This window comes from Chrysemys picta, chromosome 18 (assembly GCF_011386835.1).
Source record: "Chrysemys picta bellii isolate R12L10 chromosome 18, ASM1138683v2, whole genome shotgun sequence".
In the NCBI taxonomy this organism is placed as follows: Eukaryota; Metazoa; Chordata; order Testudines; family Emydidae; genus Chrysemys; species Chrysemys picta.
Genome location: NC_088808.1, coordinates 2405244 through 2475901, shown reverse-complemented (window position 1 = coordinate 2475901; position 70658 = coordinate 2405244). Strand labels below are relative to the sequence as shown.

Sequence of the window (70658 nt, the reverse complement as noted above, 5' to 3'; positions counted from 1 at the left end):
TATTTTTGTTTGTGCCCTGAGACAGAATATATGTTCACAAGTGCTGAGCTAAAAGGCTGGTCAGAATAACACTGCGTTTTTCTAGCACAGGGGTAGGCAACCTATGGCACGAGTGCTGAAGGCGGCACGCGAGCGGATTTTCAGTGGCACTCACACTGCCTGGATCCTGACCACCGGTCCGGGGGGCTCTGCATTTTAATTTAATTTTAAATGAAGCTTCTTAAACATTTTAAAAACCTTATTTACTTTACATACAACAATAGTTTAGTTATATATTATAGACTTATAGAAAGAGACTTTCTAAAAACGTTAAAATGTATGACTGGCACGCGAAACCTTAAATTAGAGTGAATAAATGAAGACTCGGCACAGCACTTCTGAAAGGTTGCCGACCCCTGTTCTAGCACCTTCCAGCTGAGCCCTACACACCCCCTCTGATGGGGATGACGGAAGCCTCCTCCTGCGCTGTGATGTAGGTGCAGTGAGACATGCTTGCAGCAATGCCATTCAGCCACTCGACGCCTCGGTGCTGTCCTAAGGGTCCAGGAAAGTGAGGGGTCTCCAGGAACAAAGTCAGGAGCTCACTTGTTTTGTTTGTGGCTCATGGCTCCCAAATAAAAGCCCATTGTTTAAGAAGGCCTGTGGCTCTGTATGTTATAACAGCAGGGAAGCAGCATTGTGCCCACTTTTCAGATGGGGAAACTGAGGACAGAGTAGTGAAGTGATCTGCCTAAAGTCACAGAGTGAGTCTGTGACAGAGCCAGGAACAGATCCCAGGTCTTTTAATCCTCCATCCTGATGTTTAACTGTAAGACTTTCCTTCTCTAGGACTAACCCACCAGCCAGTGAACAAAGGAATCATCACAGAAGACGCCTTCTCTCCCTTGATTACTTAGAAGCCATAGAGAATGGAAAGAAAGACAATGTTTTCCATGTGTAGCTCCCTGATTGTATCTATACTTAGATTGGATTTGATGGGTTACTGCAATCAACAAATGGCCGAACTTCCTGTTTCCTCCTCCACAGATAGAATCAGAGGTTGCGACAAAGTGTTTGCATCAGTTCCCACTTCAATCTCTTCTGGAAGCCATCATGTAACCATCAGCCATAATTAACTCGCTGTCGGCATGGCCACACCGCGATAAATCTTAGCAACTGACAATGAACCATTAACCTCCAGCCCCACAGAGGCTCTTTCACTGTCCTATAGTAGTAATGAAAAGGGTTTAATCCAGATCAGCCATGCAAGGCCAGGTTGGCTTCATGTTCCCCTTGCTGTTCCCCATGACTGTTTGTCTTCAAAGACTGATTAACTAAACCAAACAGTGAGAGGGAAACTGCAAACAGAGCAAAGGACAAAACAAAACAAAAAAAACAAAAAAAAAGTTTAAAATCAAGGGGTTTAACCTAATATTTGCAAATAAAGGAGCAGAACCAAAGAAGCTGGCTGCAAACTCCATCCTGCCCTTTTCCCCCACCCCCGCAGAATTTTCCAATATCTTCTTCTGGAACCCAAGCCAATGGGTGTTTTGCCTGAGAGAGGCATGAGTTACCAGCTGACTTTACTCCCTCACCTTTGTAACTGAGAACACCTTCAATTTTTAAAGCTGAAGGAATGTTTAACTAAACACTGACTTCAGCCTTCACCTAGGATGCCATTTGCTAGTGCAAGATCTTCCACTCTCTTTCTCAAGTGTGGAGCTGTGTGGGAGAGGCACTAGCTTCCCACATCTGGGTGCATGTCACTGGCCAATAAAGCTGGGCATATAAATTTCTGTGTTGCCAAGAGTGGTCCAGAACAACAGCATGCCTGCGAGTGAGTGTCAGCAGAGAGAGGTTGCAGTGACATGATGCTGAGGTCTATGAAGACAGCCACAAACATTTGGGAGCTTCTCTCCTAAGCACTGTTTTAACAACTGGCTGCTTGTAATAGTGGGCAACTGCCTGGCCACTCCCAGATGAGCTCTGTCCTGATGCATGGACCAATTCAGCCTCGATGGAGGCCTAGGAGATAGGCTGGAGCCTGTACTTCCATGTGTCATTTTGAACTGACCTTGTTTGGAGTCTGTTATACTTGAGGAATCCAGAGATGTTCTACAAAAACTAGAGCTCAATGCCTGTAGTGAAATGGAGCTACCAGGGTCTGCACAATAATAGCTGGCACAAAGCTGTGGAACGGGTGTATTAGAGGGGAAATATTGGTGGGTCACCTCAGTAAGCACTTGGGGTTTTAACTTCCACATGGACACCCACTGGCAAACAACAGCTTGGTTCAGCATCTGACCCAAAGGGTAGCATCCCCAAAAGCGGCCTAAATGGTCATGAACCTGGAGTGGGAATAGAACCTAAGAACGGCCAGACTGGGTCAGACCAATGGTCCATCTAGCCCAGTATCCTGTCTTCTGACAGTGGCCGGTGTCAGGTGCCCAAGAGGGAGTAACCAGGAGCATGGCAATCAGTGAGTGATCCATCCCCTGTCATTCATTCCCAACTTCTGGCAGTCAGAGGCTAGGGCTGCACCCAGAGGATGCGGTTGCGTTCCTGACCATCTTGGCTAATTGCCATTGCTGGACCTATCCTCCATGAATTTATCTAGTTCTTTTTTGAACCCAGTTATACTTTTGGCCTTCACAATGTCCCATGGCAATGAGTTCTACAGGTTGACTGTGCGTTGTGTGAAGAAATACTTTGCTTATGTTAGTTTTAAACCTATTGCCTATTAATTTCATTGGCTGACCCCTGGTTCTTGTGTTATGTGAAGGGGGAAATAACCCTACATTATTCATTTTCTCCAGTCACAATTTTATAGATCTTCATCATATATTCTCTTAGTCGTCTTTTTTCCAAGCTGAATAGTTCCAGTCTCATTAATCTCTCCTCATATGGAAGCAGTTCTATACTCCTGGTCATTTTTGTTGCCCTTGTCTGTATCTTTTCCAATTCCAATATATCTTTTTTGAGATGGGGCAACAACATCTGCATGAAGTATTCAAGATGTGGTTATACCATGGATTTATATTGTGGAATTATGACATTTTCTGTTTTATTATCTACCCCTTTCCTAAGGTTCCTAACATTCTGTTCGCTTTTTCGACTGCTGCTGCACATTGGGTGATTGCTTTCAGAAAATTATCCACAATGTCTCCAAAATCTCTTTCGTGAATGATAACAGCTAATTTAGACCCCATCATTTTATATGTATAGTTGCTCATTCACCCAGTTTTGTGACTCTTCATAGTCTGCTTTGGACTTAACTATCTTGAGTAACTTTATATCATCTGCCAACTTTGCCATCTCATTGTTTACCCCTTTTTCCAGATCATTTATGAATCGGTTGACTGTCCCAGTCCAGATCTTTGTGGGACCTACTATTTACCTTTTTCCACTTTGAAAACTGGCCATTTATTCCTACCCTTTGTTTCCTCTCTTTTAACCAGTTACTGATCCAGCAGAGGACCTTCCCTCTCATCCCATGATTGCTTACTTTGCTTAGAGCAGGGGTGGGGAACCTACGACCCACAGGCTGGATCTGGCCCCTTGCTCATTTTCATCCGGCCTGCGGGTCACACATGTTGAACTCACCCACCGGGGGCGAGGGCACAGAAGCTTGGGGCTTCCCCCCACAGTGGGGCAAGCTAGCACTTGCGACTCCAGCCCCACAGGGGGAGGGAGGGGGATGATGACACCGAGGCTCGGGGCCTCTGCACCCCTGGGCAGTTGAGTTGAACGTATGTGGCCCACCATTGATTTTTTCGGTAGGTCAATGGCCCCTGATACCAAAAAAAGTTCTCCGCCCCTGGCTTTGATGGGGGACCTTGTCAAAGGCTTTCTGAAAGTCCAAGTACACTATATGCACTGGATTAACCTTCTCCACATGCCTATTGATCCCCTCAAAGAATTCTAATAGATTGGGGAGGCGTGGTTTCCCATTACAAAAGCAGTGTTGACTCTTCACCAACACAGCATGTTCATCTCTGTGTCTGATAATTCCATTCTTTACTAGAGTTTCAACCAATTTGACTGGTTCTGAAGTTATGCTTACCACTCTGTAATTGCCGGGATTGCCTTGGGAGTCCTTTACAAAACCAGCATTACATTAGCTACCGTCCAGTCATCCGGTACAGAAGCTGATTTAAGCAATAGGTTCCATACCTCAGTTGGTAGTTCTGTAGTTTCATATTTGAATTCCTTCAGAACTCTTGGATGAATACCATCTGGTCCTGGTGACTTATTACTGTTTAATTTATCAATTTGTTCCCAAACAACCTCTATCAACACGTCAATCTGGGACAGTTCCTCAGATTTGTCACCTAAAAAGAATGGCTCAGGTGTAGGAATCTCCCTCACATTCTCTGCAACGAAGAGCAATGCCAAGAATTTATTCAGCTTCTCTGCAATGGCCTTGTCTTCCCTGAGTGCCCCTTTAGCACCTCGATTGTCCAGTGGTCCCACTGGTTGTTCAGCAGGTTTCCTGCTTCTGATGTACTTAAAAAAATTTGCTGTTAGTTTTTTGTGTCCTTGGCTGGTTGCTCTTCAAATTCTGTTTTGACCACCTCATTATTCTCTTCTACTTGAGTTGCCAGAGTTCATGCTCCTTTCTATTTTCCTCCACCAGAGAACTGTGGCCTTGCAGGCTACAAGGAAGGATGCAGGTGCAGCCACATGAGCCATCCTGACATTAGTGTAAATGATGCTGGGCCCAGATTCCATCCATTAGCACCCTCCATTTTTCAGAGATCAGGAGGTGGGTCACGGCTCTGTCACACTTGTGCTCAGGCACTGCAGGGGCTAGTCCCAGATAGAATGCTGGGTGCTGTAGCTTTCTGTGGGCAGAGATATAGCCTGTACTGTAGGTGCCCCCAGGCAGAGGGAGACACCCCCGGCAATGAGGCACCCTGGCTGCTGAACATCTCACTGCACATAGGGCTGGGGTTACAGACAGGAAAATGGCCTTGCTGAAAATATGTGTGTGATTCTCTGTACCTTGGGGGAACACCCTGCACCCCCATGTTCATCCTTATAATATAATTGTGTGGATTCCAATGCAAATTTGGACATTTCGGGTGTCTTCGGAAGGCTCATGATGCACTGAGCATTGTTATAGTAATTTCATGTATATAGTTGTTGTTGTAATTTCATGTATATAGTTATGAGTCTGAAAATATGTCCTCATGGCTTAAAACAAGCCCAGGCAAAAATTCTCCCGGAGCAGAGGGGCAGTTCACACCTCATCAGGGCATGTATGGAACAAACCTAGCCCAGCCTCACAGGAACAAAGGACACTGGCCTAGGCAGCAAAGGATCTGTTGGACTCTCGAGTGACTCATCCTCCTTCCCTTGATCAGTTTGGGACTACGATGAGGTAATGCTCACCTGACTCTGAAGGGGGGGAGGGCAAACCAAGAGGGAAGAAAGAAGATGATAAAAGGGAGAGACGTTTGCCATTCTCTTCCTCTTTCTTCCACTTCCATCTACAGACATCACCACCAAGTGACTGAAGCGCTGATCAAAGGGGAGAGCCTGGCTGAAGGGCAACCAGCCAGCCTGTGGTGAGAAGCATCTAAGTTTGTAAGGGCACTGAAAGTATTAGATCAACTTAGAATGCGTTTTGCTTTTATTTCATTGACCAAATCTGACTTGTTGTGCTTTGACTTATAATCACTTAAAATCTATCTTTTGTAGTTAATAAATTCGTTTTTTTATTCTACCTGAAGCAGTGCATTTAGTTTGAAGCATGTCAGAGACTCCCCTTGGGATAACAAGCCTGGTACATATCAATTTCTTTGTTAAATTGATGAACTCCTATAAGCTTGCAGCGTCCAGCAGGCATAACTGGACACTACAAGACGGAGGTTCCTTGGGTTGTGTCTGGGGCCGGAGATATTGGCTAGTGCATTCGGTTGCACAAATCCAAGCAGCGGCTGGCCAAAAGTGCTCACTCATGTAGCTGGGAGCAGCTCACATGCCAGAGGCTGTGCGTGAACAGCCCAGGAGTGGGAGCAGGGTAGGGCTGATTCCCAGAGTCAAGGACTGGAGTGACCTACCACAGGGGTCGGCAACCTTTCAGATGTGATGTGCCGAGTCTTCATTTATTCACTTTAATTTAAAGTTTCACGTGCTGGTAATACATTTTAACGTTTTTTAGAAGGTCTCTCTCTATAAGTCTATATATTGTATAACTAAACTACTGTTGTATGTAAAGTAAACAAGGTTTTCAAAATGTTAAAGAAGCTTCATTTAAAATTAAATTAAAATGCTGATCTTATGCCACTGGCCTACTCAGCCCACTTCTGGCCTGGGGTTCCATTCACCTAGGCCGGCAGCGGGCTGAGCGGGGCCTGTGGCCGGGACCCTGGCTGGCAAGGGGCCGGCAGCCAGAACCTCAGACCGGTAGCAGGCTGAGCGGGGCCAGGTCCCGGGACCCCAGACCGGTCTGGGGTTCCGTCCGCTGGCTCCTGCCAGCCAGGGTCCTGGCTGCCGGCCCCACTCAGCCTGCTGCCGGTCTGGGGTTCTGTCCATTGGCTCCTGCCAGCCAGGGTCCCGGCTGCTGGCCCCACTCAGCCCGCTGCCGGTCTGGGGTCCCGGCCCTTCCCACATAGAGTGGGTACCTACCTTCTCCCTGTTTCTGGCCCATTCTCTTCCTCTCTCTCTGCACTGAGCTGAGGGTGGAGGTGCACTGAGCACAGGGCTGGGGGTGAAGGAACAGGCTGGGGGTTCGGGTGCAGGGTCTTGCCAGGAGCTAGAATGAGGGAGGAGGCTCAGGGTTGGGGCAGGAGGTTTGGGTGTGGAGTGCTTACTTGGGCAGCTCCCATTTGGTGCAAGGGGTGCAGGTGGGAATTGGGGGGGGGGGTGCAGGAGCTCCCGTTTGGTGCTCAGGGTGGGGATGTGGGGGGTGCAAGAGTCAGGGCATGTGGTGTGGGGGGGCTGGGGATGTGTGGGGAGTGCAGGAGTCAGGGCAGGGTGTGTGTGAGGAGGGTGCAGGAGTCAGGGCAGAGGGCTGGGGGTGTTTGAGGGGGTGCAGGAGTCAGGGCATGGGGTGTGGGGGGGCTGGGTATGTGTGGGGGGTGCCAGAGTCAGGGCTGGGGATGTGGGGGGGTGCAGGGGTCTGGGGTGTGAGGGGGTGCAGGGGTCAGGGCAGAGGGCTGGGGGTGGGCTGGGATCAGGGGGGTGCTCCCAGCCCCCTGCCCTGAGCAGCTCACGGCAGGGGGCTGGAGGGATACACCCTGATTCCACCCCTCTTCCCCAAGGCCCCACTCCTGCCTCTTCTCCGCCTCCTTCCCAGTCTGAGCAGCGAGGGCTCCTCTTCTCCCCTCCCTCGCAAGGGCCATCAGCGGCAGGGGGGAGAGGAGGCGGAGCACGACACAGCACGCTGGGGGAAGAGGCAGGGGAGAGGGAAGCTTGGCTGCCAGTGGAGGCTGCCCTACAGCAGCAGCCAGCAGGACCAAGCTTGCTTCTGCCCCCTGCCCTCGCCAGAGAGAGCGGTAGGCGGGGGGCGGAGAAGAGCGGGCCCCACTCAGCCCATTGCTGGGGTTCGGCAGCGGGCTGAGCGGGGCCAGTGGCAGTCGCAGCGTGCCATTAAAAATCGGCTCACGTGCCATCTTTGGCACGTGTGCCATAGGTTGCCGACCTCTGACCTAGCAGATCATCGGTCCAGATAACACCAGGGGAACATCACAATGTGGAAGACTGAGCCACCAGGCCTCGCTGGCCAAGGCAGGTGTGGAGACACAAAAATGATTAGGGGGCTGAAGCATATGACTTATGAAGAGAGGTTGAGGGATTATTTAGTCTGCAGAAGAGAAGAATGAGGGGGGATTTGATAGCTGCTTTCAACTACCTGAAGGGGGTTCCAAAGAGGATGGATCTAGACTGTTCTCAGTGGTAGCAGATGACAGAACAAGGAGTAATGGTCTCAAGTTGCAGAGGGGGAGGTTTAGGTTGGATATTAGGAAAAACGTTTTCACTAGGAGGGTGGTGAAGCACTGGAATGGGTTACCTAGATCAGTGGTTCTCAAACTAGGGCCGCCTCTTGTTCAGGGAAAGCCCCTGGCAGGCTGGGCCAGTTTGTTTACCTGCCACGTCCGCAGGTTCAGCCGATCGCAGCTCCCAGTGGCCGTGGTTCGCCACTCCAGGCCAATGGGAGCTGCAGGAAGCGGTGCGGGCCAAGGGATGCACTAGCTACCGCCAGGGGCTTTCCCTGAACAAGCGGCAGCCCTAGTTTGAGAACCACTGACCTAGATAGTTGGTGGAATCTCCTTCCTTAGAGGTTTTTAAGGTCAGGCTTGACAAAGCCCTGGCTGGGATGATTTAGTTGGGGATTGGTCCTGCTTTGAGCAGGGGGTTGGTCTAGATGACCTCTTGAGGTCCCTTCCAACCCTGCTATTCTATGATTCTATGACACCTCTGTTCTCCTGCCTCATTCCCTCTCCGGTCTCTGCTGAGACTGCTGCAACAGAGCCTGCAGGGGGCAGCAGGATGTTGAATTAGCGTGATTGCCAACCCCACATATCCAGGGTATTTTAAGCGTATAGACTGGCCGTACTAGAGGGGGAAAAAAGGAGAAAAGAGCCAGAAGCATTCCCAAATAAATACTTTTGCCCAATACTTTTACTTGCATTCAAGGTACATATGTTTTCAGGCAATGCTTGACTGTAACCACATACAGTGAAACCCATTGCAAGCCAACCAAACACCCACTGGCATTGATTTGTAAGCTACACACAAACCAATAACTGAGCATTCAAACTACATGAGTCTGCAGAAAACGCATTGTAATCTGGATGCAGGTTTTCAAGCCCAAAACACATTACTTGCATGCTGTGGTTAGAGTGAGGAAAGACGTAGAAATTGTGTGTTGCTAGATCAGGTAGGAGGTTGATTTGGACAGATTACCTCACTATATGGTAGGTACAGGGGCTCTCCACTTTCCAGCCCTCAGGGACCATTTCACCAAACTTATGAAGCAGGTAGTGTCTGATCTTTGCCTGGACATTTCTAAGCACAGCAGCTTGTTTTTTCTGCCTTGCTAGGTGTGGCGAAGTGGGAATGTTCTTAATGTTTTCTCTGAATATTGTGTGTGCCTCAGTTTCCCCTATGTATCATTCAAGTATCTAGGTGGTGGGATAAGGGTGTGTGATCATTACAGAGACACCCTAGAGGGCAGATGTGACTGCTGAATGTCTGCCTGGGCACAAATGACTGACACAGTTGCCTGGCAACTGATGGCCGGAGCCCATCCTCTGCAAATGCAAAGAGCCAGCCGAAGGTGTTAGAGAACAAAGAGACCAAGTGACCTGGAGATGGGGCTGCTGGGCATGACTGAGGCTGGGCCACTAGAAGGAGTCAGTCTCCTGGTTTGGGACTCTATGGGGGAGGTGAGGGGGGAAGGGAGAGCCCCGGGCTCTGGATCCACCCCTCCCCCCCATGGACTTTGCTGTAACTTCCTGCTTTCTGTGCTAATAAGATTTGTTCTATGCTGTGTTTCCGTCAACTAATAAACCTTCTGTTTGATTCCATTGGCTGAGACACTGCTGACTGGGGAGCTGGGGTGCAGGGCCCCTTGGTCCCATCCAGGTGGACTCGCTGCAGGGAGCTCACAGTGTGAACAGGGGGCTGAATGCTCCAAGGTCAGACCCAGGAAGCGCTGAAGCTGAGGAGGCTCTTGCCCTGGTGAGAGTGGCCCTGAGGGGAGACACACTGCTCTTGGGAGCATCTTCACTGTGAAGAAGCCAGCAGTGGATGTCCTTGGGTGATCATGAGCCCTCCCAGTAGCAGCCTTCTCTGGGCCTTTGATACTCTCATGAGGGATATATCTGCCAGCATCTGTCTCTAACGCCTAAAATTTAACAATGGCTCAGTCTGGCTGTGTAACAGTGCCTTGTCTGGGGTATTCTGGAGACCTGTCCCTTGTACACCTGCTGAGAGTCTTATCACTATAAGGAGGAAATTAGAAATGGACAAGAGGAGACGTACTCAGAACTGGTTCAGGCTGCTGACTCTGGAGCCCGTGAGACCTGGGAATGGTGGGACAATGGACTGAGATGAAAGACAGAAGTTCTGACGAGTGCAACAAGATATCCTCAGGCAACACAAACTGATGCTTTAGGGAATGCAGCACCCAAAGAGAAACACTGCAGAGCCAATACAATGTGTGGACAGCAAAGCTTTCTTCATGGGGCCATCTACGTCCTTTCACTCATCCCTATAAGGAGAATTGCTGCGAATACAGGACACTGACCTGGCATGCCGCTCCGAGCCACCAGCCTTTGTTAGTACTGCACAATAAAGTTTTATTTTGTGAAAACCAGGATTGATTTTGTTTGCCTTACAATACAGAGATGCAGCCCCCCGAATCAATAGCCCTCCTCCGTAAACCAGTCAATCTGTGTGTGTAAAATAACACAATGTAACACTCTGGCCTCAGCAAAGTGCACTCTTACATAAGAACATAAGAAAGGCTGTACCGGGTCAGACCAAAGGTCCGTCTAGCCCAGTATTCTGTCTACCGACAGTGGCCAATGCCAGGTGCCCCAGAGGGAGTGAACCTAACAGGCAATGATCAAGTGATCTCTCTCCTGCCATCCATCTCCACCCTCTGACAAACAGAGGCGAGGGACACCATTCCTTACCCATCCTGGCTAATAGCCATTAATGGACTTAACCACCATGAATTTATCCAGTTCTCTTTTAAACGCTGTTATAGTCCTAGCCTTCACAACCTCCTCAGGTAAGGAGTTCCACAAGTTGACTGTGCGCTGCGTGAAGAAGAACTTCCTTTTATTTGTTTTAAACCTGCTGCCTATTAATTTCATTTGATGACCCCTAGTTTTTTTTTATGGGAATAAGTAAATAACTTTTCCTTATCCACTTTCTCCACATTACTCATAATTTTATATACCTCTATCATATCCCCCTTTTAGTCTTCTCTTTTCCAAGCTGAAGAGTCCTAGCCTCTTTAATCTCTCCTCATATGGGACCCGTTCCAAACCCTTAATCATTTTAGTTGCCCTTTTCTGAACCTTTTCTAGTGACAGTATATCTTTTTTTTAGATGAGGAGACCACATCTGTACGCAGTATTCGAGATGAGGACGTACCATCGATTTATATAAGGGCAATAATATATTCTCAGTCTTATTCTCTATCCCCTTTTTAATGATTCCTAACATCCTGTTTGCTTTTTTGACTGCCTCTGCACACTGCATGGACGTCTTCAGAGAACTATCCACGATGACTCCAAGATCTCTTTCCTGATTAGTTGTAGCTAAATTAGCCCCCATCATATTGTACATATAGTTGGGGTTATTTTTTCCAGTGTGCATTACTTTACATTTATCCACATTAAATTTCATTTGCCATTTTGTTGCCCAATCACTTAGTTTTGTGAGATCTTTTTGAAGTTCTTCACAGTCTGCTTTGGTCTTAACTATCTTTAGCAGTTTAGTATCATCTGCAAACTTTGCCACCTCACTGTTTACCCCTTTCTCCAGATCATTTATGAATAAGTTGAATAGGATCGGTCCAAAGACTGACCCTTGGGGAACACCACTAGTTACCCTCTCCATTCTGAGAATGTACCATTATTTCCTACCCTTTGTTCCCTGTCTTTTAACCAGTGCTCAGTCCATGAAAGAACCTTCCCTTTTATCCCATGGCAGCTTAATTTACATAAGAGCCTTTGGTCAGGGACCCTGTCAAAGGTTTTCTGGAAATCTAAGTACACTGTGTCCACTGGATCCCCCTTGTCCACATGTTTGTTGACCCCTTCAAAGAATTCTAATAGATTAGTGTAAGCAGAGTCAGGATGAGCTCTACCCTGACATCTGGTGGTGAATTATGGCGAGTGTGGAAAAGAACTCCAGGGGCTGATCTTGTTTGCATAGGCACACCCACCCGCCTGGCATGAGACAACAGCAACTGATAGTGGTTACTTTTGATGGGGTGGGATCCCCAGTTTCTCTGTTATTGGGGCAGGAGGAATAAAGTGCTGTTACCCTGATTATGTGAATCAAGGACAATGAAACTGTTTTATGACAGAGTGTCTCACCATCACCTAAGTAGCACTCGCTAGACAAGGGACATGGGTTCCACAACCCAATGAATTGAGAGAGGATGGGCATTTGTATCTGATAGTATGGGCCCCTTTGAGGGCTTGAAACACCAATTATTGCTGCTCCTCCTCTCTCCACTGTTGAATGTCAGAGCTAACTTTGATTCCATTAGGAGTCTAGTTACAGGCTGCTGAGCTGAATTCCCTTTGGGCCAATGGTGCACCAGCACTGGGGCTCCCCTACTAAGAGCTGAAATCACAAAAGAGCTAAAGTTATTAAGAGCTGAGATCACTGAGTGCTGTGTTACCTAGTGGGGTAGCCTGAAGCTATATTGCTAAGCGACTGGTGGAGCAGTTTGCGGGATGGCTAGAGGAGCAGCGAGCGGTGCGGAGCCTTGCGGGGACGGTTGGAGCGGCCCAAGGAATGGTGAGTGGAGCTGTTTGCGGGGACGGCTGGAGGGGCTCACAGGTCGGTGAGCGGAGCAGCTCACAGAGCAGAGCAGTTCGTGGGACGGCAGGAAGTGGAATGGCTCGTGGTGAAACCTGCGGTGGAACCCCATGGAGAGACGGCCGGCCTCGGATCACGTAAGGTGCCCCTTAACACCCTGTGTGCCCCACTTTTACTCTGGGGCTGCACTGACCAGGGACAGAGACTTTGGGGGTTGTTGGACTTTTGGGACTTTGGGTGGTTGCTGGACCCAAGCGACTTTGGGGGTGTTGCACTTTGGGGACTCTGGGTGATTTTTGGGTTGCTGGATTCAAGAACCAAAGGGAAAGGACACAGCCCAATTTGCTGGGGTGGGTCTTTTGCTCATGGTTTGTGTTATGAATCCTGTTTGTGGTGTTTTTCCAATTTAATGCTGATGTCATTTACCTCATGTTATTAAACATTTTTTGCTACACTCAGACTCCGTGCTTGTGAGAGGGGAAGTATTGCCTCTTAGAGTATCAGAGGGGTAGCCGTGTTAGTCTGAATCTGTAAAAAGCAACAGAGGGTCCTGTGGCACCTTTGAGACTAACAGAAGTACTGGGAGCATAAGCTTTCATGGGTAAGAACCTCACTTCTTCAGATGCAAGTAATGGAAATCTCCAGAGGCAGGTATATATCAGTGTGGAGATAACGAGGTTAGTTCAATCAGGGAGGGTGAGGTGCTCTGCTAGCAGTTGAGGTGTGAACACCAAGGGAGGAGAAACTGTTTCTGTAGTTGGATAGCCATTCACAGTCTTTGTTTAATCCTGATCTGATGGTGTCAAATTTGCAAATGAACTGGAGCTCAGCAGTTTCTCTTTGGAGTCTGGTCCTGAAGTTTTTTTGCTGTAAGATGGCTACCTTTACATCTGCTATTGTGTGGCCAGGGAGGTTGAAGTGTTCTCCTACAGGTTTTTGTATATTGCCATTCCTGATATCTGACTTGTGTCCATTTATCCTCTTGCGTAGTGACTGTCCAGTTTGGCCAATGTACATAGCAGAGGGGCATTGCTGGCATATGATGGCATATATAACATTGGTGGACGTGCAGGTGAATGAGCTGGTGATGTTGTAGCTGATCTGGTTAGGTCCAGTGATGGTGTTGCTGGTGTAGATATGTGGGCAGAGTTGGCATTGAGGTTTGTTGCATGGGTTGGTTCCTGAGTTAGAGTTGTTATGGTGCGGTGCGTGGTTGCTGGTGAGAATATGCTTAAGGTTGGCAGGTTGTCTGTGGGCGAGGACTGGCCTGCACCCCAAGGTCTGTGAAAGTGTGCTCTTGTTGCCAAGAAGGCTAACGGCATTTTGGGCTGTATAAGTAGGGGCATTGCCAGCAGATCAAGGAACGTGATCGTTCCCCTTTATTCGACATTGGTGAGGCCTCATCTGGAATACTGTGTCCAGTTTTGGTCCTCACACTACAAGAAGGATGTGGAAAAATTGGAAAGAGTCCAGCGGAGGGCAACAAAAATGATTAGGGGTCTGGAGCACATGACTTATGAGGAGAGGCTGAGGGAACTGGGATTGTTTAGTCTCCAGAAGAGAAAAATGAGGGGGGATTTGATAGCAGCCTTCAACTACCTGAAGGGGGGTTCCAAAGAGGATGGAGCTCGGCTGTTCTCAGTGGTGGCAGATGACAGAACAAGGAGCAATGGTCTCAAGTTGCAGTGGGGGAGGTCCAGGTTGGATATCAGGAAAAACTATTTCACTAGGAGAGTGGTGAAACACTGGAATGTGTTACCTAGGGAGGTGGTGGAGTCTCCTTCCTTGGAGGTTTTTAAGGCCCAGATTGACAAAGCCCTGGCTGGGATGATTTAGCTGGGAATTGGTCCTGCTTTGAGCAAGGGGGTTGGACTAGATGACCTCTTGAGGTCCCTTCCAACTCTGATATTCTATGATTCTATGATTAGCCAATATTTGTTCCCCATGACGGTATTTACAGATGGTGAGCAAGTCACCCCTTAACCGTCTCCTTGTTAAGCTAAATAGATTGAGCTCCTTGAGTCTATCACTCTCCGAAGTGGCTGCCCCAAGCACCTGGTTGGTAAGCTGGTGCCTGGAACCGGCCCTGCATCTCACTGCCTAATCGTTGTCAATTTTTTTGTAGCCATCATGACAAAGGAGAGTTAACACCCTCTTCAGATGCCCAGCAATGAGATTCTGAATAGCAGTTGCTATCTGTCATAATAATAAGTGCACTCTCCCTTTCTACAGTGCCTTTCAGCCCCGGCTCTCAAGCAGTGAGATCTCAGCAGCTTCAGGCCTAGTCAGTTCTTGGGTAAGAGCCCTCCAATGAAATCCTGGAATGGTCCTATGGGTTTTGTGAGTAGAACGCGTTCCTCTGGAACCATCCTGGAGGTGAATGCTTGGCTGCGAGGATGGTGTCGCCAGGAGGGCTTTGGCTTCCTTGACCACAGGATGCTGTTCCAGGAAGAAGGACTGCTAAACAGAGATGGGGTCCACCTATCGAGGAAGGGGAAGAGCATATTTGGCTACAGACTGGCTAACCTTGTGAGGAAGGCTTTAACGTAGGTTCGACTGGGGCAGGTGACCAAAGCCCACAGCTAAGTCAAAAACATGGAGACCTGGGAGAAGGGTCAGAATCTGGGGGGAGCATGGGCTGTTATAGCAGAAATAAGGGAGAGACAAGACAGAACTTGTGGTGGGGAGGGGGCGAATCCAATCAGTATCTTAGATGTCTGTATATTAATGCAAGAAGTATGGGGAATAAGCAGGAAGAAGTCGAAATGCTAGTAAATAAAAACAACTATGACATAGTTGGCATCACAGAGACTAGGTGGGATAACACACATGACTGGAATATTGGTATAGAAGGATATCGCTTGCTCAGGAAGGACAGGCATGGGAAAAAAGGGAGGAGGTGTTGCCTTATATATTAAAAATGTATACACTTGGACTGAGGTTGAGATGGAAATAAGAGACAGACTTGTTGAAAGTCTCTGAGTAAGGATAAAAGGGGTAAAAACAAGGGTAATGTCATTGTAGGGGTCTACTACAGACCACCTAGCCAGGAAGAAGAGATGGATGAGGCTTTTTTTAAACAACTAACAAAATCAACCAAAGCACAGGACTTGGTTGGTGATGGGGGACTTCAACCAACCAGACATCTGCTGGGAAAATAACACAGCAGGGCACAGATTATCCAACAAGTTCTTGGAATGCATTGAGACAACTTTTTATTTCAGAAGGCGGAGAAAACTACTAGGGGGGAGGCTGTTCTAGATTTGATTTTGACAAATAGGGAGGAACTGGTTGAGAATTTGAAAGTGGAAGGCAGCTTGGATGAGAGTGATCATGAAATGGTCGAGTTTATGATTCTCAGGAATGATAGGAGGGAGAACAGCACAATAAAGACAATGGATTTCAAGAAGGCGACTTTAGCAAACTCAGGGAGTTGGTAGGTAAAATCCCATGGGAAGCAAGTCTAAGGGGAAAAACAATTGAAGACAGTTGGCAGTTTTTCAAAGAGACATTATTAAGGGCACAAGAGCAAACTATCCCACTGTGTAGGAAAGATAGGAAGTATGGCAAGAGACCACCTGGCTTAACCAAGAGATCTTCAATGATCTAAAACTCAAAAAAACGTCCTACAAGAAGTGGAAACTTGGTCAAATTGCAAAGGAAGAATATAAACAAATAACACAAGTATGTAGGGACAAAATTAGAAAGGCCAAAGCACAAAACGAGATCAAACTAGCTAGGGACATAAAGGATAACAAGAAAACATTCTACAAATACATCAGAAGCAAGAGGAAGACCAAGGACAGAGTAGGCCTATTACTCAATGAGGGGGAAAGACGATAACAGAAAATGTGGAAATGGCAGAGGTGCTTAATGACTTCTTTGTTTCGGTTTTCACCAAGAAGGTTGGTGGCGATTGGACGTCTAACATAGTGAATGCCAATGAAAATGAGGTAGGATCAGAGTCTAAAATAGGGAAAGAACAAGTCAAAAATTACTTAGACAAGTTAGATGTCTTCAAATCACCAGGGCCTGATTAAATGCACCCTAGAATATTCAAGGAGCTGACTGAGGATAATCTGAGCCATTAGCAATTATCTTTGAAAAGTCATAGAAGACAGGAGACATTCCAGAAGACCGGAAAAGGGCAAATCTAGTGCCCATCTATAAAAAGGGAAATAAGGACAACCTGAGGAATTACACACCAGTCAGCTTAACTTCTGTATCCGGAAAGATAATGGAGCAAATAATTAAGAAATCAATTTTCAAACATTTTAAGATAATGAGGTGATAAGTAACAGTCAGCATGGATTTGTCAAGAACAAATCGTGTCAAACCAACCTGATAGCTTTCTTTGACAGGGTACCAAGCCTTGTGGATAGGGGGGAAGCGGTAGATGTGGTATATCTTGACTTTAGTAAGGCTTCTGATACTGTCTCTCATGACCTTCTCATAAACAAACTAGGGAAGTACAACCTAGATAGAGATACTGTAAGGTGGGTGCATAACTGGTTGGAAAATCATTCCCAGAGAGTAGATATCAGTGGTTCACAGTCATGCTGGAAGGGCATAACGAGTGGGGGCCCGCAGGGATCAGTTCTGTTCAATATCTTCATCAATGATTTAGATAATGGCATAGAGGGTACACTTATAAAGTTTGGGGCCGATACCAAGCTGGGAGGGGTTGCAAGCGCTTTGGAGGATAGGATTAAAATTCAAAATGATCTGGACAAACTGGAGAAATGGTCTGAAGTAAATAGGATGAAATTCAATCAGGACAAATGCACAGTATTCCACTTCGGAAGGAACAATCTGTTGCACACATACAAAATGGGAAATGACTGCCTAGGAAGCAGTACTGCAGAAAGGAATCTGGGGGTCATAGTGGATCACAAGCTAAATATGAGTCAACAGTGTAACACTGTTGCAAAAAAAAAAAAAAAGTGAACATGGTTCCGGGATGTATTAGCAGGAGTATTGTAAGCAAGACACGAGAAGTAATTCTTCTGCTCTACTCCGCACTGATTAGGCCTCAACTGGAGTATTGTGTCTAGTTCTGGGCACCACATTTCAGGAAAGATGTGGACAAATTGGTCAAAGTCCAGAGAAGAGCAACAAAAATGATTAAAGGTCTAGAAAACATGACCCATGATGGAAGATTGAAAAAATTGGGCTTGTTTAGTCTGGAAAAGAGAAGACTGACAGGGGACATGATAACAGTTTTCAAGTACATAAAAGGTTGTTACAAGGAGGAGGGAGAAAAATTGCTCTTCTTTACCTCTGAGGGTAGGACAAGAAGCAATGGGTTTAAATTGCATCAAGGTCGGTTTAGGTTGGACATTAGGAAAAACTTCCCAACTGTCAGGGTGGTTAAGCACTGGAATAAATTGCCTAGGGAGGTTGTGGAATCTCCATCTTTGGGGATTTTTAAGAGCAGGTTAGACAAACACCTGTCAGGAATGGTCTAGATAATACTTAGTCCTGCCATGAGTGCAGGGACTGGACTAGACGACCTCTCGAGGTCCCTTCCAGTCCTATGATTCTATGCTCCAACATGGTTTGCAACTTGTTTCTATAGTGCCTGAGTGGCAGAGGGCCAAGAATCTGTCCTCGTATTTAAAGATATTGGTATGAACTGGGTGCAGGGGTGCCGGAACAGGGGGTAGGGCCACAGTTTGGGCTCTAGGAGGTTTCCAGAGGGGTCACTGATTTTCACCTGTGGCCCCCCACCTTTAGAGCGCTTGCGCCGCTCCTGACTGGGTGAATCCTTGTCGTGGGTGAAAACAAAATCTTGTTCAAACTGATATGTGAACACGCCCTTCATTTAAGACAGGGTAAGAGATCGTTAGGGGGGCCACAACCAACACAAGGTCTAATAGAGTCTGCCCATAGACTAGCTTCGTTGCGCACCAGAGCTTCCCAGAACGCAGATGTTAAATGTGTGCCGGGCTTGTTAGAACGATGCCAATTCAACTGCAACCCACTTTATCTGGTTTTCTGCTGCAACTAGATTTACTAGTTCGTGGTGAGCTCTTGCTAGGTCACGGTCCCAGCTGGGCCTTCTGGATAATGTGTCTTCTGTGTGCTCAAGGAGTGTGCCTGCCTGTTTCAATAGCCTCGGCAAAGCAAATACATGCATGTTGGAGCGTGTCTCGTAGCACAGTCAGAAATCCATCGATGTTTGTTTTCTTGCTGCTCATCAGGGGAACTGGTGCAAAAGTCTTACGTGCTGCAGCTCCTTCTCAAACCTCGGGCCTAGCCCAGGGTTGCCAGGCATCCGGTTTTCGACTGGAACGCCTGGTCAAAAAGATCAGCGATGCAGGGAGGCTAAGGCAGGCTCCCTGCCTGCCCTGGGTCTCCGCAGCTCCCGGAAGCAGCTGGCATGTCCCTGAGGCCCCTAGCCGCAGGGGCGATCAGGGAAGCTCCGTGCGCTACCCCCGCCCCGAGCTCTGGCTCCGCAGCTCCCATTGGCCAGTAACCGTGGCCAATGGGAGCTGCAGGGGCAGCGCCTGTGGGCACAGAGCTGCCTGGCCGCCCCTGCACTTAAGAACTGGGCCGGACATGCCAGCTGCTTCTGGGAGCCACGTGGAGCCAGGGCATGCAGGGAACCTGCCTTAGATCTGCTGTGCTGCCAACTGCTCCCAATACTTCTGTTAGTCTTAAAGGTGCCACAGGACCCTCTGTTGCTTTTTACAGATTCAGACTAACACGGCTACCCCTCTGATACTTGCGTTCAGATTGTGTGTAAGGCTGACCCCGATTGTACTCATTTGCCAGGCTAACAACTTGATTCCTCATCCCCTGTTTGTGTGGGTCAGGACTTGGCTCTGTCTTTAACTGAAGTATATTCTCCTTATTTTTCACCAGTTAGCTGCTGCCCTCCACCCTAGAGATGGCAGCATTCAGATCCTGATGTCGGTTACACGGAGCAGCTCTCCTGAGGCAAGGTGCCATAGGTTGTAGTCTGTAAAATGGTGTGAAGGTTTCTGTAGATTGTCAGCAGCTGCTTCCTGGTCTGCTGTGCGCTCTCTAACCCGGCTGGCTGGGAAATCGTGACTGCTATTCGGAGCCGACTCAGCTCCCCTGAGCCCGAGGGTGGGGGCAGCTGAGTCAGATGCAGTAGCGCATCAGGGCCCAACTATTAAGGCAGGAACGGGCCAGCTACAGGCTCCGAGGCCCGTGGAATCAGTACCTGGAGGTGCTTGGGAACAATTGCTGTAAACCTCTAATGGCGCTTCTCACCCTCCAGCTTGCTAGGTGCTACTTCAGCTGTGTTTGAAACCATTGCATGGATGCAAGCCACCACCAACCCTTTCAAATGTGGTTATGAACCCTGGTGAGGACAGGCCATACAGAGCTTGTTGGGCCCCAGTTTAAAAGCAAGTGACTATCGGCTCCTCCTTTCTCACTTGACCTGCTGCCCGTGTGTGTTCAGAGTCAGATCGGCTCACTTTCATGAGTAAAATGAGTGCTTACTACTTCTCTCTTCCTCAGTACTTTGGTCTTCACCACTGTAGCCTCTGAGCACCTGCTTTATACGCCTCTTCTCCTTGCAGAACCAATGCAGCATCGAGAGAGAGAGAGAGAGATCTGGATTCTAGTCTGTGTTGCTCATGGTCAAAAGAATTAACGAAACGGTGACGTTATGGGTATTGTTTCTTTAAATCTGTAGCAATCCGCCAGGCAGCACTGAGGCTTGGGGAGCTTCTAGGCAGAGCTCTACAGTAAAGCAGAAACAGAGGAGCTTTAGGGTTGGCATTGTGTTGCTTATTCTAATAAAGGTCCATGTTCCATGTTGGAAGAAAGTGATGCTCTCTAGGATTCTTTGCCACTGGCACATGACGGTGTCCGAGATAAACTCCTTCTGGAGCAGGATCAATAACAGGAAAAGAAAACTGCCAAAGTTCAGCGCTCCCCGGCCCTTTGGGTTTGACAAGCCCCTGGACTGGCCCGAATGAAAGGAGTTTCACCAAATCCCGAGCCGCGATGAAGCTAAATGCAGAGCGCGGTGAAGTACAAGTCAGCTCACTGTGATCAGCACTGGTGAGTAAAGCTGGAAATATTTCTAAATCATTTATCTTCGCGGAGGAAAGAAATAAGAATCACGCCTAAAAACTGGGGTGAGATTTTAATTCCAAAAAGAATTTGGCTCCAGGGACACTTATAGTGTTGCCCACTTTCACAATTTTATCCCGACTCTCATGGTATTTGGTTGTTGTTGTTTTTTTCTTAAAGCCCCAGCTCCCAGATTCATGTGACTATTCATATTTTTAAAAGGGTAAGGTCTGGGCTTCAAAAACATGATCCGAGTGTAGCTCAAAGGCTCAAAACACAGAAGTAAGATAACAAGTAACCAAACTTCATTATTTTTGGTTTCAGTTTCATGATTTTGAAGCCAATCTCATAGTCTTTTTTTGCGGGGATGACTCATGATTTTGGAACACTTGGGGTTGGCCGTACTTAGACTGCTTTTCTCATAGGGTGAAGAAAACGTGGAGGCCTTTACAAGGTTGTATGCAAATCTGTAAGACTCTGCTATGCTTAAAAAACAACACCCCTAAAACCAGTGCACACATCCCTACAACGTCCTAGCTCCAGGATCAGTATTGTTGGCAATGCGTTAATCTGTCTCTCAGATCTCAGGCTGAGTTTGCAGGGCGGGCAGCTAGAAAAACCACCTATTTTCCTGGAGAGCTTTGGTCGCACACAACATGGTCTGGTGCTTAGGCCTTAGCTGCTCTGTGCCTCAGTCTCCCATCTGTAAAATGGGGATGATAGCGTTTCCCTATTGCACAGGGGTGTTGTGAGGGTAAATATATTAAAGATTGTGAGGCCCAGCTCCCCAAAGGTATTTAGGTACCTACCTGACGTCGATTTCAATGGGAATTACGTGTCTAAGGGTGTCTCTACACCGCCTGCAGCAGCGAGCCTCCGAGCGCACGTTGACAGACTTTGCTGCCTTGCGCGCTCGGCTTCTTGCGCTAACCAGCGGGGCCTGATTGTTTCTTGCAGGTCCCCTCCTCCCCGCAGGGTGACCAGACGTCCCGATAAATTTGGGACTGTCCCGATATTTAGGCATTTGTCCTGATATTTCATGGCGCACCCCATGTGTCCCGATATTTTTTTCCTCTCATCTGGTCACCCTACTGCCCCCATCCTCTCCTGCCAAGGATCGGAAGCTCTTTGGGGCAGCGGCTGTCTTGGTACCGCTGCGGGACCCAGGCCTGGGGGTCCTGAGTGCCATGGTCATCACAGCCCTAATTCTGCTAGGGGTGCGGTGAGCAGGGCTGGCTCTGGCTTTTTTGCCGCCCCAGGCAAAAAAGCCTCCCGCCGCGCGCCCCTCCCCCCCCCCGCAGGGGAGGGCGGCGAGCCCAGCCTGGGAGAGCAGAGCCCCGGCGGCCAGAGCGCCGGGGGGAGGGCGGCGAGCCCCACCGGGACTCAGCTCTCCCCGGCGGCCAGAGGCTGCACCGGGGCTCCGCTCTCCCCGGCGGCCAGAGTGCCGCGGGGAGGGCGGCGAGCCCGGCCGGGGCTCCGCTCTCCCCGGCGGCCAGAGGCAGGGCCGGGGGGAGGGCGGCGAGCCCGGTCGCAGCCCCGCTCTCGGCCCAGAGCGCCGCGCCGCCCCCCTCCAGGTGCCGCCCCAAGCACCAGCTTGGTGGCCTGGTGCCTGGAGCCGGCCCTGCCTGTGTGTACCCCACCTGTTGGGCTGTGACATCTGGTGGTCAAATAACACAGTGCACTCTGTGTGACCCCTGGTGGTCATTTAGGGCAGTGGCCTGTGTAAACCCCCACCACTGTGGCAGTGCCCCCTAGTGGCACCACCTCTGGGTTAGGCACTAGGGTTGGTAATATGGGTGCGGATGGGTCCACGCTGTACCCAGAAGCACTGGAATGGCTGGTGTTCTGGGTAGAGGACTCCACCTGGTATTTAGCTGTGACACTCTGAGCACCTTTACCTGCCCTTTAGAAGAGCCCTGCATGGCTCAAAAGCTTGTCTCTCTCCCCAAAAGAATTTATTCCAATAATAGATATTACCTCCCCGCCCTGTCCCTCGGCATTCTGGGAACATGTGCGTGGCCACCTTCACTGCCTTGGTTGCTGCAGCTCTCCAGCCCCCCTCCACCCGCCAATCCTTCCATCTTCCCCTGACCCCAACCTCCCAGGGCACCCCACCCAGGGCCGGCTCTAGGCACCAGCAAAGCAAGCAGTTGCTTGGGGCGGCAAATTTGCAGGGGCGCAAGAATCCAGCATGGGAGCTGAGAACCAACAGGGGGCCCTGGGAGCTGTAGTTCCTTAGTTAGCTCCCTGCCTATACTGCCAGCCCTGGAGCAGGGAAAGAACTACATTTCCCAGCATTCCCTCAGCCGCAATTAACAGGAAAGGGAGGGGGAAGGAGTGTGGAACTGAAACCTCACGCTGCAGCTTGCTGTGAATGGTAGGGGCAGAGCCAGCTCTAGGTTTTTTGCTGCTTCCCCACCCCAGCGCTCCCCCCGCAACCCCGTGTTGCCCCAGCTCTGGCCCCCATCTGCACCCCCCTGCTGCCCCAGCCCTGGGCTCTCTCCCCACCCGCATCTCCTGCCACCCCAGCCCTGGGCTCTCCCCCGCTGCACCTGCATCCCCTGCCACCCCAGCTCTGGCCCCCACCTGCACCTCCTGCCGCCCCAGCTCTGGCCCCCATCCACATCTCCTGCCACCCCAGCCCTGGGCTCTTCCCCCCCACACCCGCACCCTCTACTGCCCCAGCTCTGGTCCCCACCTGCACCTCCTGCTGCCCCATCCCTGGGCTCCCCCTCCCCCGCACCTCCTGCCACCCCAGCTTTGGGCTCTCCCCCAAAGAAAGAATTGGGTGGACTAAATGGACAGTGCACCTCTCTATCTGAAGCCTAGCAAGGGAGGTATGTGGATCCCACTAGAATTTAAACGGAAAAGTAAGGGAGGGGAGGCTCTACTAGGACCTGGGCAGCTTTAGATACAGTACCAGGCACGTAGGAGGATTTACACTTCTGAGCCATGGAAGCAGAAATTGACTTTTCTTTTTCCAGATTTAGCTAATATTCAGAAAGGGAATCCAGCATCTGCCTTCCAGATTTGAACACCCTCAAAATTCAGGAGTGCTCAAGCGCAATTTGGGCAGCTGTTACTTCATTTCTCCCAAATCAAATATACTGATCCACTGTAACTTGCTGTAGAAAAAGTAGAATAAATTGAGCAAGAAATGCTTCCCAGTGGTTATTAGGACTGAAATTGCTATTTTCAACAGCCATTGCTTTTTTTATTTTTAGTTTTAGTTTTATTTCTTTGAAAGGAAGACAGTAATATTGCATTGGCAAATTCCCCATAGAAACAAAGAATGGAACAAAAGAATAATAAAGGCACCTCAACTTTTCCTCATTTATGTAGGACAGTCTTATAATATGCATCCAGATATCCTCCAATCACACAAGCTGAAAAATGTTCCACTTTACTGCAGTTCTGTAACCATATGGGAACCAATCCTGTCTGTGTTCTGTGAACATCCAAAATTCCTGCTGAATGACCCGCCCTGGGAGTGAGTTACCAGTGACCCAGGGCGGGGGCGGCAGGAGGGTTCAGTTGGGGGGGGGGGGGGGGGCGGGGTTGGCAGCAAAAAACCTAGAGCCGGCCCTGACCCCACCTGCAAACCCTACGGGGCCTGGGGTTGGGGGGCTCTAGGCAGGGGAGGGGAAATCCCAGGGCCATAGCTCAATAACCCTGTGAGACTACCCCTGCAAGAAGCAGCGGGGTGGGGAGTGAGGTAATGCATCATGGGAGACGTAGTGTCTCCCCTGCCTCCATCTCCCATCTGCCACTGCGGACCCCATGGCACCATGGGAGATGTAGTTTCTCCCCTGACTCCATCTCCCATTAGCTGCTGCCAAGCCCGGTCCCGCCTTCCCATTTCTAGAGTGAGGGGCCGGTGGTGCGAGGCCGAAAGCGAAAGCTACTGTGATGCTGGGGAGGGGCCGCCCTTGCTGGGAAGCACCCCCGGGAGATGTCTCCCTGCCCCGCTCGCAGCTCTGCACCATCCCCAGTGCGCATGGGGGTGCAGGGTCCAGCTTGCTGCACTGCAGCAGGGACCCCCCCACGCCGCCCCTCCTCACTCCCCCCCACACCCCAATACTTGCCAGGTGCCCCCCGTCTCAATGCTGCCAGGCCTCCCCCTCTCCACTAGCTCCCAATCCCCCAGGTATGGAAGAGGAGCAACCTCCGCCCACTGTTCCCGTTGGGAATCTGTTAGAGGGGTTACTGAGTGCTGTCATGTCCGGTCACTGTTCCCAGTTGGCCTCTAATATTGAGCTCACCGGGGCAATATAACTTCCAGTAACTGTTCCAGGTTAGACTCTAATAGAGGGAGCACCGGGGCAACATATCCTCTAGTTCCTCCTCTCCCCCGTTCCCCCCGCGAGCTCGGTTTGTGGCTCTTGGGGGATCGGCGGCGCCCTATACCCCGCAGCTGCGGCCCGGCAGTGCCAGGGAGCCACCCCGTGGGCCCATCTGGCTGTACTGCCAGCGCTGCCCGTTCCCCAGGGGCTGGGCCAGGCCCTGGCCTGGGAACACCCAGCGCCTGTGTGGGGCCCTGCTCGAGTGCACCAGGGCTTGCACCAGCCCGGCCAGACCCTCTAGGGCAGGGGTTCTCAAACTGGGGGTCGGGAGGTTATTATATGGGGGGTTGGAAGCTGTCAGCCTCCACCCCAAACCCTGCTTTGCCTCCAGCATTTATTATAGTGTTAAATGTATAAAAACGTTTTTAATTTATAATGGGGGTGGCACTCAGAGGCTTGCGATGTGAAAGGGGTCACTGGTACAAAAGTTTGAGAACCACTGCTCTATGGGCCCAGTCATGTACAGGCCACGCTGCTGCCCTCTGAGCCCAGAGCCCTTGGGAATCACTCTCCACAAAGTCTGCAGCACAAACAAGTGTCCGGGCGCTGTTCATTAGCAGTTGAGGCTCCTAAGGGCACCAAAACAAGCAGCCATCAAAGCTGTGCGGGGAATTGGGGTCAAGTGTTGGCACCATCAACATGACCGGTTGAGCCCCTCTGCGGGGCTTTTCCTTCACAGGTTCAAAGGCAGGAGTGTGTTGTCATCCCTGGATTACAAACTGGGAAACCAAGAACTCTTTCTAACAGCCCTTGACTAGCATGTGGTGTGTGTGATGGAGGCTTTACAGAGCAGGAAGCTACTTCACTGCCTCACCCTGTTTGCTTTTCTTTTTCATTAGCCTTCTCCCTAGGGCAAAGCATAGAGGTACTCGATAAAGACAGAAAATCGCTTGTTTCATAGTAAATCTGCAAATATGTGACCAAAAATCCTCCTTATTTAGAATAATATGGAAACTGACCCTTGAAATTAAAATGAAGACACTGGGTTTGATTGTTAATTATTCCTGCCCCCAGTAATAAAACTTTCAGGGAAGCTCCATATTAATCAATTGTTTATAAAGGACACATTTTGGGGGTTAGGCAGGGGATAGGCATCTGGAAACCTAGAGGGAGGCAGCAGAGCACATGCATGGAGGCAAAGACTTAGGCATGTAGGGAATTTGTGCTGCAGAAACTTAGGCACTAAGTTAGGCCAAGTGAGCCAAGGCACCTACAGGGTTGGGCAGCAGCCAAGCAGCAGTTTCGTAGGTCTCAGCAGTGCCTAAAAATGGGACTCAGGCACCGAAGTACCTTTGTGAATACCACCCCATGTCCCTATCCTAGGAGGCCAACAAGTACCGTTCTCCCCCTTCTAACAGAGGCGGTAACTGAGGACCAGAGACACTGCTCAAGCTCACTTCTAGCAGAGTTAGGAAGAGAAGGTCAGTCTCTCCTGGGGCAGACTCAAGTCACTCCCGCTTAGCCATTGCCTTTTGGAATGACTGTGCCAAATCTATGTGCTTAGCTTAGGGTTACCATTCGTCCGGATTTACCCGGACATGTCCTCCTTTTTGTGTTAAAAATAGCGTCCGGGGGGGGGGGGGGGGGATTTGTAAATCTCTAAAAATGTCCGGGATTTCCCCCCCATGCAGAGCAGAGCGAGCGGCTGGGAGGGCTGCAGGAAAGAGCCTCTCGCATGGGGTTCTGGCAGCCAGAGCCCTTCCCCCTGCAGCTTGCCGGGCTGGACTCTGGAGCAGCTGTAGAGCTCCTCCTCCCCCCCCCCTGCATTCTGAGCTGGCCGGCCTGCCGGGCCGTTTGCATCGGCCTCGGCAGCTCCTCCTCCCCTGCAGCCCAGCGCCCCGCTCCGGCAGCACTGTGTGGGGGCAGGGACCGGGTTGTGTGTTGCGCTGGGGAGCGCAGCCACGTGTCCGGCTCCGCACAGAGCCCAACACCATGTTCTGAGCGGTGGGGTAAGGAGGCCAGGGGGCAGGAGAAGGGGCAGGGAGATTTTGGAGGGGGCAGTCAAGAGACGGGGGGGGCTTTTTGGGGGGTGGAGAAGGTTTTGGGCAGTCAGGATACAGGTAGGGGGTAGGGTCCTGGGGGGCAGTTTGGGGGGGGTCTTAGGAGGGGGCAGTTAGGGGACAAGGAACAGGGAGGCTTAGGTAGGGGGTGGGGTTCTGGAGGGCAGTTAGGAGCAGGGGTCCCAGGAGGGGGCAGTCAGGGGACAAGGAGCAGGGGGGGGTGTTTGGGAGTTCTGGGGGGGGGCTGTCAGGGGGCAGGGGTGGGGAGAGGGATCGGAGCAGTCAGGGGACAGGGAGCAGAGGGGTTTAGATGGGTCGGTAGTTCTGGGGGGGGCTGTCAGGGGACAAGGAGCAGGGAGGGTTGGGAGTTCTGGGGGGGGGGCTGTCAGGGACTAGGGAGTGGTTGGATGGGGCGTGGGAGTCCCAGGGGTCTGTCTGGGGGTGGGGGTGTGGATAAGGGTTGGGGCAATCAGGGGACAGGTAGGGGTAGGCTCCTAGGGGGCCAGTTAGGATGGGGGGAGGATCTCAGGAGGGGGCAGTCAGGGGACAAGAGGCAGGGAGGCTTAGGTAGGGGGTGGAGTCCTGGGGGGCAGTTAGGGGCAGGGGTCCCAGGAGGGGGCAGTCAGGGGACAAGGAACGGGGGAGGGTTGGGGGTTCTGAGGGGGGCGGGAAGTGGGAGGGGCAGGGGCGGGGCCAGGGCAGGACGGGGGCGGGGCTCTTCCCGTCCTCTTTTTTGCTTGCTGAAATATGGTAACCCTAGCTTAGCTATGCTGTCTGTGCAATGGAGATACCCCTGCCCAGCCACGTGAACGAGGCAAGAGGCTGCAGGAAGAGCTGAGCATTGGGCAAGTCTCGTGAAAGCAGAATGTTCAGAGGGTTAGGGCGCTGTGCCGGGGATCGCATATGTGGGGCAGCCCCTGAACCTCTGCTGTAGAGGGTCCAGGGAGCAGAGGGGTCAGGGAGCCATAAGAAAATGGGTGGTTGTGTTTGTTCTTTATGCTTTAAAGCAGCAAAAAAGATTTTTAACTTTGGTGAACCCTCCTTTCCAGGGTGTTATAATTCAGCAACCACTTGTCCAATTCACATCAAATTTGGTAGAAATTGTTTACTTCAGCCCCAGATTTAAGGTTCCAATTTTGAGGCTGATAGGATCTTCCTGTAGTTTATAGATGTAGGGTCAAAAATCAGGGTTATAAAGGAAACTATTAGAGTCTTAAACTATGGAGTGACTATCATCACTCCATCATACTAGGATGAAGCAGCCTCTTCCACAGTGGGAATGACTCTGCTCCAACCAGGATGTGTGTGAGGCTAAGCCGTCTGGGTCTGAGAGGATAAGCACATTGCTGTATGCAGATTTCCATAAGGACTCTTTAATTTCATAGCACCATCTAAACGATAATGGTGGCTTTCTGCTTTACAATTTCACTTGCATCTTCAGCCTTGCTACATGCAGGAGAAAAGAGTAAATTCTGCTGCTGTTTAAAAAACATCACCATAAAAGTGCACAAGGACAGATGATACTGAACTGATTCTCTTCTCCTAAATTATTTTTGCTTTATACTATAACTTTAATTCTTTCATTGTCAGGCACCTCCCGGACTAAGGGTCCATTTCACTGACTGTGAGAAGCTGGAAATGTCCCAGTGATCCTGTAACTGCTGGGAAGTTTCTCCTGGGCTCATGAGGTACGTGGCAGGAAGTTCTCATCCTTTAATTTGTTTTTAAAATGCTCCTTTTTCCACTTGAAAAGCTTCACTAATGACTTTAGATGCTCTGTATTTATCCATGTGACCCAGACCCAGAAATTGCAATGCCTTTTCTCACACTGCATTATAAAAACAGATACAAAATACATTTGTTCTTCTTGGCTACTTTCTCTTTGTAATTTTACAACCAAAAAGTTAGTGATTTTTGTGATATTTTTCAATGAATTTTGCAAATGCTAGTATTAAGGCCTTTGTCCAGAATATTGGACTGTAATTTGAGATGGTGAACAGTGAAGCAGAGTTTTGCTATGTCTTGTAACATGTTGTGACAGGGTTGTAGCTCACCGCTGTGGCGCCTCCTCCTGGCCGCTTCGGGGAATTAGTCTTGCGCCAGTAGAGCGTCCTCTTTGGGTGACGTTCCGCCTGTCGTCTCGCCTCTGTGGGGTGCACGGACCTGTGTTGCTCCCGACGTCGGCGTCCTCTTCCGGAGCGCTGTCCTCCGACAGTGCCCCTTGTCCACTCACACCCCCTTCCGGGGGAGGTGTGTTAAACAACAGTCCCACACCCTCGAGTCCGATCCTCAGAGTCCAGGACCCGGTGTGGTTCTGACCGGCCGCTCCCTGCGGCCCGTGGCTGTGCGGGGGACAGCACAGCAGACAAAAGGGGGAAAAAAGGGGGGGGGGACTCAGGCCCACCCACTACTCTGAGTCCCGGTCCAGAGGCCCTCGTGTGACAGTCTCACTGTCTTCCTTCTCCTTCCTCCTCTGACTATCCCTCTGGACCGCTTCCCCAACAGCCCTTCACTACGCTAGGCCTCCTCCTCCCAGGCCTGCCGCCTAGCAGGCTATGGAGTAGGGCCTTCTCCCACTCGCTCAGGCTGGCCTGCACTGCGCTGTCCGTGGTGCTGGCCTCCCAGCTCTGGAGACAGACCTTCCCCTCTGAAGGCCTGGGACAGACCGACTGCTCCTGCTCTGGGCAGCCTTTTATATGGCTAAGCCGGGCTCTGATTGGCTGGCTCCAATCTGCACTCTTATTGGCTCCCAGTAAGCCCTCTCCTGATTGGTTGGGCGGCTGCGCAGGCGCCTAGACCTGCTGCAGCCTACCCTCTCTGAGTGTGGGCAATCGCCCCACCACACACCCTCCCCCTTAAGAACCTTCCCGGGGGGGGGGGGAAATATCCTAATCGGCCTAATTTTTCAGGAGCTCGGAACTTAGCCTTTATCCCACAGTGGCTCGGCTTACCGGCTCACAGTCCAGAAACATAGCCCTTGTCGCGGGACCGCATGGCCTACTGGCCCCCAAAGTCACGGAAATTAGTCTTTGCTACCAGGCAACCCGGCTTATCCGCCGCCTCAGCGGGGGATCCCACCGAAACACGCTGAGGCTTACCAGGTCCGACGTACCAGCCTGTCGATTCCCTGAAGCTGCCTCCTATCCGTTCAGCTGCCGGAGTGTCCCACGGGTCCCCTGATTCTCCACGGGTCTCGTGGTCCACCGCCTCGGCTGGTCCTTCCCACAGCGAGGCTCCCTCTCGATCTGGAGAAGTCACAGTCCCCGGCGGTTCCAGGAGGGTGTGCTGGTCCTCCACCGGGGCTTCCCGCAAGGGTTCTTCTCCCACGACCGTCTGCCTAGGCTGGGGTATGCTCCCTCTTTTCACGCTCTCCGTGCATTTGGGACACACCCCGTACGACCGTGACGGACCCTCTGCCGTCAGGGCTGACTGTCTAGGACCTGGGCAGTTGGATGGGGGCTTGGCTGCCCCCTCGCAGACCACCCCCTTCGCTACAGCTCCCCCTCCCTGCTCCGATTCTTCGCCCTCCTCCCCTAGCCTGGAGAAGAAATCGGCATTAGTATGGGCCTTACCCGGTCGGTGGAGCACCTGGAAGTCGTAAGGCTGAAGGGCGAGGTACCACCGCATAATTCTAGCATTCGTGTCTTTCATGCTGTGGATCCATCGCAAAGGGGCGTGATCTGTGATTAACTTAAAACTATTCCCTAGCAGATAGTAACGGAGGGCGTCGATAGCCCACCGCACTGCCAGGGCCTCTTTCTCTATTGTTGAGAAGTGTCTTTCTCGGGGGAACAGCTTCCGACTCAAATACAGTACTGGGTGTTCCTCCCCGTCTACTTCCTGGGAGAGTACTGCACCTAGGCCGACTTCTGAAGCGTCTGTTTGTAGAATAAACTCCTTCGTGAAGTCGGGGTGTCGTAGTACTGGTTCTTGAGTGAGCCGTTCCTTGAGCGTGTTAAAGGCTCGCTCGCACTGCGTAGTCCACTGTACCTGTCGAGGCTGGGAGTTCTTCGTTAGGTCTGACAGGGGGGCGGCTATAGATGCAAAGTCTGGTACGAAACGACGATAGTACCCAGCTAATCCCAAGAACTGACGCACTTGTTTCTTCGTCGTGGGGGTGGGTACATCTCTGAGGGCTTGTACCTTGCTAATCAGGGGTGTTAGTTTCCCCCCTCCTACCGTGTATCCCAGGTAGGTCACTTCTTTTTGGCCTAAGTGACATTTTGCCGGGTTAGCTGTCAGGCCGGCCGCTCTGAGGGCTTGTAGCACTGCTGCCAGGTGGTGTAAATGGCTCTCCCAGTCAAGGCTATAAACCACGATATCGTCGATGTACGCCGCCGCGTATTGGTCGTGGGGCTGGAGGACCTTGTTCATCAGACGTTGGAACGTGGCTGCTGCTCCGTGCAAGCCGAACGGCATGGTTACGAACTGGAAGAGGCCGAAGGGTGTAGGGAAGGCCGTCTTCGCTCGGGAGTTTGGCGTCAGTGGGATCTGCCAATATCCTTTAGTTAAATCTAAAGTTGACAGGTACTTGGCTCCTCCGAGGCGCTCTAACAGTTCATCCACTCTCGGCATTGGATAGGCATCAAAACGAGAGATAGCGTTGACCTTTCTGAAGTCGATGCAAAACCGGGTCGCCCCATCTGGTTTCGGTACTAAGACGATAGGGCTTCGCCACTCACTCGTCGATTCTTCTACCACTCCCATCTCCAACATAGTCTCCACCTCCCGTCGGACGGTGTCCCACATTTTCTTGGGTAACGGTCGATGGTTGTCCGTCACTCTCTTCCCGGGGTCTGTGGCAATATGATGACTCATTAGGGTCGTCCGGCCTGGGCGGGCCGATAATACATCTGAGAACTTCTCCACCGTCTGTTGCAGTTGTCCTCTCTGTCTGGGGTTGAGGCCTGACCCCACCACAGCCGGTCCGGGGTCGGGAAGATCTCCTGCTAGGGGTCCAAGTTCTGACTCTGGGGTGGACGGGCCGATGAACATGGCTTCCCGGGTCTTCCAGGCCTTTAGGAGATTAATATGGTAAATACGGGTCTCTTTACGTCGACCAGGTAGTCTGACCTCGTAATCGACTGGTCCCACTCGTCGGATCACTTCGTAGGGACCCTGCCATTTGGCCAGGAGCTTCGACTCGGAAGAGGGCAGTAACAGCAACACCCTATCGCCTGGGGCGAACTTCCTCCCTCTAGTCCTTCGATTATAGAGGCGCTCCTGACCTGTCTGGGCCCGTTCCAGGTTTTCACGGGCGAAGGCCCCTAACGTTTGGAGTCGCTCCCGGAGCTGTAGCACGTATTGTGTGGTCCCAAGGACCCGTGTTTCCTGTGCTTCCCACTCCTCCTTCAGGAGGTCCAGTATCCCTCTGGGCTGCCTGCCGTATAGGAGCTCGAAGGGCGAGAACCCCGTCGAGGCCTGTGGTACCTCTCTTATTGCGAACAACAGGGCCGGCAACAAGGTGTCCCAATGTGAGGGGTCCTCCTCCACAAACTTCCGCAACATGGCTTTTAGTGTACCGTTGAACCGCTCTACCAAGCCGTCGGTCTGCGGGTGGTACACCGATGTCCGGAGGGTCCGGATATGGAGGAGGCGACATAGCTCAGCTATTAACTTGGAGGACACATTGGTGCCCTGGTCTGTCAATATTTCACCGGGTATCCCCACCCGGGCGAAAATCTTTACTAGTTCACCCGCAATGGTCGGTGCCGTCGCTGTCTTTAGGGGAACGGCTTCGGGATAGCGTGTGGCGTAGTCCACGACTACTAGTATAAAGCGGTTCCCTGTCTTGCTTCGTTCAAGGGGGCCGACGAGATCCATCCCGATCCGTTCAAAGGGTACCCCCACGACTGGCATGGGTACCAGGGGTGCAGGAGCTACCCCTTTCGGTCCGGCTCGCTGGCATTCTGGGCATGAGGCGCAAAAGTCTGCCACTTCCCGGTGGATGCCTGGCCAGAAAAACCGGCGGGCCACTCTCTGTAGGGTCTTCTCGCGTCCGAGGTGTCCAGCCCAAGGGTTCGCGTGGGCTAAGTGGAGGAGACCGGCTCGCAGTCTCCGGGGGACCAACAGCTGACGGAACGTCTCCTGGGTCTGGGGTTCCTGCGCTATTCGGTACAGGCGATCCTGCCATACCTCAAAGCGGGGGCCCTGCGGAATCCGTTGCGTCCCGTCCCCCTCAATGACCGGGTTGGTGGCTTGCTCCCAGGCTCGGCTTAAGGTTGGGTCTTCCCGTTGCTCACGTAAGAAGTCCCCGTCGTGCTCTAACTCTACCCGGGCGTCCTCCACCGAACGGGGTCTGTCTCCCGGACAACTCGCAGGGGTCTCCGCCGTCGAGGAGGTCCCCTCGCCGGGGTCATCCCTTAGCCTGCTCCCAAGCAGCCCCGTTCCCGGTGCTATAGTCCTGTCTGGTCGGGGCTTGGGTGGCTGATATCTTAGGAGGACCTCTCCGAAGCCGGGCCAATCTCGTCCCAACACCACCGGGTAGGCCAGCCTAGGGGCCACTCCTACTCGGAGACCCTCCTCTCGGCCGCCTACTCCCATCTTGACCCAGGCTGTGGGATACTGGCGGATGTCTCCATGCACGCACTGCAGGTAGATCGGGGGCCCCGAAAGATTGAGGTTCGGGACCAGCCCCTCTCGTATGAGGGTCTGACTACACCCTGAATCTACGAGGGCATTGGTGGGATTCCCTTCAACCTGGACTGGGACAATCAACTTTCTTACCCCGTTCCTCCGTGCCCGTTGTCCGGCCATCCAGGCCTGCCCATAGCTGCAGTCCATAAAAGGGCAATCTCGTCGGAAATGTCCCTCTTGACCGCAGCCCCAGCACCTCTCTCGGGTTTCGGCCGGGCTTGGGCCTCCTCCGGGGGGGCCTGTTCGCTCCGAGGGCTGTCGCTCCCTCCGAGTCGCCATCGGTAATAACTTAGGTCGGGGTTCCGGGTTGGGGGGTAGCTGGTGTCGATGGCTGTTGCCTGCCAGTGGTCCGAAGGCTCCCGCCCCACGGGAGTTCCCCTTCCCTGCGCCGCCCTTGCGACCAAGGCTCTCGGCTGCTCGGGATGGCGCCTCTGCCCCCTCGGCCGACAAGTAGTCCTCCATTAAGGTCACTGCTGCGGAGAGGGTGGCCGGTCGGTGCCGTCGCACCCAGGCCCTCCCCCCCGGGGGTAGGATCTGGGTGAACTGCTCTAAGGCCACGAGCTCCGCCACCTGGGGTCCCGTCAGGCCCTCGGGGTTCAACCACCTCCAGCAGTGGTCCCGGATGCGTTGGGCTACAGCGCGGGGTCGGGCCCCCGGAGGATATTGTTCCTTACGGAGACGTTGTCGGTAGGTCTCTGGGCTAATGCCGGCGTGGTCTAGGATGGCCGCCTTGACTCGGGTGTACTCGAGCGCTTCCCGGGGGTCGAGGCTCCGATATGCGGCCTGAGCCTGCCCCGTCAAATAAGGGGCCAGTAACGTGGCCCAATGTTCTGAGGGCCACCGGGCAGCAGTCGCCACCCGCTCAAATGTGACCAGATAGGCCTCTGGGTCATCCTCGGGCCCCATCTTGGTGAGGCGTATCGGTAGGGCCCCTGGGGTATCCCCCGGTCCGGTTCCCATGGGGGCGGCAGGGGTGCCTCCTGCCGGCCGTAACAGTGCGGCCATCTGTTGCACCAAATGTTCCTGCTGCACCCGCTGCTGGGTGGCCAACTCTCGGAGGAGCTGCTGCTGATTCTCTTGGTGCTGAGTCATCAGCAGCTGCTGCTGAGTGGTCATCTGCTGCAGCATTTGCACCTGCTGCTGGTGCTGCTGGGCCGACTGCTCTTGCTGCTTCTCTAGCAGCCATTTTAATAGCTTCTCTGCCTCCATGTTGGGGTTCAGCGGGTTACTCCCGGTTCAATCCCCTCACTCTGGACCCCTTTGGTGGGTCCGGGTCCGCACCCACAATCCGGGTCGACCGTCTGTCTGCGCAAGACACTGCTCTGGGCAATAGTCCGCAGTCTTGGCGCTGGCCCCTCGTATCAGGGGCGGACCGCTATACCTGCATTCTCCACCACGTGTGACAGGGTTGTAGCTCACCGCTGTGGCGCCTCCTCCTGGCCGCTTCGGGGAATTAGTCTTGCGCCAGTAGAGCGTCCTCTTTGGGTGACGTTCCGCCTGTCGTCTCGCCTCTGTGGGGTGCACGGACCTGTGTTGCTCCCGACGTCGGCGTCCTCTTCCGGAGCGCTGTCCTCCGACAGTGCCCCTTGTCCACTCACACCCCCTTCCGGGGGAGGTGTGTTAAACAACAGTCCCACACCCTCGAGTCCGATCCTCAGAGTCCAGGACCCGGTGTGGTTCTGACCGGCCGCTCCCTGCGGCCCGTGGCTGTGCGGGGGACAGCACAGCAGACAAAAGGGGGAAAAAAGGGGGGGGGGACTCAGGCCCACCCACTACTCTGAGTCCCGGTCCAGAGGCCCTCGTGTGACAGTCTCACTGTCTTCCTTCTCCTTCCTCCTCTGACTATCCCTCTGGACCGCTTCCCCAACAGCCCTTCACTACGCTAGGCCTCCTCCTCCCAGGCCTGCCGCCTAGCAGGCTATGGAGTAGGGCCTTCTCCCACTCGCTCAGGCTGGCCTGCACTGCGCTGTCCGTGGTGCTGGCCTCCCAGCTCTGGAGACAGACCTTCCCCTCTGAAGGCCTGGGACAGACCGACTGCTCCTGCTCTGGGCAGCCTTTTATATGGCTAAGCCGGGCTCTGATTGGCTGGCTCCAATCTGCACTCTTATTGGCTCCCAGTAAGCCCTCTCCTGATTGGTTGGGCGGCTGCGCAGGCGCCTAGACCTGCTGCAGCCTACCCTCTCTGAGTGTGGGCAATCGCCCCACCACACATGTCTTTTGACAAAAACAGTAGCAAACACGCACATTTTGATGCAATTATTAATTAACACATATCCTAGGGTTCATATTGTGCTCAATGAATTTGTATCCCAAATTACAGCACATTGCTCACTTGGAATTTGTTTTTTCTTTTCCTTTCTGGTGTGTGAATCAAGTTACAATGAAGATGAGGATTTCCTTCCACTCGCATTGTGCCATGGGCAACTCCTCTCTGTCCAGTTACCTCCTTTTCTTTTTTACGGTCCATGTTTCTACATTGGAATCAGGTAGGAAGCCTCTTGTCACAGAGTGTCTTCTACTTTCTCTCAACAGTTTGAATACCATTGATCTTTTGTTATTTTGAAACAATTCATAATAAGAGCATTTTATGTAAATTTGAAAAAGAAAATCTTTTTGGGGGGCGGGCAGGGGAAGATATTGATTTTTCTCCCTTTTTACTCCCCTTGGTCTCAGTGTAACCTGTACTCAGTGGACTTTTACATCATATTTCACCTTAAACTTTCCTCCTGTCTCATCTTAAACTTTTGCGACTCTACCTATCACTATTGAATATTTTCATTAATGACTGGGATAACGAACTGGAGAGTATGCTGATAAAATTTGCAGATGACACCAAGCTGGGAGAGGTTGCTACAACTCTGGAAGACAGGATAAGAATTCCAAATGACCTGGACAAATTGGAGAATTGGTCCGAAATCAACAGGATGGATTTCAATAAAGACAAGATCAAAGCACTTCACTAAGGAAGGAAAAATCAAACGCACAGCTACAAAATGGCGAATAAATGACTAGATGGTAACACTGCTGAAAAGGATCCGGGGCTTACAGTGGATCACCGATTGAATATGAATAAGGCTATGAGTCAGTCATGGAGGTCATGGATTCCATGATTTTATGGGACCTCCATGACTTCCTGAAAATTATGATTCAGCTCCGGGCGGCAGAGCTAAGGCTTCAGCCCTGGAAAGTGGAGCTCAGGCTCCAGCCCCATATAGCGGGGCTTGGGCTTCCATGATTTATTGCTTATTGCCCACATCCTGCCCATGACTTTTATTAAAAATACCCATACCAAAATCTTAGCCTTAAATATGAGTCAACAATGTGATGGAGATGCAAAAAAGGCTAACTAAGATTTTAAGTGATTATAAGTAGCAGGCATAGAAATCAAAGTTGGTTACCTAAGTAATAAATATAGAAATGCAGTCTAAATTTTAACTTTAACAGACTAAGTAAGATTTGAATCAAGTTGTCTCTCACCCTAACAGATCCTACAGGTAGCTTACAGTTCCTTAATACACGGACTGGACACCCTTCCAGCCTGGGACCATTCTCTTCCAGACGATCTTCCAGGTGTTGAGATGGAGGTTGCGGGGAGAGAGGCCAAGAGATGATGTCACTGTCTCTCTTTTATGCTTTCTTCAGGATGCTAGAAAGATCCTTGCTGTAACGTGAGTTAGGTTGCCCCATTGCATATGTACCTTCTACAAGAAGTCTCTGAGATAGAAGGCTGGGTGTTGATGAGCCATTAACACCTGTCTGGCCAGCGATGGCGGCTTCTTTGTCCCTACTGAAAGTCCAGCTGTGGGCATCTCTCAACCTCATAACATATTTCAGTAACATGTATAGCAATACTTCATAACTTCACATACAATGATAGTACATAAAATCCACAGCATATTAAGGTCCAACAGATCCACACTTTTAAAATGATACTTCACAAGGCATACTTTTTACAAAACAAACCATAATCACATGATAATAGTGAATATGAGGGGTCCAGGGTGCTAATTTGAGGTAAAGAGTGTCACACTGATCCATCCCATCTTCCATTCCTTGTTGGTTTTTTGCTTTCTCTTAATAGTTTGAGATGCTTGCTCATCCAACTTGGTCTGTAACCCTTCCCTACAAATGTTTCCCCTTGCTTGAGATTCAGGCTTCAGATAGTTTCTGCAACTTTGACTTAAAGTAATTCCAAGCCTCCTCCACAGTCAGATCCTTGAGTTCCTCAGTCTAGTCCAGTTCCCTAATTCCCTTACTTTTTTTAATTTGCTCTTTTGAAATTAAGAACCCTAATTGCAGATCAATTTTTTATCTTTCCATTTAGTTTAAACTGAATTAGCTCATGATCACTTGAACCAAGGTTGTCTCCTACAACTAGCTGTTCTAAGCGGTCCTCACTACTCATGAATGCCAAATCTAAAATAGCATCAGCTCTTTTGGTTTGGTGGCTATTTGGTGAAGAAATATTTGGTCAGCTATCACATCCAGGAAAATCTGGGCCCTACTATTATTAGTAGCACTTGTCCTCCAATCTATATCTGTGAAGTTAAAGTCTCCCATAATCATAAAAAGGTCTCTATCCATATCCAAATCAGATGTGTGGGGGGAGGGGGTCTCTAGCATACTCCAAGCACTATCCAGGGGAGCCTCTGGTAGCTTTCTTCTCCAAAGTGATTTTGACCCAAACAGACTCTGTTTTATCCATTCCATCACTTCTGATTTCTTTACAGTTTAACTCCTTATTAATATACGATTCTACTCCACCACCTTTGCCTTTATTTCTGTCTTTCCTGAACGGCACGTACCCTTCAGTTCCTGTACTCCACTCATGACTACTATTCCATCATGTTTCTGTTAACCCTATAATATCTGGTTTCACTTCCTGCACTGGTAGTTCTAGTTCCTCTATTTTGTTACCCAGGCTCCTTGCATTGGTGTACAAACATCTTAACTGTTGCTGCTTGGCTTCACTCAGATTCCTCACCCGACTGAGTACAGTTATTCTACTTACAGTATTGCCTACTTGACTTTAGCTTCATTGGTATTGGCACTATCTTTCCTCTTACTGTCCATTCTCCTACATACTGCTCTTCCTTTCCCCATTGGAGTATTCTCTCTTGACTTTCCTGCCGGTCAATATTAGAATAAGGCATGAGGATTACATGAGCATCTCCCAGCAGTCTCCCCCCGAGTTCCTAGTTTAAAGCTCTTTTAATCAGTTGTGCCGTCCTCCACCCCAGCAGTCTATTTCCCTCCCTATTCAGGTGGAGTCCATCCCATGAGAACAGTCCTCTGTCCGTGAATGCATCCCAGTCATGAAATATCCCAAAACCCTCTTTGTAGCACCACTGCCTGAGCCATCTGTTGATCATCATAATCTTGTCTTGCCTTCACTCTCCTCCTCTAGGGCCAGGCAGAATCCCACTGAAGATCACCTGAGCCTCCGTTTCTTTAAGTGTCTTCCCCAGCTTGGCATAGTCTCCTTTGGTGCATTCCAGTGAGAATCTAGCAGTATCATTTGTTCCCCATGTGAAGGACAATCAGTTAATTCTTTACTGCTTCCATTAGAATTCTTTTCAGCCTCCGGTCCACATTCTGTATCTTAACTCCTGGCAGACAGCACATTCGTCTGTTCTCCGGATCAGCTCTGGTGACAGGCCTGTCTGTTCTTCTTAGTAGGGAGTCCCCAATCATGTAGACCTTCCTTTTCTTGGTTTTGTTGTGATTTTCTGGCCTTCCTCCCAGGGCCAGCTCCAGGGTTTTTGCCACTCCAAGCGGCGGAAAAAAAATAATAAAGCCGCGATCGGTGGCACTTCAGCGGCAGCCCCACCGCACCGCTTCATTCTTCTGCAGCAATTCGGCGGCAGGTCCTTTCCTCCGAGAGGGACTGAGGGACCTGCCGCCGAATTGCCGCTGAAGAGCCGGACGTGCCACCCCCTTCTATGAGCCGCCCCAAGCACCAGCTTGCTGTGCTGGTGCCTGGAGCTGGCCCTGCTTCCTCCTGTTCCTTCTGATTGCAAGTCCTCTTGTCTTTTGTTCACACTTGCAATCTTTTGTGAGTCATCCTGTATCCTTCCCCTCTTCTTATAGGACTAGCCGTTCTTCTCTTCTTCCTTGACCTCCCACCTTCTGTGACTGCCTGCTGTGCCCCTTCTTCATTTTCCAACTCAGCAAACCTATTCCTGAGCTCTATTTCTCCTTCATTAGCCAGTCTTTCCCTCTGCCTGGTTCTCATAGTCACATGCTTCCAGTGGCCGCATTCCTCATCCAGCAGTCTCCCCTCAGAGTTCATCAGTGCAGCTTGCATCTGCCAGTCTTGACTTTTCCCTTCAGCCTTCTCTTGTCTTCCCTTCATCATCTGCTTGAATCCCCATCAAAACTAAACAACCATAGTTTCCACTTGCATCTCCAAGTCTCTGATCTTCTCTTCCATCTAGTCTAACAGGCGGCACTTCATACAAACCAAGCTCTTTTTGTGTACCCGCTTCCGGATAATTTACATCCTGCAGCTTCCACATCTGATTGTCTTCATTGTCTCACCCATTCCTTGTCTCACTACCACTGCTGCCTCTGTATCTGTCACAGCCTTCCCGCCTAAGCTCCTGTCATGGAGAAAATAACAAATCTCCAAACAAAATCCCCCCCGAACACCAAAGCAGAAACAGACCACTACACACTCCCTTCCCCAACCTCCCACTCAAACGCCCCTGTTTTCAGCTCTGTTTGCTGGTTCCTGTGCCACTGGATGGCTGCTTGGCTGCCTTTATAGACCCCCAATCAGAGAAGCCCCACTGCCTAATCAGGGAAGCCCTGCCCCCTAATCTGAACTCTGCTTCTCTCACAAAAAACTATGCCCTACCAGCCTCTGCAAACTGAAGAAAAAAGGAGAAAAAAAAAAGAAAAAAACCCACACAAAACTACAAAAACTCACTCACTGTCCCCTATGGAATAGGTGCTTGCTTCCTTCCTTCTCCTCCCACTGAACTCCCACTCAAACTCCCCTGTTTTCACCTCTTATTTATTTATTTACTTATTTTTGCTGGCTTCTGTACCAGCCATTGGATTGTGTTATAGCTTTCTCTGCTAAATTGAGCTCATTATCAAGTCATTCCTTAATCTTCTCATAGCTCTTCTCTGAACCCGCTCCAATTTATCAACATCCTTCTTGAATTGTGAGAACCAGGACTGGACACAGAATTCCAGCAGGGGTGTCACCAGTGTGAAATACAAGGAAGTTCTGTGACCTGTGTTACACAGGAGATCAGACTAGATGATCACTTCTGGCCTTGGAATCTATGAATCTATGATGCAAAAGTTTGAATTGCACATTACACAAATAAGTCAAATATATGAAACAGAGTGATTTGAACTGACTGTGACTGACACATGCTGTAAATTCATTTTGTGTGATGTGCTACCAAGCAGAGAATGTCATAAGTGGAAGGGGGAAAGAAGGATTTTGTACTATATTTGATTGTTTTTCAAATATCTATATTTGAAAGGAAACATAGCAAGTTACAAATATAAAACAAAGTACTTTTTTTTTCAGTTTAGCTTATGTCACTGGGGAAGGGGTTTAAGGCAAACTGAAAAAGGTCACTATTATACCAGAATAAGGGGGTCCACATAGGAGTTATACCAGTATAATTACACCTGGATAACCAGTAAAACTTTCCCATGTAGACCAGGCCTTAAGCTCTACAGCATGTCACAGACACAGCCTCTCCTTTCAGGTGTTCTGTATCATCCTTCTCTCTAGAGGCCACCTGCCTCGGTTCCAGTCTAGCAAACAGTCTTCCACAGGTTAATTGTTCTGGTTTCAGCCATTAACCAGCTCGCAACATTTAGAGACAGAGATCACCCATTTTTTAATTCTCTCTGGATTGGTATTGACTAGGAAAAGTGGCTGAGTTTAGCTCAAGGGTTAGCTAACATGTGCTAGCTAAGCCTGTCCTAACTTGACCTGTTTTCCAGTGCAGATACAGTGAGACACCATTAGCTCAGTTTTAGCTGGTCAAGCTGCAGCCTAGGCAGTTGTGAGAGATCACCATTCATTACCTATGAAAGCAATCCAGCTCCCCTCTGGTCTAATTTTCTGTGTGTCTTGGTTCCTTTAACAGTGAATTTCAAGGTGATTGGACCTGATCATCCCATCATGGCCTCTGCAGGTGAAGATGCCCTGTTATCCTGTCACCTCTTCCGTAACACAAGTGCTCAGAAGATGGAGGTGCGCTGGTACCGATCCAAGTTCTCTGAACCTGTCCACCTGTATCAGAATGAAAAAGATCAGGCTGAGCAGCAAATACCAAATTATCAGGGCAGAACAGAGCTGCTGAAGGATGGTATTGTGGATGGAAGCGTTGTCCTGCGTATACGCAACATCACCCCCTCTGACCATGGGCAGTTTATCTGTTTCTTCCGATCAAGCAGATTTTATGCGGAAGCCACTCTGGAACTGAAGGTGACAGGTCAGTAACTTGGGCTGCTAATTTGAATTTCCAGCAGAATAATAATTTATTTTGATGTGGAACTTGATGTGTCTCATTTTCATGCGAGTATCCAGAATTCCCTTCTATCTGCCAGTTATTTCCCATCAGTTGTTCAGGAGCCTATGCCCTGGGCATAAGCTAACAGATTTCAATGTGTGTCTCTCCACACTCTGGGTGTTCTTTTCACATCTTTGTTGTGCAAGAACTGTGAGAAAATCTATAAGTACCTACATGGGAACATATATTTGATAATGGCTCTTCAGTCTAGCAGAGAAAGGTGTAACACAAGCTAATGGCAGGAAGTCGAAGCTAGAGAAATTCAGACTGGAAATAAGGCATAATTTTTTAATAGTGAGAGTAATTAACTATTGCAGTGGTTCTCAAATTGTGGTCCGCGAGCTCCATTCAGGTGGTCCGCAGATAGTTCCCTCTAAGGCCGCACATGAGAGAATGAAGGGCCACCCACCCAGGCGTGGCTCCACTAATTAGGTGCCTGGACCCTGGAGAAGACACACATGTAAGGTGAGGTTGTGGCCTTGGGGAGAATAGGGGGTAAGTGGGAGGGGGCAGTGGGGTGAGAAGAGGAGGTGGGGGGAATTTGGGACGTACAGGGCTGCAGCAGCCAAAGAAAGGCGACTTTCCCCAGCTCCAGGGCTGCGGCTGCTGGGGAGGGAAGGCCCTCCTTCCCAGCCTCAGCTCTCTGGCTGCTGGGGCTGGGGAGAGACCCCCCTCCTTCCCAGTCCCAGCTCTGTGGCTGCTGTGGTGAGGGAGAGACCTCACTCCTTCCCAGCCTCAGCTCTGTGTCAGCTGTGGTGGGGGAGAGAGGCACATCCATCTCATTAGAAAGGTAAGAATACTGATATTAAAATATGAGTTGTGTGCTTTTATTTGTAGAACAAAAAAATGTTTATTATTATTAAGGTGTTTTTTTATCCAACGCGCTTTACAATAGCTAGTTAATGGTACAACAACTTTTAGAAAGATCGTTAAGTGGTCCGCTGAGACCCTCAGCAATTTTCAAGTGGTCCCCAAACAAAAAAGTTTGAGAATCACTGAACTATTGGAACAACTTACCAAGGGTTGTGGTGGTGTCTCCTTCACTGGCAATTTTAAAATCAAGATTGGCTGTTTTTCTAAAAGATCTGCTGTCAGAATCATAATGGTCCCTTCTGGCCTTGGAATCTATGAATCTGTGAATGAACCTATGAAAGACTTTTAAAGACTATTAGACCTTTAATTTTGGAGAAAACAGAAGAGGAGATAAAAAGGTGAAGAAAAATGCTTGAAAATCAGCTCTTGTTTCTTGCCACACAACTTCTAAGGGTGTGTGCAGGAGAAAGAGAAACATCCTTTTCTGATGACTTGAAGTGTCCATCCTAGAAAGGGCTGGAAACTACAGAGAGAGCAGCATCTACAGCAGCAGGACCAGATCTTTTATTTCTTCTTTTGATTATGTTTCTTTGTCTTTGACCTACACTGACTGAGATCGAAATCCCCTTTGGGACTCGTGTGAAGTGAGGGGTTTCCCCTGGAAAAATACTCAGGGCTCAGAGAGGGGGTAGCTCCAGGTTATTACAACAAAGGCAATGCAGATTCTTTGATTAGAGAATGAATTGTCAGTTGCCTCCCTGCCATGCTTTGTGGGGACATTTTATGAATACTTGAGAGTCCCCAACCCAACTCCCCTAGGGTTACCATATTTCCACAAACAAAAAAGAGGACACGGGGGGGGGGGGAAGCCCCGCCCTAGCCCCGCCCCATCCACTCCCTCCCACTTCCCACCCCCTGACTGCTCCCCTCAGAACCCCAACCCCCCCTGCTTCTTGTCCCCTGACTGTCCCCTGCTGAGAACCCCCTACCCTAACTGCCCCCCCCCCAGGACCCTACCTGTCCCCTGACTGCCCTGACCCTTATCCACTCGCATGGGTGGCAGGGTTGTAGAAATTTTGGTGGTGCCCAGAACCCCCCCACCCCACCTGCCTAAGGCTCTGGGAGGGGGGTTGGGTTGGGGGAGGAGGTCTGGGGTGCAGGTCCTGGGCTGGGGATTAGGGTGCAGGAGGGGTGCAGGTTCTGGGATAGAGTTTGGGTGCTGGGTGCAGGCTCCGGGCTGGGGCAGGGGGTGGGTGTGCAGGAGGGGGTGAGGGGTGCAGGCTCTGGGATGGAGTTTGGGGGTGAGAGGCGGTGCAAAGGGAGGGGGTGCAGGCTTTAGGAGGAAGTTTGAGGGCAGGAGGGGGTGTGTGGGAAGAGGGAGGGGGATTGGGAGGGAGTTTGGGGATAGGAGGGGATGCAGGGGTGAGGGCTGTGGGTCTGGGGATGAGGGGTTCATGATGCAGGAGGGGGCTCAGGGATGGAGCAGAGGATTAGGGTGTGTGGGGATGAAGGCTGGGGGGTTTGGGGTGTTGGAGAGGCTCAGGGCTAGGATGGAAGGGCAGGGTAAGGGCAGCCTGTCTTCCCACTAGTGGATGGGGGCACTAGGACCCGGGGGCAGCAGACAGCAGTTGTCTGCGTGTACTGCCAGAGCCAGCACATGCAGACAAGGGAGAGGCAGACAGTGAGGGGGGACCCACCGAGGGGGGGATGCACGGAGGGGGGGTGGCAGGTGGAGGCTGGGGACCCATCCAACACTCCCCCACTCCCTGACTGCCCCCCCCCCCCCCCACTCCTCTTTCCATTCTGGCTCCACGTGGGTCGGTTTGTGTGTTACACAGGACTACAGAGAGAGGGAGGGGGGAGCAAGGGAGGGCTCTGGCTGCTGGAGGCCAATGGGAGTGGGTCAATCGGCCTAGCCGCCCAATCAGCAGCCACACTCTGCATGGAAGGGAGGGAGGGAGGCGAGGGAGAAAAAAACCCCGGACATTTTAACCTTGTTACCAATTCCTCCCGGACGGCTATTTAGAGACGCAAAAGCCGGACATGTCCGGGGAAATACGGACGGATGGTAACCCTAAACTCTCCCCAGTGTGCAAACAAGGCCTAGCAGAGCCCCGTGTGATATTGCTAGATACGGTATTGATTTCTGGGAGCTGTAGTCTTTGCGGTTAGAGAACTAGCAGGAAGGGTAAGCGCGTCTGTATGCGCCGAGGCCAGGGGCTGCTGCAGCAGCTGCTTCTGGAGCTGTTTGATGTTGGATTTCACTTTTTTGGTCTCGGCCTCCACTGCTCAACAAAGTGGTGACTAGGATGGCTCTCCTGCCCCTGAATCCACCTGCACCCTTTCTTCAAAGCCTAGGAGAGCTTCCAATTGCTTTTAATGCTTGGATAAGAGTATCTGAGTACGATGTCCTTGCAGCTAATGACAGAGAACTCTCTGAAGTAAGAAAATGTGCTTTGCTTATTTAAGTGCCTTGGAGCAGAAGGGCAGCTATATGTTACACTCTCTGCATTAATTTTTGTGTGTGTCTAAAGTGAATGTGGTAGCTGCATGCTATAAATTCCACCAGCGTGGAAACCAGGGGAATTGACACATCAGTATATTGCTGCTTTAAGGGAACTGATTGTCACATGTGATTTTTGGCAACATGGCAGATGAAATTCTTTGAGATCGGCTCATGGAGAAAACAGCTGTGCCTCGTATTAGAGAACATCTACTGCTTGAACCAGAATTGAAATGGCAGAAAGCTGTAACCATTGCTAATCACATCGAATCAGCAATGGTGGAGGTGAATATAATGAGCTCAGGGAACAGCAGGTGCGATGCAAGCCGTGCAACCACTACGTCTGGACTACAACAAGGCAACTGAAAAATTACAAGGGCAATGTAAATGAGAAGTAACATGCCCAGTGATTTCAAAACACACAAGGAAAAGAATGTCACCACTGTGAATGTAACACCCCACTACAGACTACACAGGGATCGGCAACTTTTGGCACGTGGCCTGCCAGGGAAAGCCCCTAGCAGGCTGGGCCAGTTTGTTTACCTGCCACGTCCGCTGCTTTGGCCGATCGCAGCTCCCACTGGCCACGGTTCACCGTCCAAGGCCAATGGGGGCTGCAGGAAGGGTGGCCAGCATATCCCTCGGGTTGCGCCGCTTCCTGCAGCCCCCATTGGCCTGGGACAGTGAACCGCAGCCAGTGGGAGCCACGATCAGCCGAACCTGTGGACGCAGCAGGTAAACAAACCAGCCCAGCCAGGCCCGCCAGGGGCTTACCCTGGCAGGCTGTGTGCCAAAGGTTGCCGATCCCTGGACTATACTGGAAAGCTTGCAGAGGGAGCTCAGTGGCCTGCAAAAAGAGCGGACATTTCCCTAAGGTATGCTAAAGCAACCCATCCTAATCAACAAGTACGTGCGGTTACCATGCCAGAGGTAACTTACTGCATTGGGTGTGGATGGAAGCAGCTCCACAGACACTGTGGATAAAATAACGTGTGCTGTTCATGTCTCTGCTGCAGCAGGAGTGAAGCCCCAGGTGGTGGAATGAATGTTGAACACTGGCTCAGCAGTTTCTATACTATCTGAATTGATTTGCTTGCAATACTTTGGACATGTATCAGTTACTGAACTGAGCTTACACCTAGTGTGCTACTTGATGAACCACATCCCTGTGCTTGGTTGACTACCTGCAACCCTGACATTTGATACATAATGTGTACCGGCAGAATTCTGTCCTATGACCGGGGTACTGCTATCCTAAACAGCGATTTGTTTCCCTCACTAAACATGTAGGCAGGCAATGGGCACATTGCTTTTACCCCACCTGGCACCACTACAGCACAAACTCTGGTCTCTGCTCTTAACGAGGATGGTACAGAGGAGCCCCAGTGGCTGTGCATTTGGATTTGCTCACGAAATTAAATTTTGACCTCAAGTGACAGCTATATGACAGAATTTCCCTCTCTATCATTCTCCGTCAGGGATGCTGTAACACAAGAGGTTAAAAAATTAGTACAAAATGGTGTTATTGAAGAGATTGCATCATCTGAATGAGTCTCACCAATAGTAGTGATAAAGAGAAAGACTGGAGGTGTTTGTCTTAGCATAGATTTAAGGGAGCCTAATAAAGCCATTGTGATTGACAGCTATCCACTCACACATAGAAGAAGCATTGGTGGATCTTTGTGACACAAAGACATTTTCTACTCTCGATCTACAGAATGCATATCACCAAGTTATACTACAGGAGGACAGAGAGATCTCACAGCATTATTACACTTGAGGATCTATTCCACTTGAAACATGCACCATACGGACTTGTATTGTCACCCAGCATTTTCCAAAGAATAATAACAAGGAGTCTGGTGGCACCTTAAAGACTAACAGATTTATTTGGGCATAAGCTTTCGTGAGTAAAAACCTCACTTCTTCGGATGCAGAATGCCAATTCTGACAAACAGAGTTGTTATCTCTGGGGCACATAATTTTGGAGACTGGATTGAAACCTGACCTGGACCACATCATGGTGGTTAAAAACCACCACCTCCAAGAGACACACAAACCTTACATGCTTTCTTAGTTTTTATCTCATGGTATGCCAAGTTTATTCTGAACAACACTTCAGTCACCGTTACAAACATACTCCAGGGAATCTCGAGCTTGGCCTGGATGACTGTTGCACAAGTTGTTTTGAAACAGTGAAAGATTTGATTGAAAATAGTCCAGCACTTGCATTGTTTGACCCTGCCTCAGACTACAGACTGTGAGCAACACTTACTCAAATCCAGGATGACAACATGGAGAACACTGTTGCATTTGCTTGAAGAACACTTACAGAAGCTGAGAGGAAGTATTCATCTGTTGAAAAGAAAGCACTTGCTTGCTATGGACTATGGAAAAATGGAGAACTTAGCTCTGGGGCCAGACTTTCAAGTCACATACAGATCATAGCTCTTTGACGACACTGTTAACTTCTAAAGGACTTGGATGAGTGGGAGGCCAGATTGCTAGATGGTCAGCAAGACTACTGTCTTTCATGTATGTCACAGAATAAAGGCTGGGAATTCAAAATGTGATGCTTGTCCTGCCTGCCCTTGCCGACAGATGGTGACAATGTAGTTGCACTTATAGCAGGCACCCCCACATCCGTTACACAAGAATAATTCAAAGCTGCTTACTTAGCATGCCCCATTCAACAAAGATTGCAGGAACAGCTGATAACAAAATGGCTACACAACCCCAAATGCTTGATCCAGCTTTGCCCCTGTCAAGGCTGTATCCCCACTTTGAACTTTAGGGTACAAATGTAGGGGCCTGCATGAAAACTTCTAAGCTTAACTACCAGCTTAGCTCTGGTCCGCTGCCAACATTTCCCAATTGGATTCCCTCCCTGGGAAGCCTTGAGAAACCTTTCACCAATTCCCTGGTGAATACAGATCCAAACCCCTTGGATCTTAAAACAAGGAGAAATTAACCATCCCCCCTCCTTCCTCCCACCAACTCCGGGTGAATACAGATCCAACCCCCTTGGATCTAAAACAAGGAGAAATTAACCATTCCCCCTCCTTTCTTTCACCAACTCCTGGTGAATACAGATCCAACCCCCTTGGATCTTAAAACAAGGAGAAATTAACCATCCCCCCTCCTTCCTCCCACCAACTCCGGGTGAATACAGATCCAACCCCCTTGGATCTAAAACAAGGAGAGATTAACCATTCCCTCTCCTTCCTTTCACCAACTCCTGGTGAATACAGATCCAACCCCCTTGGATCTAAAACAAGGAGAGATTAACCACTAGATAAACACTCTAGTAAAAGATACATTTACAAGTTGAGAAAACAAAGGAAAACTAAGATGCCTTGCCTGGCTATTTACTTACAAGTTTGAAATAGGAGAGACTTGTTTAGAAAGATGTGGAGAACCTGGATTGATGTCTGGTCCCTCTCAGTCCCAAGAGCGAACGCCCTCCCAAAACAAAGAGCACAAACAAAAGCCTTCCCCCCCCCAAAGATTTGAAAGTATCTTGTCCCCTTATTGGTCCTTTAGGTCAGATGCCAGCCAGGTTACCTGAGCTTCTTAACCCTTTACAGGGAAAAGGATTTTGGAGTCTCTGGCCAGGAGGGATTTTATAGTACTGTACACAGGACAGCTGTTACCCTTCCCTTTATAGTTATGACAGCCCCTTTACTGTAGCGTACTCAAAACAATTCTGTACTAGACGGATGGGTATTATGAGGTACTGACTGGTTGATTGTACCCGACACACTGCAGACAAAATTCATACATCTGGCAAATGATACACATCAAGGGACTGACAGAATGAAAGAGTGTCTATGTGACCTGTATTGGGGCCAAGAATGCATGCTCAGGTTGAAGCAGCTGTAAAAACGTGCATTACTAGCCAGTTACATGACAAAATGGTGGTGATCATGTGCCACCATTACAGCCTGTTCTTCTTCCAGATGCCATATGGGAAAAGCTTGCCATTGATATTATATGTCCATTATTATATTTATATGTCATCTCTGCTACACTCGTCAAGTTCGTGTCGATTGTCTTTAGCAGGGAAGGGAACCTGAAAAATTTGTGTTGGACAATGGAACACAATTTTTCTCACTGGAATTTGAAACCTTTCTGGCAGAAGGGAACATAAGTGGCTCTGTTGATATGGGGAAAGTCGTGGACGTGATATAGCTTGACTTTAGCAAAGCAGTCTCACGCATTCTTGCCAGCAAGTTAAAGAAGTATGGATTGGATGAATAGACTATAAGGTGGATAGAAAGCTGGCTAGATCGTCGGGCTCAATGGGTAGTGATCAACGGCTTGATGTCTAGTTGGCACCCGGCAACAAGCGGAGTGCCCCAGGGGTCGGTCCAGTTTTGGGCACCCCCACTACAGAAAGGATGTGGACAAATTGGAGAGAGTCCAGCGGAGGGCAACAAAAATGATTAGGGGGATAGGGCACATGACTTATGAGGAGCGGCTGAGGGAACTGGGGTTATTTAGTCTGCAGAAGAGACGAGTGAAGGAGGATTTGATAGCAGCCTTCAACTACCTGAAGGGGGGTTCCAAAGAGGATGGAGCTCGGCTGTTCTCAGTGGTGGCATGTGACAGAACAAGGAGCAATCATCTCATGTTGCAGTGGGGAGGTCTAGGTTGGATATTAGGAAAAACTATTTCACTAGGAGGGTGGTGAAGCACTGGAATGCGTTACCTAGGGAGGTGGTAGAATCTCCATCCATAGAGGTTTGTAAGGCCCAGCTTGACAAAGCCCTGGCTGGGATGATTTAATTGGGGATTGGTCCTGCTTTGAGCAGGGGGTTGGACTAGCTGACCTTCTGAAGACTCTTCCAACTCTAATCTTCTACGATTCTATGACACTTTAACATTACATGTAGAAAATAATCATGTATTACAATCAAATTGATTGAGAAATTGAACAATTCCATAGAAGTTTGAAAGACAGTCTGGAGACAGTTATGCTGGAAAGAAAAGTGTGGACAACCTTCACTACAATTACTTTTAAATCTACAGGGCTACACGCCATGCCACAACACAAAAGTCACCTGCTGAATTATTGCACGGTAGAGAGATGCATGCTAAATTAAACATTGCTGGATTACATGGGCCTATATCTGATATATCATTGCTGCCGGATATCAGACCAACAGTTCAATGAAAACCACAAAAATATAAGATGCAGATAAATGCTGTGGGGTCAGGGAACTGAAATTCAAATGTGGCTTGTTTATAGAAGTATGAAAACCTGGAATGTTAGGAAAAGGAGAACCCAGGTTCACTTCCCCACTGAAAATTGTTTCTCAAAAGGACTATGACACTCCGTACCTCAGAGTAGCACTCTGGAACTCCCATATTCATCACTGTCATAGAATTCTGATATGTTTTGTACGAAGTTTGCCTTGAGAGGTATCATGTTAAAAGTCTTGATCTGTTGAACATTAATATCCTGTTGGATTGTATGTGCTATCATGGTATAGGAAGTTATGAAGTTTTGCTATGTATGTGTTACTGAAATATGTTGTGAGGTTGGGAACACCCACAACCAACCTTTCAGGTGCAACAATGGAGGAGGCAGACAGGGGTTAATGGCTCATCAACACCCATCAAGGAAAGGATCTCAGAAACTGTATACAATGGAAACTTCTCAGAGAGAACACGTAGACAATGGAGACTGCTTGACCAATGGAGACTACCTGATCCCCACACCACAGCAAAGGATTTTTCCAACAAGCTGGAAGAAACTATAAAAGAGGGGAAGTGACATCATCACTTGGCCTCACTCCCCCCCACAACTCAACACCTGGAAACATGTTTGGAGGACAAAGACTTTGTAGGTGGGAGGGTGGTTTCAGGCTGGAAAAGAGTCCCAGCCTGTGTATTGAGGAACTATACTATCCTGTTTAGTTTATAGAACTCAGATTGTGAATTTACTTTTATTTCTTAGGTAACCAACTTTGATCTCTACATTCGCTACCTATAATCACTTAAAATCTATCTTTCTGTAGTTTATATTTTACCTAAAACAGTGTGGTTTGGTTGAAGTGCTTGGGAAATCTCAGCTCAGTTTACATCAAAGCAGGGGCAGTCTGGGTAATGAACTTATTCTGGTTAGGCTTCTGACCAGGGCAAGATGGTACAGCTCTGCGGTGCAAGGCTGGGGAGCTGGGGGGAATTGGCTGGGGAGCTGGGGGGGAATTGGCTGGAGCCTCCCTATTGTTGGTTCATGAATGACTGGGAGAAGCATTCATGTAACTCAGCTGGGTGTGTTGCTGTCTATGGATGGCTGTGTAAGGGTAGTGCCTGCCAGGGGTATGTGGCTTGACACAGCATCACAGTGTGAGGGGCATCCCATGTTGGAGGGACAGAGGGCTCAGTGGTCCCACAGTCCATGTTGCACCCCAGGGACCCCGTCACAAGGACCTCACGCTTACAAGCTGTCAGATGGTCAGTCTGGAGCACTATTCATCTTGCCCCTGCTTACTAAGACATAGTGCAGTGTTTCAGACTATCTAACTAGCCCTTTGCTGCTGACAATACAGGATAACTGACAGGATATTGGGCCTGACAAATATGCTGTCAGAGTCTGACAGCCAACTGTATTGGCTAGAGACTGTGTTCTGTAATTATTAAAGGAACAGTCTTCTATTATAACTAGAATTCTAATTACAGTTACATAACTACTTCTTAGTTATTGTTTATTTGCTAATTACATTATTTATGTTTATTATAGTAGCAGGTTATTGGATTAGTATTACTGCCGTAAGATTGAGTTTGTTCTAAGACGAGGGAAATGTGGTGTTGTTAGATCCAGCATTGATTGCTGAGAGCTGTAGTCTTTGTTTAGAAGCCAACAGGAAACAGGAAGTGTAAATATGGGTGTTGCTTCATTGTTGTCGTAATAAACCTTGTTGGATTTCACCCTTTTGGTCTCAGCTTCCACTGCTCAGCAAAGAATGAGATAATATTCAGTTAGGTAATAAATACACCATGATCTCCCCAGGCAGAGCTGCCAAGCAGCTCCTGGTGCCTTTTCACAATGAGGCTGCCAGAATGTGACTTAGGGCTTTCCTACACTAGGGGGGCTACAGTGGCACTCTAGCTATGCCGCTGCAACCCCATAGTGCAGATGCAGACTAAAGCGATGGCAGGGTTTTCCCATTGCTGTAGGTAATCCACCTTCCCAAGCAACAGGAGCTAGCTCAATAGAAGCACTCTATTGTAATTCTTCACACCCCTGAGTGACATAGCTGTGTCAATCTACATTTTAAGTGTAGACCAGGCCTTAGAGCCTCTGGCCTTCTCTGCATGGGAAAGTTGTATCAGTTTAAATTAAATTGGTTTTTAATCCAGTTTATTTAGATGAGTGCGAACTCCTATGTGGACGCTCCTACATCCGTTTAAAGCTGGGGTCTCAAACTGAATTTACCTTAGGGCCACTGCCAGTCCTCAAATCCTCCCAGTGGGCCACTAGTGTCACTGAAGATGGTGCTCAGACAAGAAACGTTTATATTGTATTTTTTTATTTTGAGTTTCTTAGAAATAATAAAACTGTTATGCAACTTTATACAATTCTTCGCCTGCCAGAGAGTTTTTAGTGTTTGCCAGACACCTGGCAATGCTTCAGTTGTGTCAGTTTGTTGATGTTTGGCCTCAGTGACTGTGCAGTTGAAACCTTCAGGATTGCAGCAAGGTGTGCATCAGATAGTTGTGTTCGGTATTTTGACTTGTTTATATTCATTGTGGAAAAACGTGATGCTGCCTTGATGGCTGACTCTGCCCGGCAACTAATGATGCTGCCTCCGTGGCTGATTCTGCCCGGCAACTAATGATGCTGCCTCCATGGCTGACTCTGCCCAGCCATTAGTGATGGTATCTCTGTCCCTCTCCCCCAGCCAATGGAAGCTGCAGGGGCCGCGCCTGCAGCAAACATTGCTGGCAGCGTGTCTGCATGCGTTTCTCCTCCGCAGGCCGCAGTGGGGAGGTTCTTGGGCCACAGATGGCCCGCTGGCCGGGACCTTGAGACCCCTGGTTTAAAGGCAGCTATCACTGGTTTAGTTAAACCTGTTCCAAACTGAGTTCAAATAAACAATAAAACAAAAGGCCTCTCTTACACAAAAATCAGTTTCATGTGGCTTTTTGCACCAGTTTAACTAGATGGTTTTCAACTTACACCTTGTGTTAAATCACTGCAGCTTCACAAGGTCTTTGTTTAGCAACGTAGTCACGAAAACCTGCAGCAGCCCATGGTGCTACAGCCCAGGTCTACCCTGGGAGTTTGTTCCTAGTAGCTATGCCAGAGTACACTGTCTTCAGATGTTGATAGATATTTGGCTGTGTGTGTGTTCTTTCAGCGTGCTTTCCAGCTCTGCGCAGATAGCAGAGACAGCAGGCTGTGATTGAACCACCCAATACATTCACAGACTCGGTTTTCAGCAAAGGTACTTGGTCAGGTTTATTGCTGACGAGGCATGGTACTAATGCCCTGGCTCAATGGTTACAGGTACACTAACACATGTATGCCTGTGGCAATGGACCAGCTCAGTGAATGGCCCCGACTTTCCATTTTCCCCTCGGCCAGACAAAGACACCCTCTCTGAGATACATCTTTATACACAGATACAAACAAGTTACTCATTACTCCTGATGTACCAGGGTGCCACCCTCTGACGTATTAGGGTGCCACCCATTGATGTATCCAGGAGCCACCCGTTACCTTGTACATGTTGGTTCGATCAAAAAATCTCTATCCATCATGCTGTCATCTTGACTTTTTCCTTAAGATGGGTCAGCGTGTTCCTGTTCTCTTTGGGGAACGTGTTTGCTATCCAGATGTTCTGGTGCCACCTTTCTGGAATGTGTTTGCATATATTTGTGCCTAACACTACTTAGGAATGTGTGTTTCTGCAATATCAGCCCTATTCTTGCCAGATTCTGTCTGCTTGCAAGCAGGCAAAACCCGACTTTGCTTCTTTGCTTTATATCAACAAAACGACTTTAGTTCAGGCTAGGGTGACCAGACAGTGAAAAATCGGGACGGGGGTGGGGTGTAATAGGAGCCTATATAAAAAAAAGACCCAAAAATCGGGACTGTCCCTATAAAATCGGGACATCTGGTCACCCTAGTTCAGGCCTCAGGCCTCACACCAGGCCTCTGATACAAGGGCTTATGTTTCAGGCCCTCTTCCTACTACATAAACTATACCAGCAAAACGGTCCTGGTGGTTTATACCAGCAAAGTGACTTTGTACCACCTTATTTCACCCACCCTGAGCAAATCAAGTTTTACGGGGAATGGTCACAGCTTTGCCAGTATAACCGTATTTACACTAGGGGTAACTTGCTTTCTAGCATTCCCAGGCAACTGAGAGTATCTTCCTTATGAGTGTGCTACAGAATTCAGGAAACAGAGCAGGACCAGGGATATAAAGTTTAAACCAGAACTCTCGTTATAACATGACAAGATGGCTCCTACAAACTTTCAGCATACAGCCTCTGCGTGTATCTACTTCATGTGAGAGACCCCTGATAATGGGAGGCCTTCTGGTGATTAAACAACTAATTTTAAAGAGACTATAAATACAATATACTGCTGCATCACCCTTGCTTCATTCTTTAAACTTGTCCCAATAAATAACTGAACTTCTCAAACAAACAGGCCAGAGGCATGAGTAGAGAATTACAGCACTGATTGCTGTTAAATCTTCATCTGCGTGGGTCTGAGACTAACGCTTAAGCTGCTGGCACTTATTTTTACCACTGGCGTAATCTGTCATCTCTATGGAGGGAGGGATAGCTCAGTGGTTTGAGCATTGGCCTGCAAACCCAGGGTTATGAGTTCAATCCTTGAGGGGGCCACTTAGGGATCTGGGGCAAAATCAGTACTTGGTCCTGCTAGTGAAGGCAGAGGGCTGGACTCCATGACCTTTTAAGGTCCCTTCCAGTTCTAGGAGATAGGATATCTCCATTAATTTATTTTATTTTTATTTATTTATGTCATCTCTGTTGCCGGCACAGGGGCCCGAGGACAGCAACAGTGGGGTTCGGTGCCCGGAGTGCTTCACGCCAATAAACATACCGGGGTGGAGAAACAATCAAAGTTTATTTGAGATCTCAAAGTGGTGCAAGGAGACAGGCAAGTCTCAAATCGAGCACACCAGCAAAAACAGTTTCTCTCTTCTTTATACATTTTACAACTAAGCCCCCCCTCCCCCTCTCTACCACCCCTCCTCTACTCCCCCTCCCCTCTCTACCGAAGGCATGTTTATACATTTAAGCAACTAAATCATTCTAGGGCTATAAATCTAGCTTGTTAGTAACTTCTCTCTAAACAGTTATTTGGTCCTGTTTACCCTTAGTTTATTACCCCTTCCCCAGCTAGAAACATGCAAACCTCATCATTATTGTTTGGTACCTGGCATGAGCAAGGTTGTAATTGCTAACTAGCTATTTACACATTCCAATTCCTGTCCTTGGTTGTTGAGGTCGATTAGAGTTAAACATGGAAGAACTCTGGCTCAGGCAGGCATAGTAACCCCAACATCTCTGTAGACAATTGTCATACGAATCCTGGTCGCAAATGTGTGTGTGAGAGAGAGAGCACGCGGGGGGGGGGGGGGGGGGGGGGGGGGGCAATAGGCCACATGTCCTCCCCTTCCTTACTAAGGCTATGGAGTAACTACTCACCTGCTACTGCAACTTGGCACTTAAGGTTTCTAATCCTCAGCCCCTCATACATTCCATAGAGTCATAGATGTTAAGGCCAGAAGGCACTTTTATGATCATTTAATCTGACCCTCTGTATGACACAGGCCAGAGAATTTCTCCCAGTGATTCCTGCATCCAGCCCAGTAACTTATGGGTGAGCTAGAGCAATTATTTATTAATTTATTTATTTTTAAGGAAGAGATTTACAATTCTGATTGAAGGACTACAGGAGATGGAGACTCCACCATGTCCCTTGTTCCAGTGATTTAAGTACACACATGGTGAAAAATTTGCACCATATTTTGTCTGGCTTCAACTTCCTGCCACTAGAATTGTTATTTCCTGGAGCTCACAGCCAGTTTAGTTGGGCTGCTCGCTCTGTTCAATGATACACCTTATCATTTTATCCTGGATGTCTGGAATGTGTTTTCCAAAAAAGTAACTGTTGTGCTATAAAGGAAGCCCATGATATGCAGGGGGTTAGATGAGATGCTCTAAAAGTCTCTTCTGGCCATAAAGTCTACTAATTTTGGAAAAACTGAGTGTAGCATTGGGAGCAGCCTCTGATGTTTTACTGTCTAGCCGGCTTGCTTCCTAGAATGAACACGCATTGAGTGGGGTGATCCACAGAGAGCAGCTCAAACCTTCAAAGTGTTAGGCCAGCAGCAGGACATTAGCACTTCAGGGGATGGGTGGGTGTGGCAGTGACATCACAAAGGCCTTTTGCAGGACCTGAGCCTATTGGTCAAAGGTGGTAGGGAGGTGGTGACCTCACAGAGAGATGCTGACATCAGCGAGGCAGGACGGAGCGCAGGGCCAGGGAAACCTCAGAGACCCCTGTGGCTTTGCTTCAGCAAGTCTCCTTCTCGAGGTCTCTCATTCAGGACTGAGAGAGTATTAGGGTTCACGTACGTGAGCGCGAGGAGGAGCCTTTTTCGAGTTTTCTCCTTTCCTTTTACTGATTTTACTAGAAAACAGACATACCTGTTGAGAAGGTAAGAGCCTCGGAGAGGTTTGTAACCTGTTCAGTCTGATCCACCTGGTGCCAGCTGAGTTCCAGGAATGGAAAACACTAGTTCAAGGTGGCAGAATTTTATAGCCCACCTGGGATTTTGTCCCGTGGAATCACTGGGGACATTAGGATTTGTCCTTTTCGTTTTACCTTTCCTCCATCCCTCCTTCCTTTCGCTTAATCTCTTACTTCTTTTGTCCTTTCTCCTGTTCCCCTCCCACCACCAGGAGGTGTGAGTGTGTGTGTGTGTGAGTGTGTGTGTTGCGTGTTGCGGGGGGTGCTCTGCATCTCCCATTGTGGGAGGTCCACCCAAGAAAGTGGGGTTGAAATAGTCTTCAGACAGTGATCCCTACCAGTGACCTGGGCCTTCCTTTGGGCTCTCTGGTGAGAACTCTCAGCCTCCCGCCCCTCAGTCTCTACCCTGATTGGTTGAGCAGGGGGTTATTGACAGGGAGGAGACTCAGGTCCTTGTTGTTCTCTTTTAAGAACAAGTAAATAAATCATAACCAGTCATCTGTTTGACGAATTTTGCTGCTTCTCTACATTAATTGTCTCTGCGCAGTTCATGAACTGTTGTTGGTCTGGAGCTCATTTGAGAGCACTTTATTCAGGCTCTGGCTTTGGCAGGGATGGGGAGGGACCAAAAAGGCTGGTTAGTGAGAGGCTGCCTTGACCCCAGACTCACGCCTGCTTCCCGCTCGGTTCCAGGCTGTCCAGGGTCCTGAGGAAGTTCAGGAAGAAGGCTCTGCAGGTGGCCCCAGAGCCTGAGGGAAGCAGCTGCCATCTTCCCCAGGAGCAAAGCGGCTTCTCCGTCCCTGCTGGCGGGGAAGGAGCTCCCCGCCGAGCGAGGAGGTGGAAGTGCCCAGCCTTCTGGCAGAGGAAAGCCACTCCTGGCGCAGGCGCTGAGGTGAGAGAGCCACCGGACAGGCCGAAATGGAGCTGGCCCAGGATGCGGCTGCGCAGGCAGGACCCAGCCCAGAAGGGGAGCCGGGCAGGGTGGCTCTGGGGCTTGTTGTGTGGGAAGCACCGGCCCCAAGAGCCCAGCCCTGATTCTCAGCAGGAGGCATCGCCCTGCCTAGTCCCTGAGGACCTTCCAGCCTCCCCAGGGCAGGAGGTGGAGGATCCCTGTCGCAGCACCAGCAGCTCGGCCCACTCCCCAGGGGACAGCAGCAGCACCTGGGACTCAGGCAGCAGTGAGGCTGATGGGCGCTGCTGCTTTGTTCCAGGTGAGGCGCCAGGCTGGGCAAAGGGAGGGGTGAGGAGGGGGCTGTGAACACCCTGGGCCACGCACTCGACCAGTACTATGGGGGCGGGTCCCCAGCCCAGGTGTCTGGTCTGAGCCACGTGAACCCCACTGACACTAGATGCTGCGATCCTGTGGCTTAGCATTAGTGTCTGGGATGACTTGGGGCAAGATCTCAACCTCCCCGCAACCCACTTCACTGCTGCCAGAATCCCTCCTGACCCCCCTGCTAGAGCCGCCTCCCTGCCCAACCTGGGTGGGGGTGGAGAAGAGGGTTCTGAGAACTTGAGCTATGGTTTGGAGGTGGATCAGCTGTCAAGGGCACTGAGGGGGAGGTGGCAGGAACTCACCCTACAAGGAGGGGATGTTACCAGATGTGCCCATTACTTTGGGGTATGCTGATTTATTCGGGTTACTCTTCTGGGGAAGGGGGTTCTGTAATTCTATCAATGTACTGCTTGTGTCACTTGTGTTTTCATATGAAGCTCTACTTCTCCCTTCTGCAAGTCCCCTCCCAGTGGAGCTATCCTGCAGGACCTAGGCTCCCTAGGGCTGGGTTACTCCAGCCCCAGAACCGGATGAACACCCACACACCCACACATACATTAACAGAGCAAGTGTGAGCAGACCGGGTCAATCAGCACTGTCAAGCTGACCCCTTCTATGTCTCTGGGCTCCATGGACTGGGTCAAGCAGCACTTTCAAGCTGTTACCCTTATGCGTCCCAGATTCAGCACGTCTCTAACCCCACTCCCCCAACACAATTGTACTGGCAGTAACCTACTTGATGAGCAAACCCCACAGTATTTTGGGCGCTGCAGGGATCTTTAGTTTAGGTAAAAGAAGCGTTGCTGTAGAGTGAATGGGGGAAGCTAAAAACACAAAAGAGTAAAGTTCAGCAACAGAGAGAGAAGCAACCAAGTTAACCATAAAAGTTATTTATTGAATAATAGTGATAACTACACAAGGAGAGCTAAACCAACATAACATACATTATTAAAGGTTAATACCTAAGGTAGAAAGGAAAACACAGAGAGAGAAAGAGGGGGGATCTCACCCACTCCATGAGGCTTGAACTGGTCGCAGTTCCCAGGTGATGGTGGTTGCAGAGGGTCCTGAATGTAGGAGACAGGCAGAGCTGCTAGCACGATCAGGCAGGAGAAGATAGAGTTCCAGTGGAACTGATGCATAGTTTGGATCTAAGCATCAGAACCCTGACTACAGAGTGAGTAGGGTTTTTTGTAGAGAAATTGCAATTGTTCAAGGGAGAACACTAGATTTGTTTATAGGTAAACTGATGACTCAAGGGGTTTCTTTAGACTAGACAATAGGAACTGATCACTCTTGGCTATGGGTGGTGTTTTCTTCCAGGGAGCTCACAATGCAACTAGGCTACTTCAGTATTTGGATATCAATTAAGGATTCATTAATAGAATTGGTCTGATAATTGCTGAGCCGGGTGTGTGCAGTCATAGGTTCATTAGCATCTGGAGCAGAGATTCCCATGATGCAGTGCTTCCCTGCTTTTTCTGGTCCCAGAGTTCAGTGTTGTTCTCTGTTCTCCATTCTGTATGTAAATTGAGATGTCTTCCTGTTTCATCTTTCATGCAGATGAGGCTAGGGGACTTGTCTCTGCTCTCCATTCTGTATGCTAATGGAGATGTCTTTACCTTGTCACCCTTGTCAGGAGGGGTCTAGGTGTGTCACCCAATGCCCTTCACTGCTCTCTACAAGTTTTTTCCTCTGATGGGTTTTAGTTTAAGCAGAGGTGGTGGGGGGGTGTCTTTCATGAGTCAGGCTGGAGACTGCACCCTGGTTCCCCAAGAACACAGAGGTGTCTGGTATCAGGGAGTTGGCACTAGAGGTAACTAGAAAGGACAAGAAGACTCCATTCTGGGGTTCAGGAGGTGAATTCATCCCTCAGGGGTGGGCAGGTGCTGGGTGGAAATACTGCCGTTCCAGGTGCCCTTAATTCCCCCTGATTCCTCGGGGCGTTTGAGTCTCTGACAGGTTCTCGTTCCCTTGCAGCAGGAGGACGTCACGGCCAAAGTGATGCACCAGCTCTGCATCATCCGGCACTTGCGCCAGGTGCCTGAGACACTGCAGGGGTTGTGCCTCTGAGGCCTTCAGCAACTCCCGCTCCCTGCTGCAGGTACTGCTGTGGCTCACTGTAAATGGGGAGCTAGTGGAAGGGGAAATGGAGCCCCCTGGCACTCACTAAAAGGGAAAGTGATGGATTCTCCATCTCTTGATGTCATTGAATGAAGACTAGATGCCTTTCTGGAATGTGTGTGCACAAAAAGTAATTATTGTACTATACAGGAAGCCTATGATATGCAGGGGGTTAGATGAGATGCTCTAAAGGTCTCTTCTCAGCCTGTTGGTCAAATGGGTTAGGGAGGTGGTGTCCTCAGAGAGAGATGCTGACATCAGCCAGGCATGACAGGGGCACAGGGCCAGGGAAACCTCAGAGACCCCTGTGGTTTTGCTTCAGCAAGTCTCCTTCTCAAGGTTTCTCTTCGAGGACTGAGAGAGTATTAGGGTTCACGTATGTGAGTGCGAGCAGGAGCCTCTTTCGAGTTTTCTCCGTTCCTTTTACTGATTTTACTAGAAAACAGACTTCCCTGTTTAGAAGGTAAGAGCCTCCAAGGGGTTTTGGAACCTGCTCAGTCTGATCCATCTGGTACCAGCTGAATTCTAGGCATGGAAAACACTAGTTCAAGGTGGCAGAATTTTATTCCCTCCCTGGGATTTTGTCCCGTAGAATCACTGGGAACATTAGGGTTTGTCCTTTTCGTTTTACCTTTTCCTCCATCCCTCCTTCCTTTCTCTTCATCTCTTACTTCTTTTGTCCTTTCTCCTGTTCCCCTCCCACCACCAGGAGTGGTGTGTGTGTGTGTGTGTGTGTGTGTTGCTGGGGGTGCGCTTCACCTCCCCTTGTGGGAAGGTGATCCAAAACTGTGGGGTTGAAAAATGCTTGGACTCCACTGACACTAGATGCTGCCATCCTGTGGCTTAGCATTAGTGTCTGGGATGACTTGGGGCAAGATCTCAACCTCCCCGCAACCCACTTCACTGCTGCCAGAATCCCTCCTGCCCCCCCTGCTAGAGCCGCCTCCCTGCCCAACCTGGATGGGGGTGGAGAAGAGGGTTCTGATAATTTGAGCTGTGGTTTGGAGGTGGAACAGCTGTCAAGGGCACTGAGGGGGAGGTAGCAGGAGCTCACCCTACAAGGACGGGGGTTGGCACTGGAGGTTACTAGAAAGGACAAGAAGACTCCATTCTGGGGTTGAGGAGGTGAATTCATCCCTCAATGGTGGGCAGGTGCTGGGTGGAAATACTGCTGGTTCCAGGTGCCCTTAATTCCCCCTGATTCCTCGAGGCGTTTTAGTCTCTGACAGGTTCTCGTTCCCTTGCAGCAGGAGGACGTCACGGCCAAAGTGATGCACCAGCTCGGCATCATCCGGCACTTGCGCCAGGTGCCTGAGACACTGCAGGGGCTGTGCCTCTGAGGCCATCAGCAACTCCCGCTCCCTGCTGCAGGTACTGCTCTGGCTCACTGTAAATGGGGAGCTAGTGGAAGAGGAAATGGAGCCCCCTGGCACTCACTAAAAGGGAAAGTGGTGGATTCTCCATCTCTTGATGTCATTGAATGAAGACTAGATGCCTTTCTGGAATGTGTGTGCCCAAAAAGTAACTATTGTACTATACAGGAAGCCTATGATATTCAGGGAGTTAGATGAGATGCTCTAAAGGTCTCTTCTGGCCATAAAGTCTACTAATTTTGGAAACACTGAGTGTAGCATTGGGAGCAGCCTTTGATGTTTTACTGTCTAGCCGGCTTGCTTCCTAGAATGAAGACGCATTGAGCGGGGTGATCCACAGAGAGTAGCTCAAACCTTCAAAGTGTCAGGCCAGCAGCAGGACATTAGCACTTCAGGGTTTGGTTGGGTGTGGCAGTGACATAACAAAGGCCTTTTGCAAGACGTCAGCCTATTGGTCAAAGGTGTTAGGGTGGTGGTGACCTCACAGAGAGATGCTGACATCAGCCAGGCAGGATACGGGCACAGAGCCAGGAAAACCTCGTCGACCCCTGTGGCTTTGCTTCAGCAAGTCTCCTTCTCGAGGTCTCTCTTTGAGGACTGAGAGAGTATTAGGGTTCACGTATGTGAGTATGAGCAGGAGTTTCTTTTGAGTTTTCTCCTTTCTTTTTCCTGATTTCACTAGAAAACTGACGTCCCTGTTTAGAAGGTAAGAGCCTCCGAGAGGTTTGGAACCTGTTCAGTCTGATGCATCTGGCGCCAGCTGAATTTTAGGCATGGAAAACACTAGCTTAAGGTGGCCAAATTTTATTCCCCACCTGGGATTTTGTCCCTTAGAATCTCTGGGGACATTAAGGTTTGTCCTTTTTGTTTTACCTTTTCCTCCATCCCTCCCTCCTTTCTCTTCATCTCTTACTTCTTTTGTCCTTTCCCCTGTTCCCCTCCCACCACCAGCAGGGGTGTGTGTGTGTCGTGGGGGGTGCTCTACAACTCCCATTGTGGGAGGTCCACCAAAAAATGTGGGGCTGAAATAGTGCTCAGACAGTGATCCCCAGCGGTGACCTGGGCCATCCTTTGGGCTCTCTGGTGAGAACCCTCATCCTCCCGCCCCTCGGTCTCTACCCTGATTGGCTGAGCAGAGGGTTATTGACAGGGAGGACACTCAGGTCCCTGTTGTTTTCTTTTAAGACCAAGTAAATAGTCATAACCTGTCATATGTTCGACAAATTTTGCTGCTTCTCTGCAGTTCGTTATTTTCTCTACCGTTCCAGTTCTCCTAAAATACTTGCTGAATAATTACTATGAACTCTTGCTGGTCTGGAACTCACTTGAGGTCATTCAATGTCTGAAATTCAAGATCCGATGGTTAGTTTGAAAATCAGGGCTCTTGGGTCCTATTCCCAACTCTGCCACGGACTGGCTGTGTGACCTAAGACAAGTCAATTCTCCTTTCTCAGCCTTAGCTTCTCCCTCTTTCAAGTAGGGATAACAATCCGCCCCTACCTACCTCCCGGCGGGTGGAGGATGGGGATCTATTGGAGAGTGTCACTAGGAGCAGTGCATAAGATGAGGTGTCCTATCATGTTTACTCAGATCAGATTATGACATAATAGAATGGCTGAAATAGTCTATTTTATTTGTATTTTATTATGTTGCAATTGTTAAGAGCAGCAACTACTTAGCTCAGACTGAAACATCTTATCTAATTTTTGAGATCTAAGTGTCTCCTCTTTGTGTGCGACGAGACAATTTAACACACTGTGACACAGAAGATGCTTTTGTTTTGCAACAAAATATTTTTGCAAAGAATTTTCATGCCACTTGATATGATTTCAAGAAACAAACTGGTTTAGTTTGAATGGGATTTTCGGACAGAAACGGTTTCAATGAAATTTCCCCACCATCTCGATTCCTGGGCTCTATCCCTGTCTTTGGGGGGTTTGCTGTCTGTTAGAACAGGAGTCTGATTTGGATAGGGATAGAGACCTCTTCAATGTTTTTAATGAAGCAAATACTAATGGGAATTGTGTGATCATGGGAGACTTTAACTTCCCAGATATAGATTGGAGGACAAGTGCTAGTAATGTAATAGGGCTCAGATTTTCCTAGATGTGATAGCTGATGGATTCCTTCACCAAGTAGTTGAAGAACCAACAAGAGGGGATGCCATTTTAGATTTGGTGTGGGTAGTGAGGATCTCTTAGAAGAAATGGTTGTAGGGGACAGCCTTGGTTTGAGCGATCATGAGCTAATTCAGTTTAAACTAAATGGAAGGGTAAACAAAAATAGATCTGTGACTAGGGTTTTTGATTTCAAAAGGGCTAACTTTAAAAAATTAAGGAAATTAGAGAGGGAAGTGGATTGGACTGAAGAACTTGTGGATCTAAAGGCGGAGAAGGCCTGGAATTACTTCAAGTCAAAGTTGCAGAAACTATCAGAAGCCTGCATCCCAAGAAAGGGGGAAAAATTCATAGGCAGGAGTTGTAGACCAAGTTGGATGAGCAAGCATCTCAGAGAGATGATTAAGAAAAAGCAGAAAGCCTACAAGGTGTGGAAGATGGGAGTGGAGGTTAAGGATAATCTAGGCATGGCCCAATATCTAAACAAATACTTTTCCTCAGTCTTTAAGAGGCTAATGAGGAGCTTAGAGATAATGGTAGGATGACAAATGGGAATGAGGATATGGAGGTAGATATTACCACATCCGAGTTAGAAGCCAAATTCGAACAGTTTAATGGGACTAAATCGGGGGGCCCAGATAATCTTCATCCAAGAATATTAAAGGAACTGGCACATGAAATTGCAAACCCATTAGCAAAAAATGTTAATGAATCAGTAAACTCAGGGGTTGTGCCATATGACTGGAGAATTGCTAACATAGTTCCTAGCTTTAAGAAAGGGGAAAAAAGTGATCCAGGTAACTACAGGCCTGTTAGTTTGACATCTGTAGTATGCAAGGTCTCAGAAAATGTTTTGAAGGAGAAAGTAGTTAAGGACATTGAGGTCAATGGTAATTGGGACAAAATACAACATGGCTTTACAAAATGTAGATCGTGCCAAACCAACCTGATCTACTTCTTTGAGAAGGTCACAGATTTTTTAGACAAAGGAAACGCAGTGGATCTAATTTACCTCGATTTCAGTAAGGCATTTGATACGGTTCCACATGGGGAATTATTAGCTAAATTTGAAAAGATGAGGATCAATATGAAAATTGAAAGGTGGATAAGGAACTGGTTAAAGGGGAGACTACAACTGGTCGTACTGAAAGGTGAACTGTCAGGCTGGAGGGAGGTTACTAGTGGAGTTCTTATATTATGGGAACAAGTAAATAACTTTTCCTTATTCACTTTCTTCACATCACTCATGATTTCCTATACCTCTATCATATCCCCCCATAGTCTCCTCTTTTCCAAGCTGAAAAGTCCTAGCCTCTTGAATCTCTCCTCATATGGGACCCCTTCCAAACCTCTAATCATTTTAATTGCCCTTCTCTGAACCTTTTCTAATGCCAGTATATCTTTTTTGAGATGAGGAGACCACATCTGTACACAGTATTCAAGATGTGGGTGTACCATGGATTTATATAAGGGCAATAAGATATTCTCCGTCTTATTCTCTATCCCCTTTTTAATGATTCCTAACATCCTGTTTGCTTTTTTGACTGCCGCTGCACACTGCGTGGAAGTCTTCAGAGAACTATCCACGATGACTCCAAGATCTTTTTCCTGATTCGTTGTAGCTAAATTAGCCCCCATCATATTGTATGTATAGTTGGGGTTATTTTTCCCAATGTACATTACTTTACGTTGTCCACATTAAATTTCATTTGCCATTTTGTTGCCCAATCACTTAGTTTTGTGAGATCTTTTTGAAGTTCTTCACAGTCTGCTTTGGTCTTAACTATCTTGAGCACTTTAGTATCATCTGCAAACTTTGCCACCTCACTTTTTACCCCTTTCTCCAGATCATTTATGAATAAGTTGAATAGCATTGGTCCTAGGACTGACCCTTGAGGAACACCACTAGTTACCCCTCTCCATTCTGAAAATTTACCATTTATTCCTACCCTTTGTTCCCTGTCTTTTAACCAGTTCTCAATCCATGAAAGGATCTTCCCTCTTATCCCATGACAACTTAATTTACATAAGACCCTTTGGTGAGGGACCTTGTCAAAGGCTTTCTGGAAATCTAAGTACACTATGTCCACTGGATCCCCCTTGTCCACATGTTTGTTGACCCCTTCAAAGATCTCTAATAGATTAGGAAGACATGATTTCCCTTTACCTAAACTATGTTGACTTTTGCTCAACAATTTATGTTCTTCTATGTGTCTGACAATTTTATTCTTTACAATTGTTTCAACTAATTTGCCCGGTACTGACATTAGACTTACTGGTCTGTAATTGCCGGGATCACCAATAGTGCCCTTTTTAAATATTGGAGTTACATTAGCTATCTTCCAGTCATGGATACAGAAGCTGATTTAAAGGACAGGTTACAAACCATAATTAGTAGTTCCGCAATTTCACATCTGAGTTCTTTCAGAACACTTGGGTGAATGCCATCTGGTCCCAGTGACTTATCAGTTAATTCCAAAACCTCTTCTAGTAACACCGCAATCTGTGACAATTCCTGAGATTTGTCACCTACAAATGCTGGCTGAGGTTTGGGAATGGCTGGAAGGTGAAAAGAGACAAATTCCTATGACAAATAAGGCACAAATATTCAACAGCGAGGATGATTGACCACAGGAAGAAGCTACCAAGGAAAGTGGTGGATTCTCCGTCTCTTGATGTCATTTAATAAAGACTAGATGCCTTTCCGGAATGTGTTTGCCCCAACAGTAGCTATTGTGGTAGACAGGAGGCCTGTGATATGCAGGGGGTCAGATTAGATGCTCTAACTGTCCATAAAGTCTACTCATTTCTGAGAAACCGAGTGTAGTATTGGGAGCAGCATCTGATGTTTTACTGTCTAGCCGGCTTGCTTCCTAGAATGAACACTCATTGAGCGGGGTGATCCACAGGGAGTAGCTCAAACCTCCAAAGTGTCTGCCCTGTGGCAGGACATTAACACTGCAGGGGAGGAGTGGGTGTGACAGTGACATCACAAAGGCCTTTTGCAGGACGTCAGCCTATTGGTCAAAGGTGCTGGGGAGGTGGTGACCTCACAGAGCGATGCTGACATCAGCCAGGCAGGACAGGGGCGCAGGGCCAGGGAAACCTCAGAGTCCCCTGTAGCTTTGCTTCAGCAGGTCTCCTTCTCGAGGTCTCTCTTTGAGGACTGAGAGAGTATTAGGGGTCACGTACGTGAGCGCGAGGAGGAACCTCTTTTGAGTTTTCTCTTTTCTTTTTCCTGATTTTACTAGAAAACAGACGTCCCTGTTTAGAAGGTAAGAGCCTCCAAGAGGTTTGGAACCTGTTCAGTCTGATGCATCTGGCGCCAGCTGAATTCTAGGCATGGAAAACACTAGCTTAAGGTGGTCGAATTTTATTCCCCACCTGGGATTTTGTCCCTTAGAATCACTGGGGACATTAGGGTTTGTCCTTTTTGTTTTACCTTTTCCTCCATCCCTCCCTCCTTTCTCTTCATCTCTTACGTCTTCTGTCCTTTCCTCTGTTCCCCTCCCACCACCAGAAGGACTCTGTGTGTGTGTCGTGGGGGGTGCTCTGCAATGGGAACAGGGACAATTCTCCAACTTTGGGCAGTCGAGAGCCTGGGTGAGATAAGGGGCGTTAAAGCCCTTTGTGAAGGAGAAAGGGGAGTTTCACGGTGTTGAGCACCAAGGAATTCTAAACTTTGCTAAAACATCTAGTCTGCAGAAACCAGAAATGGCCGGGGCCACATTGTAACCATTGTCTTTTTTAAAGCCCATTGAGGGATGTGAGTCCCACCCTTTTAGGTATCTGGGGTGCTGGGAGAAGAGAAGAGGTGCCTGTCTCCATTTTATGGCCTCAACAAACTAAGTGCTGTACCCCAGTTCTCGTCAGAGATCCCTGAAAAAGAACGTCTTCCCATCCATTAACATACCTGGAAAGATACTGGAACTCCTTATTAAACAATCAGTTTGTCAGCACCTGCAGGACAATTTGGTTCTTAGGACTAGTGAGCATGGACTTGTCAAGAACAAATCATTCCAAACCAATCCTAGCTCCTTCTTTGGCAGGGTTACGGGCCTAGTGGAGGTGGGTAAACAGTAGATGTGATCCATCTTGGTGTTAATAAGGACATTCTCACAAACAAACTAGGGAGATGTGGTCTAGATGCAATTAGTATAATATGTGTGCACAGATGGTTGCAAGCCCATACTCCAACAGCCCAGAACCAAACACTCCTCCTCCTGGGCAGTGCGCTCCGACCTCTAATGGTCGGATGCTGCTTAGCACTGTCAGAGCAGCTTTTGCTGGGGGATTCTCCCAGCACTTTCCAATAGTGGGAAAGTATGAAATCCCCATTTGACTGCTGGGGACAGAGCCTAGAGGGGGCAGCAACTTACCCAAAGTCCCACAGGTCAATAGGAAACCAGCAATGGAACCCAGGAGTCCTGACTCCCAGTTCCCTGCTCCAATCACTCCAGCGGAGCACACTCCCTCTCAAAGCAGGGGGACCGGACATGAAGGCCTGGTTGTAATTGCCAGCTGTGGGAGGGAGTGTGCAGCAGTGGTTAGTGAAGGGGCCTGGAAATAAGGACTGCTGGGTCCCATCCCTGGCTCTGACACTTGGTGTGACCCTGAGCCAGTAGCTTCCCCGCCCCAGGCCTGGTTCTCATCAGTGGGGTTGGGGTCGCAGCCCCTACAGCCCAGGGGGGTTGGGAGGCTCCAGGAAGGTGTGTAAAGTGCCGGGATGTCAGTATCCCGGAGGCGCTGTCACCCCCGCACTAGGCCAGTGTTCTGCACCCCCTGCTGCTGGCCGAGTTTCTCTGTCCCTTGGCAATAAGACAGACTCTTGTTTTCACAGCCAGTCGATCGCCCAGTGCTATCACATTGCCTGCTGGCTGGGCAGGGTAACTCCTCAGGTCACCACAACCCTCTCCAGCCTGCCTTGGCTTTGGGGAGTGAGGAGAAGGGCGAGGGATGACACTGAACATCCTCCATCCATCGCTCCGTCAGCAGAGCAAGTGAGTGGCATTAGGGTTCCTCGTTGGCGTCCCCTGTCTGTCTGGGGAGAGGCAGAAAGAGGGGGAAAGAATCTCTCCCAAAGGAGATTGGATTTGCAAACCGCCCCCAGGAGCCCCTCGCTCTCAGACCGGGGAGGGACTTCTCCAGAGCCGTCTCCAGTGTGTTTGGAAAGGTCCCAGCAATGGGGCTCCCAACCCTTCCCTTGTGGGAGACCGTTCCCCAGGCTGAGCGTCTCTGAGCTGGGCCAGACCCTGTGAGCTGCTGAGCATGGAAATCAATGGGAAAGGTGGGGGCCCTGGCCTTGCTCTGCCTCGGGACTTTGACGTGGGGAATGGTTTCCCAGGAGAAGTCCGTACTCCTGGGTTCTGTTCCTTCTCTAGCCTGGGGGGAGTGTGGCCTGGGATGGCAGGAGGGAGCTGCTTGTCCAAAGTGACTGAACCCAGTGATGGAAAAGGAGGAGACTCCCCGGGCATTGCAGCCCCAGGGGTGACGAGGGGGAACGCTGGGAGCAGATCATGCAATGAACTCCTGCCAGTGCGTGTAGATTGCATACGTGCACCGCTGTGGGGGGAGGAAGAGCTGCTCTGGCTGGGGCAGGGATGGGGAGGGACCAAACAGGCTGGTTAGTGAGAGGCTGCCTTGACCCCAGACTCACGCCCGCTCCCCGCTCGGTTCCAGGATGGCCAGGCTCCTGAGGAGGTTCAGGAAGAAGGCTCTGCAGGTGGCCCCAGAGCCTGAGGGAAGCAGCTGCCACTGGCGGGGAAGGAGCTCCCGGCCAGGCCAGGAGGTGGAAGTGCCCAGCCTTCTGGCGGAGAAAACCCGCTCCCAGTGCAGGCGCCGAGGTGGGAGAGGCCAGGTCGAAATGGAGCTGGGCCAGGATGCGGCTGGGCAGGCAGGAACCAGCGCAGGAGGGGAGCCGGACTGGGTGACTCTGGGACATGTTGTGTGGGCAGCAGCGGCCCCAGGAGCCCAGCCCTGATTCCCAGCAGGAGGCATCGCCCTGCCCGGTCACTGAGGACCTTCCAGCCTCCCCAGGGCAGGAGGTGGAGGATCCCTGTCCCACCACCAGCAGCTCGGCCCGCTCCCCATGGGACAGCAGCAGTGCCTGGGACTCGGGCAGCAGCGAGGCCGATGGGCGCCGCAGCTTTGTTCCAGGTGAGAAGTCAGGCTGGGCTCAGGGAGAGGTGAGGGCGGGGCCGTGAACACCCTGGGCCCAGGCCCTCGATCAGTGCTATGGGAGCGGGTCCCCAGCCCAGGGGTCTGGCCTGAGCCACATGAACCCCACTGACACTAGATGCTGCCACTTTGGTCCTTGGTGCTCCAGTTGGGGGGAGGCACCTCTCAGGGATTCCAGGACAGTCTGGGGGGGTCTCTTTGCTATGGACTCCTGAAGCAGTTGGGGGCTGAAGGCATCACTGAGAGGGGGGAGTGTGGGGCCCGATCTGCCCTGGGTCCCGGTGGTGGGAAGGGGGCACATTGCTCCACCGTGCCCCTGTCCTTCCCCCAAGTGGCAGCAGGCGTCACCCTGTCCCCTTCTCTCCCTGGTGCAGGGACTGCCAGGGACTCAGGGGACGAGGAGGAGGAATGGGTGGACGTGGCCACAGAGGAGGCTGCTCTCAATAACAGC

General features: G+C 49.7%; 2 protein-coding genes across 4 annotated transcripts in view; one reads left to right on the top strand and one right to left on the bottom strand.

Moving 5' to 3' along the window:
* AMBP (protein) overlaps positions 1–934 on the bottom strand; it is a 16345-nt gene extending 15411 nt beyond the window's left edge. Inside the window, 1 exon segment of the mRNA XM_065572012.1 lies at positions 1–934. This exon segment is cut by the window's left edge and continues 798 nt beyond it. The gene's annotated coding sequence lies outside the window, so the exon portion shown is untranslated.
* Positions 935–26676: 25742 nt separating this feature from the next.
* LOC135976506 (myelin-oligodendrocyte glycoprotein-like) lies at positions 26677–60209 on the top strand. Of its 3 annotated transcripts, XR_010593679.1 has the most exons (6): positions 26677–26842; positions 28484–28581; positions 35905–36015; positions 37015–37197; positions 41650–41997; positions 55424–60209. XR_010593679.1 is itself a non-coding variant. In XM_065572504.1 (5 exons), exons 3-5 carry the CDS (start codon positions 35910–35912, stop codon positions 55513–55515), a joined length of 546 nt encoding a protein of 181 aa, XP_065428576.1. In that variant the 5' UTR covers positions 26677–26842; positions 28484–28581; positions 35905–35909; the 3' UTR covers positions 55516–55941. The 3 variants fall into 3 exon arrangements, 1 of the variants encoding a protein (XP_065428576.1); XR_010593678.1 differs by having other exon boundaries at positions 35905–37197; XM_065572504.1 differs by lacking the exon at positions 37015–37197 and having other exon boundaries at positions 55424–55941.
* The last annotated feature ends 10449 nt before the right edge of the window (positions 60210–70658 follow it).

Bases quoted from the DNA above. Each gene is read 5' to 3' on its own strand.
- LOC135976506 (XM_065572504.1), top strand. From the start codon at position 35,910: ATGAAGATGAGGATTTCCTTCCACTCGCATTGTGCCATGGGCAACTCC. The intron at 36,016-41,649 runs GTAGGAAGCCTC...TTCCTTTAACAG, and splicing joins TGTTTCTACATTGGAATCAG to TGAATTTCAAGGTGATTGGA. The intron at 41,998-55,423 runs GTCAGTAACTTG...TTGCCGGCACAG, and splicing joins TCTGGAACTGAAGGTGACAG to GGGCCCGAGGACAGCAACAG.